The following is a 64,394-nucleotide window of genomic DNA, read 5'->3' as shown; positions in this document are numbered from 1 at the left end:
CCTTGAGAATAATACACGCAGTACCCCCAGGATTTTTTTTTTTTTTTGGGGGGGGGTCAGCACCCACAGCACTTCCGCTTCCCAGGGCCATGAGAACAGGGCTGTTATATATTTTTAAAAGATCAACGTACTTCTAACGTCACCAATCAATAATAATCATGAGTTAACCACATAATGAATACTTTAATACAGTTTTACCGATTATTCCCTTCTAATAAAATCAGGAAAGTGGTCATGGGGAGCATTGATTCAGATGACAAAACCGACTCTAAAGCTACAGGATGTCAACCCACGAGACTCGCTCCTGACTTGAACTGAACTGAATTTCCGAGCGATCTTGATCATTGAAAGTGTTAAACAAAACGACCTTCATATCGATTCCAAATCTCATCTCTGATCCATTCAACTCAGATTAAATTTCCTTCGGTTTCCTTTCCGAAGAATTTGTATTCATTTGCTGGAAGAAAGGGGGAAAAATCAATACCCAAGAAAATATGAAAAAGAATTGCGGGTTGACGATAAAATGAAAATGGTTATAGTTTTATTTTTATTATAAAAGCACATATCGAAGCGAAAGAATTATGAAGAAACCAATAAGTATGTTGATAAAGCATTATAGCAGTCATCGGGGTTGTTTTAATGTGATACTATACTTTTTTCTAACAGTAGATCTGCTCTGAAATAATTTGTTTCTTTACTTACATTATATCAATAAAGAACTTCTAATGGGTTAAAGCATAATCATCTCTGGATGTGACGATATGTGAGTGCTCAATAGATCTTCGCGATTGCTAAGTCAGGATTATCTTGTTGCACCATCCCCACCCCTACACACACACCCACACACACACACACTAACACATAATCGTGTTTTACTGCTCGGTCGCTCTACTATCTCTCATTATCTGTACCTCTCATAATTACGTAATTTGCGGTTCTTGCAATGCGTATATCAAGGCAACTAAACCCTCGCTGCAGTGTATAGGTCAATTTTCGCAGTTATTCTGAAGGTTGTCATTCTGAAAATTCAGTAATCTAAATGTTCCCCTTTTTCTATTTTTCTATTACCCGAGGTTGATTATTTTCGATACTTTTTATCACCGTTCAGGCGCGGATCCAGGAGGGGGTCGAGCCGGCCGCGGCCCCCTATTTTCTGACAACCTGCAGAAAAAGTATACTCTTTAACTAAAAAAAAATACGAAAAACAGAAAGAAAAGTAAGAAAGAGGTATTATACCCATGATGTATAATTTACAGCCTCGTAACGGCCGGCCCGACCCCGAAAGGAAACAAGAAAAAGGTGAGGGGAAGAATTGGTAAATAGACTTTATATACAAATTTTCGCTCGCGCTTTGCCCTCGCATTGCCTGTGTAATGAATCCCATTCAAGAGGATTAAATGACACTTAATATATCCAGTTTTGCAATCAATTTGCACAAAACATTTTAGCTCGCACATCAAGCTTTCATTATTTTGTTTGATTTATACAAATTGTTATATCAAAATTTTCAGCTCGCGCTGCGCGCTCGCATTGTTTGATTTGTGAGATACCTATCCTCTTTGGAATTTTTTTCCAAAATTTGTCAAAATGCTCCTTTATCATGTCAGTATATCTCAAAATTAAACTCGTGCTTCGCACTCGCATTTAATTGTTTGAGACACACAGCTTGTTCTTTATTTAAATGAAAACGCGCTTGGACTGTCCAGTTTTCAGGTCGGAATATCAAAAAATTTTGAGCTCGATCGCGCTTCGCACTCTCATTATTCAATTGGTGATAATTGTAACCTCTTCATTAATCACAAAACAGTTGAATCCCTTTTCACGTTACTATAATTAATTTTTTTTGTGTGTTTCTTAACCCTAACAGGACTGGGGCCTGTTGCAGAAAGAGTTGCGTTTAAACGCAAGTCAAAAAATCAAACGTAAGTCCCAAATGCGTGCTGTTGATTGGTTGAAAATCAAGTTGCGCATGATTTTTAGAGTTGCGATCGATTGCAACTCTTTCTGCAACGGGCCCCTAGGCTGTCTGAGATGTATTGAGGACTGGGGCATGATGGCCCCTTTCTAATCTCGGCCAACGTTCACACGATCGCGCCAAAATTCGGCAAGCACATTCTTTATCACATGACCTACAAGTCAATATGAAAAAGAATTGCAAAAATAATCATTTCTTATCAATAATGGATAAGATATGCCTTTTTTTGCTAAAAAATATTATTTGCATATTTAAAGGACAAGTCCACCCCAACAAAAACTTGATTTGAATAAAAAGAGAAAAATTCAACAAGCATAACACTGAAAATTTCATCAAAATCGGATGTAAAATAAGAAAGTTATGGCATTTTAAAGTTTCGCTTATTTTCAACAAAATAGTTATATGAACGAGCCAGTTACATCCAAATGAGAGAGTTGATGACATCACTCACTCACTATTTCTTTTGTATTTTATTATATAAAATATGAAATATTTTTGTTTTCTCGTCATTGTCATGTGAAATGAATTTTCATTCCTCCCTGAACATGTGGAATTCCATTATTTTAACATTTTGTGCTTCAGGCAACGAGGTCCTAATCATCAAATTCTTAAAAAATGAAATACTGTATAATTCAAACAATAAAAAACAAAAGAAATATTGAGTGAGTGATGTCATCGACTCTCTCATTTGGATGTAACTGACTCGTTCGAATAACTATTTTGTTGAAAATAAGTGAAACTTTGAAATGTCATAACTTTCTTATTTTACATCCGATTTTGATGAAATTTTCAGCATTTCAGCTTGTCTTATTTTTCTCTATTGATTTAAATCAACATTTTTCTGAGGTGGACTTGACCTTTAACAACCAATTTTACTTCAAATTTTTCCCCTTTCCCCAGATGTCATCTTTGTAATCTTAGTTAAAGGTTTCCACAAAGAAAAATTGCGAAAGCAAAATTTTTCCTTATGTATTTCTTTTTTTAGAGTATAATTTCATATGTATTTCCTTCTTTTTTTCTCTTTTGCTTTTCATTGTTTTTTTCAATGGAAACTATTACACCCCATTTAATAACTCAATTAAACCGTAAATGAAAAATACTCAACCTTTTACAAATTTCATCTCCCACAGATTTTGTATAGACAAAGTATAAAAATGGGCAATTTTCGGCATGACATTGTCTCGTAAAAAGTCTTGTGGCGTCGCAAAACTATACCCACATATCGCGAATTTGGTCTCAAAAATTGCGCGAGAGTTAAAAAAAGTCATAAGATTTTTGCGTTCCAGAAAATATCGCGTTGAGGGGGGGGGATGATGCCCCCTCAGAAGGTCGTGGTTCGAATCCTAGCCATGACGTTTTTCCATTTTTCATTTATCCACACTGTGCTGCACTCGACAAAGGTGAGGTATGGGTACCCGGCAGGATTAATTCCTTGCATGCACTTAGTGCCGGAGATGATAGCTGAGCCAAAGCCGGGGTAAAAATAGCAAGCGCCTTGTATATACGCAGGAAAAAGCGCTATATAAATCCAGCTATTATTGTTATCATTATTGTTATTATTATTCCTCTAAACAGGATCAAGTACGTATTTTTACTTGAATAACTTTGCTCTAAAAAAGCACTAAGTAAATTTAAGTGCAACAAAGAACTTTACACTACTAATGTCCGAGAGTCTTTCGTATCAATCTGGTTGTACCCAAGATAGCTGCCTTTTGAATGTGGTACATCCGAAGATGAGGAGAGATCTCGGTTATGCAGGCCTCCATTTCCTTCTTCACCATTCCCGAGTGACACTTGATGACTGATGTGACCTCAGCCCTCACGTTCCACATCCTCTCGATCTCAATCCTTAGGTCTTGATACTTGAGCCGTTTGTCTCTTTCCTTTACAGCAATGTTGATATCATGGGTAACAGAGACCTCAATTTTACTGCGTTGTCTCTGACGATGATGTCCGGCTTGTTGCAGTTGATGGTTCTGTCCGTTTGTATGCCACGGTTCCAATATATGGTGCTGTCATTGATTGTGGTGATCGTTTGTGGCTGATGTTCCCAAGTGTGATCACAAGTCATTTTAACACGATCCTTCAGTAGTTGCCAGTGGATAAGTTTGGCAATATTGTCTTGTGATGAACTCAGTTCCAGCATGACTCGAACATCCTGATACCAAATGCATGATTGTTTCGGCCTTTTTTCCACACATCCTGCAAGCGTCATCTTTGCATGCTCTGAGGATAGATTTTTCGTAGGCACGGGTCCTCACCACCTGGTCCTGAATAGCATAGATGAACCCTTCAGTTTCACCTCTTAGTCCCGCCGACTTAAGCCATTGGTGGATGTCCTTCTGGTCTACGAACTCCCAATGTGTCTCTTTTTCATGGTGGCCATGAAGTCGCTTGGATTCAGGTTCTTCTTGAAGTTTCCTGTGAAAGGAGCATTTAAGTCTTGCCTTCTCTCTTTCACCGTAGGGTGGTGTCAGTCGTTGATGTGCCAATAAGATAGATGTTCGCTTGTTAATGGAGTATATTGCTTGACTTTTATCATAATCGAGGGATACACTCGTCAGTATGTCAGGTGGATTGGATAAGTAGTTGGCGAAGTTCGTTGCTTCCATGTTTCAGACCACCTCATTTTGTTTTAGACCTCTTCCTCCATCACCGACGGGGTAGGTACAACCTTTCGATTGCGGCCTTCGGGTGATGTAATCTGTGCATCATTAATTGCTTTCTGGTCATAACATCTAGGCAACATACATCAGCTAGTCTCTAGTTAACATACCAAAACTGAATGTAAGCACAGGAATGGCTAGAGTGTAGATCGCTTTAATCTTATTTTTGGCATTAAGTTCGGATTTGAGATTAAGATTTGGCATTAAGTTCAGCCTGAGTCTTCTTTTGTCTTTCTTTTCTCCTTCATTGTGTTATGACTAATGACATCATTCTCAGCTATGCCTAGATATTTAAATGTCGAATCATTAGTAAGTTCCTTGATTGAAGTTAGCTCATCTTGTACAAACATGTCGCCTGTATTTAATCTCCTTCCTCGTAGTGTAACTTTGGCACACCAAACGACATCTTGATGTCATCGCTATTGTTTAACTACTGCTATCATCTTGTGAAGGTCATCTTCATTTTTTGCATAGAGTTTGATATCATCCATATATATCAGATGATTTATTGTAGATACATCTTGTAAGATAGAGAATACTGGATTGAGGGCTAAGCAGAATAAACGAGGAGATAATGAATCTCCTTGAAAAATTCCTCTCTTGATTCGTACCCCCTCCACCGTCATCGAACGGGTGTCTATCGTAAGCCAAAGAGTAGTGCTCCATTGTTTCATACCTGCTGATATGCACTTGACTATGCGTGGATTGATGTGATACATCTCTAGAACTTTGATGATCCAACTATGTGGTACGCTTTCAAATGCCTTCCGGTAGTCTATTCAAGCCATGGATTGATTGTTCTGCCTTTGGCGAGCATTGCCTATTTTTGCTTTGTTTGTCATTAGGTGATCTTTTCAACCCTTCTTTCCTTTTTGACAACCTTTCTGAGTGACCTCCAAAATGTCATGATCATCGATGTGTCGTTCGATGTGCATGACAAGCGTTGATGTCAGCAGCGTATACATAGTATTGAGGCAAGTGATTGGACAACAGTTCTTAGGTTCTTTTGTGCCTTTGCCTTTGTACAGAAGATTGTCCTTCCAATTGGCAGCCATTTTTTCAGTAGTCCTGTTCCCTCTGACAATGTCATTTATGATTTTCAGTAGATTGGTATGAATGCTACCAAACCTCTTTATCCAGAAGTTTTGTACATCATCTGGTCCAGGGCTCTTCCAGTTCTGAGTGTTCATTATGATATTGTGTTAGCTCCGGTAAGGTCAGGTCTACTAGCTGATGAGCTGGCACATTGGACCAATTGTCTGATTCCGACTGAATCCAGGGAGTTTCTTCGTGAGCGATATAATTATCCCCAAGTTCTTTCCAGTAGTTCTTCATATCATCTTCCGATGGATTATCTTTCGCCTCAGTCATCTTTGAATCCAGCTCACGAAAGAATTTCTTTCTGTTTCCATGAAAGATTTTATTCTGTCGTTTGAAATTGTTACTCTTTGTGTATCTCTTGATTATTGACAATGATGATTAATAATGATTAATAATTGATACTAATTAATTATCAATTAATTATTTATTAGTAATGATTAATAATTCCAGGTGGAATTAATTTTGTATTGAGTATTATTATTACTATTATTATCATCATCATTATCACCATTATCTTCAGTATCATTATTATCATTACTTACGCAAATCTCAAAATTGCACATTTTTTATGCGATTGATATTTTGAGACCGACAATGAAATCATTTCTTCTGACTAAACATAGCAATAGAGGGACACTTTAAGTTCGGCAAGAGAGTTGATTCGATTTTTTCCCGTTGATTTTTATAAGACCTATTGGAGACAATAAGGTTTATTTGAAAGTTGCACTCCAATATTAATTCTACCTGGCTGCATTCATCTCCTCGATAGACGGCGCGCAGGCATCGAGCTTGACTATTCTATTTCACAGGAATCTGCAAGCCAGGTCCGGAAATATCGATTGCAGTCCTATTGTCAAAACAATCAGAGTTAACCTCCACCCAGGTGGAATTGATTTTGTAAAATATATAGGTTTCATCGGAAGGAGCATAGACTGCTAAAGATGTGCTATATAAATCGACATCGCACGACATAGCAGCAAAACCATCACAACTTTCTCTTATGAATGAATTGGAACATATTTATCTTATCTGTTGCCAGTATGGATATGACTGAGGATATTACCGAAAAAATGACTACGAATTTCGACTTGACTTTCGCCCCTGACGCTGCGGACGTTCCCGGAGTCATACAGAACAGTCTACCAAGGTTCATGATAGTATACATATCTTACATTATCATAGGCATCACCGGTGTACTTGGCAATGGTCTTGTCCTAATCGTCTTTCTGAACACCCGTGACATGTGGGATGCTACTAACCTCCTGATCGCCAACCAAAGTCTCATTGATTTCTTCGGATCTCTCTCTGTCATAGCTTTCGAGGTCGTCCCCGTGCCACCTTTTGAGACTGCGGGTCCTGTATTGAAGGGATACCTCTGCTATATTTGGTATACCCATTTCTTCGTTTGGGCCTTCAACTACACTTCAATCTTTAACTTGGTCTTCATAAATTTCGAGCGATTCTACGCGGTGAGGTACCCTATCAGGTATCGAAGCAACTTCACCATTAAGCCGGCGTTTGCAGCATCTATACTAGCTTGGATCATCGGAATGGGGTGGGGCTGGTTCTTACCCGCAACTTCCAGCCTAGAGAATGGAATCTGTCGAATACCTGTTTTACCGACACCGAACACTGGAATGGTTGCGTCTGGATTCACAATCTTTTTTCTCTATATTGCTCCTCTTTTCATCATGATTACTATCTACACATACATAGGCTATGTCCTCAAAAGGGGTGTCGCCACAAAGAAATTCCAAGATCAAGCAGCAGGTTCGCAACCGGCGGGAGCAGCAAGAGGCTTTCGAGAGATCGCCCGAAGAAAGGTCATGACAACCTTGATAATAGTCACAGTGACATCCCTGGTTTGTTGGACACCTTCCAATCTATATTATATGGCCTTAGCTTTTGGTGCAAATATCGATGTGATTGGCTTCTGGGGCTCGAGTGTCCGGTGCATTCAATTTTCTAATAATAGCATTAATCCTTTCATCTATGTCTTCAAGTATCAGAAGTTCCAGAATGGTCTTCGACGACTGCTGAGACTAGGAGATTCAAGGTCTCCGGCAGGAGAAGGAACAAGAGATTCCAATCCGGAGAGCACCAACATGGCATAGAACAGAAACTGAACGTGCAGGTAGTATGATAAGCTTCCCAGTTTACACTTTGGTAAACCAGACTTTCTCAATGGCCAAAACATCGTCGGGTCAAGGCATGAAATGCAGAATTTGCAATCCTCATATTCTTTCTACAATTTGTCCGGACATTCATAAAACTGTGCGCATGTTTTCTTTGTCGTTCCTAAAATGTCATAGCGTTCAGGAACCAAAACAAAAAATATTCAATGTATGTTCTCCGCTGACGCGTTTCGCGGTGCCGTCAAGTTCACGAGAGCAGACGGTCCTGACGCGTTTCACGGTGCCGTCAAGTTCACAAGAGCAGACGGTCCTGACGCGTTTCACGGTGCCGTCAAGTTCACAAGAGCAGTCGAAACCATAGGCAGCGGAAGCGGGGTCCCCCTAAATATTTTGTTGATAACTTTTTTTTTCCCTTATCAATTTGTTTACCTGTGTCCATCCCAAAATTTAAGGTGGACCCCCCTGACTTTTTTGCTTCCGCCGCCAATGGTCGGAACCCCCGCAAAATACTCCAGAAAGATGCGGACTGGATGCGGATCTATTGTAAATAGTGACCGAAGTCGCTACATCGACCGTAAACGGAGAAGACATGACCAAAAAGTCTCGCTTAGGACACTTTGTGGTCACCATGGTCATGAAGAAGCGGCGCAGGGTATGCCTAAATGTTGTTTTATTGAATTAATGCGGGGTGCTTTTAAGACGATTATTTATTCAGCAAGGAACGTCATTATAGGTCGATCTGTGAACCATTTTGACCAATACAAAGCTCTTTAATAATTAATGAAAATAGATTCCACGAAATCATTTATCTTAAATACATGCTATGTCATAATTAAAGGGAGCTTGTTTGTGTAAATTTTCAGAGTAATTGCATAGGAAAAAAGAAACTGGCATAATAGTAAATAAATTGAAAATTTATGTAGGCCTGCGATATTTGGAAATATGAATTCCTAATCAAAATCTTTGAATTTAGCATGCACACTCTGACATATTTTTCCTTTAAACAGTATATGACGAACAAGAATAGAGCTGAGTGTCAAGGAACACACATGTCATTATATCACGCAAATTTCGAAAATTTTACTGTGCTTAGTAGAACGAGACTTTTGGCGCCGCTTTTCCGAAGGCTGCGTCGTCAACATTGAAAACTTAACCGAAGGTTAAGGTTTTAAGATGTTGTTAGAACTTGGAACGTATTTTGACCTAGTTCATAAACCTTTGACATAAAGTGTAATCGAATATTCATGAACATCCTGCCCAAGTTTCAGGTGAGATGACCAAGTTCAAAGACCATTAAATTAATTATCTTAGACAATGTTGGGGGAATCAACATCGAAATCATTGAAACCTAATGTTAACTTTTTGAAGTGTCATCATAACTTAGAAAGTATATGGACCTGGTTCATGAAACCTGGATATAAGCCTAAGGTTAATCAAGTATTACTGAACATCTTGCCCGACTTTCAGGTCGCATGATTAAGGTGATAGTTCATTTTCCTTGTGAGCGATATCATTATCCCGAAGTTCTTTCCAGAAGTTCTTCATATCATCTGTCGATGGAACATTTTTCGCCTCAGTCATCTTTGAAACCAGCTCACGAAAGAAATTCTGTTTCCATGGAAGAGTTTATTCGTTTGAAATTGTTTTTCTTGTGTATCTCTTGATTATTAGTAACAATAATTAAAAATTATTATCATCTAATGATTAATAATAATTAATAATTCCAGATGTAATCCATTTTGTAAGATTATATAGGTATTTCTTTTTGTATTTCTCATTATTATTATTATTATCTTTATCATCATTATCATCATCATGATCATTAACACCATTATCATCATTATTATTATTATTACTTATATTATTATCATTATTATTACTATCATTACATGGCAAATCTCGAAATTTTAAATTTTTATGCGATCGATATTTTGAGACCGACAATAAAATCATTTCTTCTGGCTGAACACATGACGATAGAGATACACTTTGAGTTGGGGCAAGAGAGTAGATTCGATTTTTTTTCCGTTGATTTTTATAAGACCTATTGGAGACAATAAGCTTTATTTGAAAGTTGCACTTCAATATTAATTCTACCTGGCTGCATTTAACTTCTCGATAGACGGCGCGCAGGCATCAAGCTTGACTGGAATCTGCAAGCCAGGTCCGGAAATATTGATTGCAATCCTATTGTCAAAACATTCAGAGTTAACCTCCACCCAGGTGGAATCAATCTTGTAAAATATATTTACATCTAAAGAAACATTTAATACTACTAAAGATGTATAAATTGACATCGCATTACACAGCAAATCTTCCCAACTTACTCGTGTTGTCATTGGATTGGAACATCTTTATCTAATCTGTTACCAGTATGGAGATGACTGAGGAGATTACCGAAGTAATGACTACGAATTTCGACTTGACTTTCGCCCCTGACACTGCGGACGTTCCCGGAGTCATACAGAACAGTCTACCAAGGTTCTTGATAGTATACATATCTTACATTATCATAGGCATCACCGGTGTACTTGGCAATGGTCTTGTCCTAATCGTCTTACTGAACACCCGTGACATGTGGGATGCTACTAACCTCCTGATCGCCAACCAAAGTCTCATTGATTTCTTCGGATCTCTCTCTGTCATAGCTTTCAAGGTCGTCCCCGTGCCACCTTTTGAGACCGCAGGTCCTGTATTGGCAAGATACCTTTGCTATCTATGGTATCCCAATTTCTTTCCGTGGTCCTTCAGCTTCACCTCAGTCTTAAACTTGGTCTTCATAAGTTTCGAGCGATTCTACGCGGTTAGGTACCCTATCAGGTATCGGAGCAACTTCACCATTAAGCCGGCGTTTGCAGCATCTATACTAGCTTGGATCATGGGAATGGGCTGGGGCTCGTTCTTACCCGCGACATCCAGCCTAGAGAATGGAATCTGTCGAAGGCATGTTTGGCCAAGACAGGACACAGCAGCGGTTGTGTCGGGACTGACATTCTTTGTTTGTTATCTCGCTCCTCTTTTCACCATGATTTCTATCTACACATACATAGGCCATGTCCTTAAAATGGGTGGCGCCATTAAGAAATTCGAAGATCAAGCAGCAGGGTCGCAACCGGCAGAAGCAACCGTGCCTCGACCCCCACCAGCAAGAAGCTATCGACAGATCGCCCGGAGAAAGGTCATGACAACCATGATAATCGTCACAGTGACATCCCTGCTTTGTTGGACACCTTCCAATCTATATTTTATAGCCTACGCGTCTGGTGCAAACATCGATTTTACTAGCTTCTGGGGCTCGAGTGTCCAGTGCATTCTATTATCTAATAATAGCATTAATCCTTTCATCTATATCTTCAAGTATCAGAAGTTCCAGAATGGTCTTCGACGACTGCTGAGACTAGGAGATTCAAGGTCTCCGGCAGGAGAAGGAACAAGAGATTCCAAAGCGGAGAGCACCAACATGGCATAGAATAGAAACTGTACGTGCAGTTAGTATTATAAAGTTCCCAGTTTACACTCTATGAAACCAGACTTCCTCAATGGCCAAAACATCGTCAGGGCAAGGCGTGGAATGCAGAATTTGCAATTCTCATATTCTTTCTACAATTTGTCCGGACGTTCTTAAAACTGTCAGCATGTTGTCTATGTCGTTCCTGAAATATTGTAGCATTCAGGAAAGCAAAACAAAATTATTCAAATTTCAAAAATTAAAACTTTAGACGAAGATGTATACAATGTATGTTCTCTGCTAATTGTCCTGACGCGCTTTGCGGTGCGTCAAGTTCACAAGAACAGTCGGAACCCCCGCGGAATACTCCAGGAAGAGGTTGATCTATTGTAAATAGTGACCGAAGTCACTACGTCGACCGTAAACGGGGAGGGCATGACCACAAAATCTCGCTGAGGACACTTTCTGGTCATCATGTTCATGACGAGGAAGCATCGCAGGGTCTAAATTCGGGTCTTTTATTAGACATTTATTTATTCAGCAAGGAATGTCATTATAGCTCGTTCTGTGAACCACTTTTGACCATTAAAAAAGCTCTTCAATAATCAATTCTAATAAATTCTACGAAATCATTTAACTTAAATACATATTATGTCGTAATTTCAGGGAGCTTTTTGTGTAAATTTCGTAATTGGGAAAAAATAAACTGGCATAATAGTAAAGAAATTAAGAATTTATGTAGGCCTGCGATATTCGGAAGTATGGATTCCCAATAAAACCCTTTAAACTTCAGCATGCACAATCCGACGTAATTTCCTTTAAACAGTATATGACGAACAAGAAAGAGAGCTGAGTGTAAGATCGCATACGTCTTTATATCACGCAATTTACGAAAAATTCACCTGCATAGTAAAATAAGACTTTTGGCGCTGCTTTTCTTGTGGCGGCATCATCAATATTGAAATCTAAACGTTTTGAATTGTTATTACAACATAGGAAGTGTCGTCGATATTGAAATATCTTAACCGAAGTTTAATGTTTTAAGGTGTCATTCGAATTTAGAAAGGATATTGACCTAGTTCATGAAACTTGGACATGAAATGTAATCGAATATTCCTGAACATCCTGCCCAAGTTTCACGTCCGATGACTAAGTTTAAAGACCACTTAATGTAAATTTAGATTAATGAACTTAGACCATGTTGGGGGAATCAACATTGAAATCTTTCAAACCTAAGGTTAAGTTTTTTGAAATGTCATCATAACTTAGAAAGTATATGGACTTTATTCATGAAACTCGGATACAGGCCTATAAGGTTAATCAAGTATTACTGAACATCTTGCCCGACTTTCAGGTCACATGATCAACGTAAAGTTTATTTAGGGTCAATGAACTTTGGCCATGTTGGGAATATTTGTTGAATTGCTATCACAACTTTGAAATTTTATGGAAATAGTTCATGAAATGTGAACATTTCGGTAATCAAGTATCACTGATCATCTTGCACAAGTCTTAGGTCACAAAGCTCAAATGTCGTTTATGGTAAATGAGCGTAGTATATTTTATCATATTAAATGCGTTTTTGTGATTAATATTTATTCTACGGTCGTTTTCAAAGTCAGCACGGATGCTATATTGAATCGCGCAATGAAGGCAAGACTGCCAGAGGCGTTCCTTTTTTGGGGTTTCATCCGCTGGATACCGATTTCTACAAATTCAACTTAATTTAAACAGGGGCCAGACAGATAGATGTTATTTCTACTTCAGTAAAATTTACAATGAAAAGCAAAATATCAAATACAGACATAAGTTATCATTTTTTTAAACAAGTTCACACCTAGTTACCATTAATGCATAAAGCATTTCCATTTATTTGAAATCATGATAAAAGAGCATTGTAGATTAAATGCCTTGTTCACGGGCATAGGTGCCGCGGCCGAGGATCGAACCCCGGACTTTCCCTGTATAGCTAAGCGCCTTAGACCACTCGGCCACGGCACCTCCACATAAGTTAGATAAGACATAAGTTAGATAGGAGGGAACGAGGGCCCGAGTAGTCAGAAACAGAATGATTTTAAAGGGGAAGTTCACCCTGAAGAAAACTTTGTTGTAAAAATAGCAGAAAAAAATAGTAAAAAAATATTGGTGAAGGTTTGAGGAAAATCCGTTAAAGAGTAAGAAAGTTATTAGAGTTCAAAGTTTTGGATTTGTGACGTCATAAACGAGCAGCTGCCCCATGTGTTATGTAATAAAAAATGCATAAATTTCAAATTTTGGATGGTTCCTGATGACTTAATTTTGTTTTCTATTCATGATCGGGTGTGAAATGATTTGTCTGTTGATATACAAAAGGTACAGTGAAAACCATTTTCAATTTTCTGAGAAAATGACATTTCATTGATTATTTACCATTCGCTATGTAGGAATGCTGCTCGCATATGACGTCACAAATCAAATAATTGAAATTCTAATAACTTTTTGATTATTTGATGAATTTTTCTCAAACCTTCGGCAATATTTTTTATTATTTTTTCTGCTATTTTTACAATTGACTTTTTGTCAGGGTGAACTTCCCCTTTAATACAATTTTGCTCATCGTTACAATTATTCATGCAAGTTTACCTTTTTCACTCAAGGAACGAAGTTTTTATTTCATGTATTTATTTGTAAAACTGATCCGTACAAATGAGGATAAGCCCATTTACGCTATTTTATGATAAATGTAAACTCAGTCAGGTACGGTCTAAAATATGAGCTGCCATGAAAATATTTTTTTTTGACTAAAAATTATAATTTTACCTTTACCTTTTTCCCTCAAGGAACGAAGTTTTTATTTCATGTATTTATTTGTAAAACTGATCCGTGCAAATGAGGTTTAGCCCATTTTTGTTGTTTTATGATAAATGTAAAATTGGACAGGTACCGTATTAAACTGTCTAAAACATGAGTTGCCATGAAAATATTTTCCTTGACTGAAAATTCCAATTTATTTGATTTTGTTAATTGTATGATAGAAATGTTTGTTGAAATGTTAAGGAATTCCTTTTGCTGTATTCAAGAACGATCATTGAAGCTTTTTAGAAATACGAATCAAGTATATTTATGAAACGAATTGATTAGTTACTGATTTATAACTTAATTATATTTTGTTTAACTTTTACTTTGCAGTCCCATTTATCTAGAATTATTTAAAAATTATGCCACGTACGCCTTTTTTTGGTCAATATACATGTATCTTGCTTCAAATGTTTCCTGAATATGTCAGGTATGTTATTTTTTCTGTATACGAAAAAGAATTCATATTTTTGATAAAGGAATTTTCGTTTTCGATGAAATACAAATGAATTGATTGATTGAAGCCAGCATCTCCTCACCAGCTCTACTACTCAAGCTGTTCTCACTCAACATTCCTTCTGGTTTACAGTCCTTTTCAGGACTATTTTCAAGAAAGAATACTCTACTCTCGAATCTCTACTTTCTCGCCTATCCACTGTACTTCTTCTCTTCTATCCACTGTTTCTATAGCACTCCACATGGTGTACCGTAAACCACATCAGCAACTGTACATGCCACCATGCAAACCTTCAAACAACATCTAATGATAAGTTATTAATATTTTTTAAAATCATTTTTTTAATCGTTTATTTAGAACTGTGTAACAATTTATATCACATATGCTATTTTTTATGGCATATTATAAAAATTAATATAGGGCTATATGTGCCTTGCCGCCTATAGAATGTCAGTGTCCTGATAGATAAGTATTACATGATACATTGAATAACATATTTTATGTTACGTAATTATGGAAATTTAAGAAATATTTTTTTTGGAAAAAATACCAGCTTGCTAAACATATTCTGCAGAATTTCGACAGGTAAATAAAATTATTTCAAGCACTATAGTTTAAAAATGTGACATCAAATAAATGATAATACTTTATGACAAGGGGTCATCATTTTATGATCCCGTTTTCCTATTAAAACTCACTTCAATATGAATTTATTACAGAGAATGTTCTCCTGGGGCCCGTTGCAGAAAGAGTTGCGTTTAAACGCAAGCCAAAAAATCAATCGCAAGTCCCAAATGCGCGCTGTTGATTGGTTGAAAATCAAGTTGCACATGATTTTTAGAGTTGCGATTGATTGCAACTCTTTCTGCAACGGGCCCCAGGTCCAACTAGGCATATAGTATAGGTAGGTCGGTTGTATTTCCGATAACTTTTTTTTCTATCAGACAATATTGAGGAGGCACTAGTATATTAATGCAATGTATATCTAATCGATATGAAATAATCTATTTTATTGCCTTTTTCATGAATAATTATGTATTCTAAATGTTGAAAATTATACCCCAGACCGTAGTTTAAACAATTTTTGTTCGAGTCTTGAATTGTTGATGTGCAAGTGTTGACGATGGATGTGTGTATACTGTGGTGTGTACTCTAGGGAATGGGTTGCATGAAAACTATAATTGTTGATAATTTTTCGGTCAATGGTATCCTTTTTTTAACATACATTTTGATAAGGTGTTGATTGAGGTCAATAATTGTTTCATTTATATCTATTCATGTTTTTATTTATGTTTATTTACGTTATTTATGTTTTCCATCGATATAATGCAGAGGCAAGGGGGAATTTGTTGCAATATTCTCTTCAAAATATCGTTTTCAAGTATTTGCACCTTCCACCTTGGTTCATTTAATTTTTATCTCGCTCTCTCTGTACATTCTCTGCATGTCTAAATTATTTAATGTGTTTCATCGTTTCTACATCTTTCTTAATCCACATTCCGCCCCCCCCATCCATCTCTAACTGCCACCCCTCCCACACTCTTTCCGTCACAGCCCCTTTCTCGCTCTTCCACTCTGCTACTCTCTTCTTCTTTTTTTTATAGAATGACCACGGTTTTCTATTTTCTCCCATACCTTTTCACTCATAATTTCTTTTTCCTTTCCTCTCGTTCAAGTCGTTATATTCTCTTGCATTTTTTAAAGTCGAACTTCTCTCTCTAAATATCTGTAATTCCCCTTTTCTCCCGTTTCTTCTTTGGTCAAATCCCCCCCCCCCCCCCTCTCTAACTCGCCCTCCGTCTCAATATCGTTGATTCCCCTTTTCTCCTTTCTCTCTCGTTTTCCCTGTTTTTCACTCCCTATACCCGCCCCTTCACCCCCCCCCCTCTCTCTCCCCCCTCTCCACACTGTCTCACTCTCTCTCTCTCTTCACCATCCCCTTCATCTTTGGACTTGATATCATGATGATACTGCAGGGGGGCGTTTCATGAAAGGACTTGTCGGACGTTTTATACGACAAGTCCCAATTTATCCGACAGTTACCATAGGAACAGTGCCTCTCAGCCAATCAAAATCATGGAAAGATGTCAGATCTGACAACTTTTCGGATGAAAATATTGATGAAACGCTCCCCAGGTCTCCATGTCCGTCAAAATCTAATAATTAATAAAAACAAGTTACGATGTGGAAGATACATACATTTATTTAAAACGTCAAAATTGATTTTAGCACTTCAAATAGGCCAGTGATTTCATTTAAGCACATTCTTTAAGCACATGAGTTATTCACCGAAAATCCCAAAAATATATCCAATATACTGCATAAACGTACTGTACATGATATACTCGTATATTTTTATTTTAGATAGAACACACAAGCTTTGAATTGATTATGTACCCTGTTAAACATTTGCACACACACAAATGATGCATTGCATTTCTATCACACTTTCAAAGCAAATCAGTCAAAATGACTAGATATTCGGTTCAACTGTTAGTCTACTCGTATTTTACTAGACCATGGTAACTTCTGAAGAGAATATACACGTAGTAAGAAATGTGACTAGATATATCAATTGCTGCCAGCTGACTGTTTTTTATCTAGTCATTTTGACTGATTTGTTTTAAGAGTGCATATTCGGGATATCAGGGTCAGTTTTGTAAAAAAATAAATACGACTTGAATCAACTGCGATCTCTTGAATTTGGCAAAATAGATCAATTCCATCACCCTGTGTTATTGCAATTGCATAATACACTATTCACTAGTGCTCAGTAAATAAAAATATTACTAGGTATTCATATATTCGTTACAATCTTTTAAAAATGAGTCAAGATTGGTTCAAAGACATTATATCATCGTCGAATCGGTTCATATATCATTATTGTCATGGTATATTTGAGCAGCGTTCCAAGGAGCAACTTGATCCCTCTTCCTCTTTTAAATGAAAAGGCAATGATATCGCCTCGTCTGATTAGCTAAGAGCACATTCAGTTAAGGTCATAATCATCATGATTTACAATAAGCTTCATGACACGCTCTCACGCTCTTAAATTCTTTGATTTTTTTTCAAATTAATGTACCAAAATGTATGTTTTTAAACATGATTAATTGAAATAGCTTTAATGGTATCCATACCAGCCTTCATATTGGCACTTGGCAGTAACCTAAACAGTCCTAAATTTTCCTGCTGAATTGTAATATAAAAATACGGGAAGACAGAGCAGTCTGAACATAGTCTGCAGGCACAGACCCTGATTGAAACTTCGATCAACAAGTGTGTCTCCACGCAAAGACTAGCACATACAAAACTTCCTGTTTCAATTCAGCGAGAGGGCCTTCAGTACACAAGGCATGAGAAGGCTGCAATTCAGACCCTTTACTCGAGTGAAGGGTTTGCACAGCAGACTAGTCTGAACACGTGAGGTAATACGTTATGTTAATGTAGTGAATATTGTCAGGCAGTGTGCGGTGCACTATCTAATAATATACAGTGGTGCCAAAAATGAACCCCACGAGAAAATGCACTCCTTCACGCTGAGTGTCGAATGGAGACAACAACACTTCAATGTTCAGAGATCACAGAGAAAAAAACTTTACTGAATGTAATACTTTATAATCTGACTTCACAATGAAATAACTATCTAAAACATGGCAGAACTTGGAACACTTTAGATAATTATGTTCATTTTTTGGTGGGGCTCACTAACTTTTTAGCAGCGCTCTGATTAGAAACATAACTCAATCGATGAACTTGTTCAAGGCTTAAGTGTGTCATTGTAAAAACAGACATGTTTAAATGACCATAACAATCATTGATTTAAATGAAGGTGGAAACTTTTTAATACAGTAATGATTTCACACACACACACGCATGTGTACAACTTATACACATCGCACAAGATAGTACCACACTCACACACACATCAAATTTCACAAAACATTGAATATACGTATTTAAATCTCAATTTAGTGTTTTCACCTTCACACACAAACGAGCGTTCACTGACGCATTTATATACACACCTAAAACCACCCCCACACACTTACCCACAGTTGCGCATTTTTAACACGTCAAATTTCATTCTAAACATTTAATCTACTACAACTTTCTACGCACATGATTAGCGAAATAAAACGACAATAATACACACAATATAAAAACATTTACAAGTCAGCCTATGGCATATTCAATTGGTTTCTTACTTGACTATCAAACATTAGAGGTAAAGAACAATACTACAAATACCAACATTTCTACTCCAATCTACAACTAGTATTTTATAGCTAGTCTCTAAACTATTTTTTACATCTTTAAAAGATATTCCATTGTCGCAAAATAGATAGATTGTTCATGTTTAATCAACGTGGATTTCCATTTCATGTCATTACAAATCAAAATATATCCACAGAAATTTAGTGATAACATTATTACCGATACAAACACGTTTTTCAGAGGGAGGTGAAGAGTGGACGTGAGGGCTGAGTTGATTCCCTGTCTATTTCCATAGCCCCGTTTACATTCCTACGATCATCGATACTCAAATGCTAATCCTAGGGTGATAATATCCTGCTTATCGTATGATCACCTCAGCGTGTCGTACGATGATCGTAAGATTTTCGTATGGAATTCAGGATCATCACAGGGTCTACATTCCGTTTCGAGCGAGTTATGCAATTACAATGTAATCACATCGTAAGTACATCGTACGATCATTGCACACTCATCATACAAAAACATTGTAGACTAACCCACTATTCCATGGTCGTAGCAAATGTAAACGAGGTGTTATAAATGGTTGCATTTGATACTAGAATGGAACCACTCAAATAAAACTTTAAACAAATATATCGTTCCAAATACGAAATTCTATTCAAGAATGACGAGGTTGTTTCTCTTTCGCACAGAATACATGAGAGAGTTCTCGTGCAAGGCGCACGACGTGCCAAGGACATATATTGAAAATGCCCGACGAACGACAAAGGACAGCTGGGAGGTCTTTGTAAAAACTTTTTTTTAAAATGAAGGACAAAGTTTTGTCTCAAGTTTCAGAGCTGACCAAAGATTGCAAATATGCCGTTAGTCCGAAAGAACGAAACGGCTGTTTTGATTCACCAAGTTTGGACAAAGACTTCTTAGGTGTTCTTTGTCACGAAGGGCATTTGAGAACACAATTTCTCTGTTCTTGACTCCGTTGTGCGTCGCGGAACGAAAACTTCCGATATCGTGTGAGGCACCTACTTATCACGTGTTTTGGTGGAGCATATCCGGTTACAAAGGTCTTGAGGTGAATGAACTACTGACGATTCTCGAGCTCTACATTTCCCTTGCCCCTCCCTCTGTCACGGAAGGCAGACACTATCTCATCAAAGCTTCGGTTCTTGGTCTCAGGGACGTAGAAATAGATGAAGACGGTGGTAACGACCACGCAGATGGTGTAGATGAGAAAGATGTACTCGCCGATAGCTCCCTGTAGACAGTGAAACGATGTAAAGTAATACATGTAATAATAATAATAATGACGTTTTATTTACCCAGGTCGGCCACTTCAATCATAAGACTGCTCTTCCAGCATGCCCTGCATAACATAATATGATATAATTACCGTTCTTCTGTCTAAAACGCTGAGCGCCAAGCAAGAAGGCAGAAGGTCCCATATCTATAAGTCTTTGGTATGACCCGGCCGGGGATCGAACCCACGACATCCCGTTCATGAGGCAGACGCTTTATCACTGAGCCACCATGCGCGGGTGCTGTGAGCCATCATAAAGTAGACTTTACTTCATAATGACACAGTCATACCAATGAAACCGATTCCAAACCGATCCAATGACATGCCATTCCAAATAACGTAAAAGCTTCGGTCAGTCTGGGGTCAGTTTAGTTAGTGTAACTGAGCATCACCATCACTGCCATCAACCACCACGCCATCATCACCATCTCCACGACCACCATCATCATTACCTTCACCATTTTCACCACCACCACCACAATCACAAGGGCCCTTACAACCAACACCAACACAACCACCAACTTCACCATATCATTACCCCCACCTTCAACTCGAGCCATCAGTGTCATCATCACGAACACCACCAACACCCACATCAACACTATTATCATTACCAAACTCACCACCATCACCTCCACCAGAAACACCAATATCATCTCTAACCATTATCATCAACACCATTATCACCTCCTCCACCACCACCAATACATCTATTAGCACCTACACCATTACCATCATCACCATCACTAAAGTAAATATCATAACAGCCACCGCTACCACAAATACCATTATACAGAAATCACCGCCATGAACTTCACCATCGCCTCCACCACTATCATTAACTATACATCGTCGACATCAATAACGCCACCACCACCACCATTTTCTACCAACATCCACTACCAACATCACAATCAACACCACTATCACCGTCACCACTGGTACCACTTCCACAACTAATTCGCAACACTGACGTACCTGCATCGGCGGGAAGGTCAGCTGGACGATGAAGTTGGTCCACCAGTTGACCTGAATGGACACACTGACGGCAGAAGGGCGTGGACCCTGCGACCAGAGCTCTGCCGAGACCAGGTAAGGCAGAGGAGCGGGGCCGATTGCAAAGGTGATGATGTAGAGGTAAACGAAGACCAAACTTAACCACTTCAGCCAGTCGTACTGTGACTGTGTGTGCAATGAGAAGTGTGCTGAGTTAACATAGTGATTACCGAAGTTCAAAGGTCACCTATATCACGAATACATGATTTATCTTTAATTTGACACCTCGCTTGCGTCACAGTTTTTCACGAGTCACAGAGTTATAGTCCTTCGAAGAAGTACACTGCAAAAACTCTGGTGTTGATTTAACACCAGCCCGGAATTTATATATGTCCACACCGGAGAAGTGTTAAACAACACCAGTTTCGTTTTGGTCTAACACCAGATAGGTGTTTATACAACACCAATTAGTATTAAAACAGCATCGATTTGATTCCAAACTGGTGTTGTTTCAATACTTCTCTAGTGTGGACATATATAGATTCCGGGCTGGTGTTAAATCAACACCAGAGTTTTTGCAGAGGAGAGAACAAAACCTAATTTTTCCAAGTTTGTGTTAAATGAACTTGCGGAAAACGGTACCTATTTTGCAAGCTTTTGGTTTCATCAAAGTTTTTTTTAAGAAAGGATACCAAGAAAGTCACTGAGCCGTCTAAGCGTGAATGAGTTTTGTACCCTTCTCCTTCGCAGGACTATGCCTTTAATTCTGTTACACGTTACAATTGTGACGCAAGCAGGTGTCAAACTAACATTGACTAGAAAGAGGGGATTCTAAGCTTTACAATGATAGGTCATTTGCCAATTGTCTTTGCGATGAAAGATATGGTAAACGAACGATAATTTCGGGACGATCAAGTGCGATTCATGCCTTATTCAGAGGGGATGACAGCATCATCATTACCCCGCTTAGCCGGACCGGCTTTATCCCGAGCTGTAGTTTCCAGCAATTATAGCGCATTTCTATGAATTGTACTAATGTACTGTCCCCGACACTCTATAACTCAAGTGGGCTAAGCACATCACATCGGAGATTCTTTTCTTGCTAAAGGAAATTAATAATATAATAATAACGGCATATTTACCCAGGGTAGCCACTTCAGTCCCGAAAACTGTTCTCCCAGCGGGCCCTGCTATTATTATTACCCCGGCTACCTTGATCGGGCGCTCGAGCATTCAAGGAAATTCTTCCTACAAGGTGCCCATTCACCTTACCTGGGTCGAGTGCAGCACAATGTTGATAAATTTCTTGCCGAAGGAAATTACGCCATGGCTGGGATTCGAACCCACGACCCTCTGTTTCAAAGTCCGGAGACTAATTCACTGGGCCACAACGCTCCACGTCATCGCAATGGCTGACATTCAGCACACCAACCTCTGCTTAAAAAAATTCCCAAACGTAATAAAGGAATTTACTGACGGCTGTCTAGCGAAATAAATAATTAATGCTCTGAAAAAGACGATGATTTTCGGACAGAGTGGTTACAAAAAAAACACGACTGTTGTTTTTTCCTTGAAATGCTGGAAGCTTAATTAGCAGCTATGCGTCCATCGGGGTAATTAATGGTATGTAAATATTGTGATTATGTTTGTGATCTTACTGCCAACATTGCAAAAACTCAGGTGTTAATTTAACACCAGCCCGGAATCTACATTTGTCCACACCAGAGAAGTATTGAAACAACACCAGTTTTGATCAAACCCCGGGGGAGCACTTCCATTCACGAGTGGATACCATGCGTGACCATGGAGTCTCGCAAAGCACCCTAAACACGTAATTTCCATATTCTGAAAATGCACCCCTTAACAAGTATTGGCGTGTGAAACCCTACCCTTAACAAGTATTGGAAACAAAACCATACTCTTGGCAAATATTCCCTGAAATGAACCCCTAAACAAGTACAGGAATGTTTTATTGTTACGGGTCCTTCGGTCGTCGGCTTTACCTTATTTGGTTTAGTACGACCCCACCTTCTACACCTCGCGCAAATCGGACTCTAAACACGAAGTGTTGGGGCAAAAAGGACATCCTTTAAAAAACATTTTAATTTTGTTTTATCATCCCCGCAAATTCGACCCTAAACACGTAATTTTCCTAGCGAAATAGATACCCTTTTTTCATTATTTTTGTGTTTTTGACACCCTTATCACGTTACGTACGTAACGTGCCCTATCGCGAAAAAGACATCCTTTTTACGTGTTTTTTGGGTCGCGCATGGTATCCACTCGTCAATGTAAGTGCCCCCCCCCCCCCGGGAATCAAACCCATGCTGTTTTTATACTAAATGATCGCTCGGGGTTGTATAAACACCTATCTGGTGTGAGACTGAAACCAAACTGGCGTTGTTTAGCACTTCTCTGGTATAGATATAATATAGATTCCGGGCTGGTATTAAATCAATACCGGTGTTTTTGCAGTGAGTGAAACATAATTTACAGAAATTCATACAACACATTGGACCACCGGTACCGTCAAAAGAAGTAAAAACGGCTGCTATAAAAAATACCACCGTTACTGTGTAAAAAGAGGGAACGGGAACCTTACCTGGAGGGCGAGGGAGACAGTAAGACCGATGAGCCACAGAGCGATGACTCCGAAGGGATAGAGGAGTAGAGGTCGTCGCCCGGCCCTCTCGACAACCAATACAGAGACGATAGTCACGCAAACGTTGAGAGCGCCAAAGCCCACCGTCGCGTAAGCGACCTCGCTCTCGGACATTCCGGCTGCATCGTACAGTTCGGTCGAGTAGAAGATGATCTATGTGAGGGATACAGAGATGTAGGATAGCATTTCTTTTCCGTTGTCATAACCATCGCCTTTATCATCATTATCACCATCACTATCGCCATTATTACCATCTTTATCATTTTCCTCATCAGCCACATCGCGATCATAATCTTCATCACCATCATCATGGTCACTATCGTCATCATTATAAGTATCACTTTGGCTATCAATGTCACTTTTAACATCATCACCGCCATCATCGGCTTTATCATTAATATCATTATCGTCATCATCACCCTCACCATTATCATATCATTGTTATTACCATTACCATTATCATTGTTATCAACATCATCGTCATCATCACCAGCATCATCATCATCTTCGTAATCATCCCCTCCCCACTCTCAATCGTCAATACTCTAAGCTTACCGCGTTGATTCCCGACAGTTGCTGTCCTACGTGTACGACGACGCATATGATGAGGGGAAGCATCCAGGAGCGGTCGCGTAGACACACGAGATCAAACACACCGATCCGTTCTACGCTACTCTCGTTCTCGTGCTCTCGTTTCATTTCAACAATCTCGTCCCCAACGTTGTCTCTCCCTCGGAGCTGCTGCAGGGCTAAGGAATTGAGGGGTGTGAAATTAAAAACAAAGTTTATAAAAATATATTTTATATTCGACAAGGATTTACTCTTGTTAGACACAGTTCTCAAGTTGAGTTGAGTTCTGTTCGCATTAGTTCAAGTTTGTTTTTAATCATTATCTGAGAATTTATATACATATATATTATATTTATAATGAATATTATATATTCAGTATATACGTGATATCTGCTACTAACAATAGTTCTGAACTAAGTAAACATGGTAAAAGAGTATTAAAATCTGGAATAAAAAGAAGCTTTACTTAAGTTCTCAGCTTAAAACTAATGAATCAAGGTGTCCACAGAGTAAATACTCGTAAAATATAACGTCAAATATCACCATCGTGTAAATCTATTTGTTTGATTGTTTGTGTTTGTTCTGACTGACTTCTAATCTTGCCGTTTCATTGATTTCTACCTTTCACCGCCTTTTCCTCGTCATTCTTCCTGATGAGTAGCCATCTTGGACTCTCTGGGCAGAACGGGAGCATGATGAACTCGATAATTGTAGTGATGCCTGTCAATCCTAGTACAATTGACCATGTGGATTCGTTGTAGAATGCGAAGAAACCAAGACACTAAAAAGAAAACGAGACCAAGATTGGAGAGAGTGAATGCATCAGTTAATGCGAATTATCCAACCGAGTTCATTATTCGGCTCCTCATCAGTTCACCCAGATCCATTAATTGATAGCTTACGCGATTGGTGCTTGATCGTTCTTTAAGTTTCAGACTTGGCTACACATATACGTGTTTTTGACAAAAGAACATGTACAAAGAAATGTTTTATGTTGCATTGTGAACGAGGCCGTATAATAAAGAAAAGTTTCGAATGGTTGGTTTAGGTGTGGGTTGGTTCGCTGGTTGTTTGGATGTTGATTGATGTGATAGTTTGAAAAAAAATAGTTGGTTGAATGAATGTGTGTTTTCCGATTGTGCGGTCGGTTGTATGTTTGGATGACAGGATAATTGTTTGTAGATCGGTTGGTAGACTGGTTTAGTCGGTTGGTTGGCAAATTTGTCAGTCGGTCGGTTTAGTTGGTTGTATGGTTTATTGGTTGATTTATTAGCAGATTGGACAATTTATTGATTGGTTAGTTAGTAGATTGGTTGGACGGTTAGCTGGTTGGCATATTATTCGGATAATTGGTTTGTTGGTTGAACCGTTGGTCAGTCTGTTGATTGATTTGTTAGCAGATCGGACAATTTATTGATAGGTTTGTTAGTAGCTTGGTTGGACAGTTGGTTGGTAGAACCGTTGGTCAGTCTGCTGATTGATCAGTTTCTTATTTGACTGACTGGCTTATAGGTTTGCAGGTTGGTCAGTCGGCCGGTTGGTTGATTGGTCTGGCAGTTGGTTGGTCGGTTAGCTGATTGGATGGTTAGTTGATCAGGGTCCCGTTGCAGAAAGAGTTGCAATCAATTGCAACTATAAAGAGTCATGCGCAACTTGATTTTTAGCCAATCAGCAGCGCGCATTTGGGACTTGCGATTGATTTTTTGACTTGCGTTTAAACGCAACTCTTTCTGCAACGGACCCCAGGTGGTTTTGTTAGTTTAATAATCTGTCGTTCATTGGATTAGTTGATCGGTTGGTTGGCTGGTTTCGGTAATCGGTCAATGGCTTTGTTTTGGGAATTTACTGAATTGATTGGTTAGTTAGTAAATTAGTTAATTGGTTTGTTGGCAGATTGTTCGGACAGTTGGTTGGAACGTTGACCATTGGTGAATCCGTTTGATCGGTTGTCATTTGGTTGTTTAATTGGTTATGTCGGTTTATCAGTCGGCCGGTCCGTTGTTTACTTCCTTGTCCTGCCGGATAGTTAGTTGGTCGGTTGGCAGATTGGATGGTTGATTTGATCCGATAATTGGATTTCATACATGTAACGCATTGTTTGGACCATAAGGCAATCGCTTGGTAGGTGGGTTAGTTGGGTGATTGGACAGTTACTTAAATTGTTCTTTAATTGATCCGTCAGTTGGTGGATTGGTTGTTTGGCTGGTTTCGGTGATCAGTTTTGGGGAATTTACTGAATTTCGGTCGAGTCTCTTGAATACATGTATGTATAAACTATGTTTTCACTTAGTAAATAATCAAAACATCATCTCAAAATATCAAAATCAAACTCTGTACAATCACTTAAAAATCTCCCAAACCCACTCGAAACCTACATGATAACAAAGTAGTCTCCACGGGACAATGAGGTCGTCCATTACAACTACTTACGACTTCCTGTTCCTACTGCCATTTTCCTACCATGATCATTTAAGGTGGTAATCTAATTACACCACAAGGACATTCCTCTTGGGAAAACATTGCCATGTTCCTAAATCACATTTCAGAAGGTGTGAGAACATGTGCCAAAAAAAAAAACAAATTTGGAGAACAACAGTTTTGTGTTGGTGTGATTTACCAGAAGGAAGCATCAACAATTGAGACATTTGGGTCACATCTCGACAGGACTCTTCCTGACATAAATACTGTGTCTGCTACAGGGCACTGGCCCTGGAGAAATCCTGACTTAACCAAATATTTTGTTGTTGAATTTAGTGTTCACGTCCGTTTCGTTACCGGAGCCCCATAGCACAGAAGAATAATAAACATGATAAATCGAGAGACAATTAATATGAAAAATAATCATGTATCAGCTAGGAAAGGAACAATTCTTCGTCCTTGACCAATTCCGTGGCATGCTCGTTTCAAGTTATCCTCTGTCCTTTTCTTCTTATTTTCTTACTTTCCAATTTTCTCTATAGTCACTACTTTCCTATCATTTCCTTTTCAGTGAATTCCAGATAATTTCGCCCTCTATACTTCCTCCTTTCTTTGTTGACCCTTCCCAGGGTCTCACACGCCGAATTACGACAGGAAGGGAAAATATTAATTCGACCCAACCCGTTCCTAAGATTTGTAATTTCTTCTTATTTTAATAGCCAATTGACAAAAATGTATATGCATATGATTCTTTACGTATTACGCATTCTATGAAGGGAAATTGCTGATTTTTTCTTGCAAAAATGGAAAAGGAACATTCTTTTCTTTTTAGTTTTGGAACTAGTTGAATGGCGGAAGAATTAGGCATTTTCCTGTTCAGGTGATGAAAGTGTCTCGTTACAAGAGTTTCAATATAAATTTATTTTGATTCCCCCCCGTCAACAAACCTTTTGATGCATGGCCGTAAATGAAATGTCACAAATGATTTTCAGTATTCAATTCTTTTATTTCATTTCCATTCAAAACATAGTACAAAGTAATATAAAAACAATACAAATCAAATACAATTTTACAGAAGGGCATTCTTACTTCGTAAGTATACTACAGTATACTTGTAGTAGGAATTGTTCCCCTAATTGAACCCTTATTTCACATGAATTTTCCTCGATTGCTATACTAATAATGATGATGATGATATTAGCTAGGCTTATAAAGAACTTTTGCCCGAGGATACAAAGCACTGCTATTATTACCCCGGTTTAGCTGCGCTGCCCATGTCATAGGCGCGAGATATTTCTTCTTGCCGGGTACCCATTCACCCCACCTGCGTTGACTTCAGCAGATTGAGAGTAAATTTCTTGCTGAAGGAAATCACACCATGGCCGGGAATCGAACCCACATCCCTCCGATTGAAAGACGAGAGTCATAACCACTAGACCACAACACGCGTTTCTATGGGAAAATAATTACAGGTGTGGGACCTCTACCCTTGACGCGGATGACCGGTTGAACCTACCTGCCCAAGTAGAATACCAATGGTGATCAGAAGCTGATGTGTGACGGTGATGGCGCCCCTCAAATTAAAAGGGGATATCTCAGCAAGATACATGGGTACGATGGTTAATGATATACCTGTAAACAAACAAGAAAAATAATTCAAAAGAGTTTTATTGTTCTAGATATTTTAATAAACAAAATATTTACTCTGTACTAACTACTGACTACTCGGTAGTCTAGCTTAGCCGGGTAATTATAATAGAAGGGCCCGCTGGGAGAACAGATTTCGGAACTGAAGTGGCTACCCTTGGTAAATAATGCCGTTATTATTATTATTATTGTTGTTGTTATTACAATATCTCCCATATCGATAGATAGTAGTTTAGAGATCAGAGTCTAATTTCGAGATTTTTTTTCGAGATTAATTTTGTGTATAATCTTGAGAAAATATATTCGAGAGCAGACTCATCAAATTTATCAGTCTAAACTCAATAATTTATAGGGTTCTAAATCAATTTCGCCATTTTGTCCCCATTTTCTGATTTTTATGCGTCTGTATTTTATAGCGAAAGTCTATCCCTCGCAATTGAGTTTGGAAAATCTTCTTGCAATGCACTCAAGGCAAAGAAGTGCTGAAAGTGCATTGTCAGCTAGGATGTGATGACTGGAGTGATAATATATCTGTTAAGTGCTTAGAAATACTTTGAATGTATGAAGTGCTATATAAAAGCGGAATATTGTTATTTCCATTATATCATTATTATAATCATCCGTCTTATTGTCATTATTATGATTATCACTATTACATCATTATTATTATCATTACCATTATCATCTTCCTCCTCATCATCATTATCATTATTAATACTTTTTATCATTATCATTATGAATATCAGTTTTATTTTTATTTGATGTGATACATCAGAAAAATTGCATTTATAGAAATCCCATCATAGTATTCTGTCCATATTTTACTTACCGACGCTGAATCCGATGACGAAACGGCCGATGATGAGCATCTCCGGTGAATTAGCCGAGTAACAGCATCCCATCAAAATGGCCGCCAAGATGGAGATAAAATTATTGTACAAAAGGCCCCGGTTTCTGATAATAACAATAATAATAATAATAATAAACAGTTCTTGTATAGCTCATATCACAATTATGAATAATGTCTCTATGCGCTTGCAAAGGACTTGCATATTATTACCCCAGCTGTAGCTTGGCAGCCGTAATTACAAGCTGATTACTAAGATGACAGCGCACACGCATTTCAAGGAATACATTCCTGTCCGGTACCCAATCACCTCACCTGGGTTGAGTGCAGCACAATGTGGATAAATTTCTTGCCGAAGGAAATTACGCCATGGCTGGGATTCGAACCACGACCCTCTGTTTCAAAGTCCGGAGACTAATCCACTGGGCCACAACGCTCCACACCTCTGATATTAGAGGAAAGGGTAGCAAATGGTGTTACAAAAGGAATGTCTGGATCTTAATATGAACATCATTCGTATGCTATTCAAATGTGCTTTTGTTTTCCTTTAAGATACGACAGACTGCATGGTCACGTGACCAGACGATATATTAGGCAGAATAGAGTTAATATGCCTACTCACTTATTCAACTTTCACCTATCTCTTCTAAACATACGTTCTATTAGGCTCAAGTAAAGTTTGATAAGAAAAAAAAAGTTGATTTGAAATAAATAGAAAGGTGAAAAATAAACGAGCCTTACATAACACTAGATTTAACATCGAAATGGAAAGTAAAATACGACAGCCATTTTAGTTTCTCATATTTTGTCAAGAACAGTTACACTTACATCCACAACACGGATAATATAATGAAAGAGCTGATGATATCAGCACGTTTTCCTTTTCCCTTATTACATGAAATATCAAACAAAATTCGAGACCTTTTAGTCACTTTTTAGTCGAATACCCGCCCCAACATATTGCCTCGACGCATCGCGACGTTTCATAATCTTTTCCCCATGTGAAAGCATCTTTTTCAGAATAAATAAGCGACATCCGGGTACACAATTCTGAAGCTTCGCAGTATTTTGTAGGTGTATGTCACCCCTCCCCCCCCCCAAAAAAAAAAAAGAAAGAAAAGTGCTCAAACACGTGATTTCATCATGTACAATCACAGTCAAAGAGATCACGGTGCTTAACGAACACTGTTCTTTTTAACCTTCAGTTTTGTTTTCCGTTCATGTGCGACATACGTAAATAATCATGAAGATCATCTGCAGACATGGGCAGTTCCAGACTATTATAATGGGGGGGGGGGGGCAAGCCGACCTAAATGTGATACATAAGGGTATTGTCAACAGGGGCGGATCCAGCTTTCGCCTATAGGGGGCGGGCGGATTTTTTATTCAGCCACATATTCACCGATCGGCCGCTCGAAGTTGATTTTTGCTTGTTTCTTTGGAGGGGTAGTCCTGATAGTCACTTCTAAGCTTTATTCTTATAAATCAACATAAATATATAATGATATATATAATGATATCATAAGCCTCCCCCCCTAAAAAAAAAAAAAAAGTGCTCAAACACGTGATTTCATCATGTACAATCACAGTCAAAGAGATCACGGTGCTTAACGAACACTGTTCTTTTTAACCTTCAGTTTTGTTTTCCGTTCATGTGCGACATACGTAAATAATCATGAAGATCATCTGCAGACATGGGCAGTTCCAGACTATTATAATGGGGGGGGGGGCAAGCCGACCTAAATGTGATACATTGTCAACAGGGGCGGATCCAGCTTTCGCCTATAGGGGGCGGGCGGATTTTTTATTCAGCCACGTATTCACCGATCGGCCGCTCGAAGTTGATTTTTGCTTGTTTCTTTGGAGGGGTAGTCCTGATAGTCACTTCTAAGCTTTATTCTTATAAATCGACATAAATACATAATGATATATATAATGATATCATAAGCCTCCCCCCCAAAAAAAAAAAGAAAGAAAAGTGCTCAAACACGTGATTTCATCATGTACAATCACAGTCAAAGAGATCACGGTGCTTAACGAACACTGTTCTTTTTAACCTTCAGTTTTGTTTTCCGTTCATGTGCGACATACGTAAATAATCATGAAGATCATCTGCAGACATGGGCAGTGCCAGACTATTATAATGGGGGGGGGGGCAAGCCGACCTAAATGTGATACATAAGGGTATTGTCAACAGGGGCGGATCCAGCTTTCGCCTATAGGCCGGGGCGGGCGGATTTTTTATTTAGCCACATATTCACCGATGGCCGCTCGAAGTTGATTTTTGTTTGTTTCTTTGGAGAGGTAGTCCTGATACTTCTAAGCTTTATTCTTATAAATCAACATAAATATATAATGATATCATAAGCCTTATTTAAATATTGCAAGCGTGAGCTATTTTTTCAGGTATTTTGTCATTAATTTTAAACATTCTCGGCAGTGTTTGTGATCCTAAACGAGATGTGTATCCAACGAAATAATTTCTGCGAGTGCGAGCGAAAATTTGATACAGTGACATGGAAGATTTTTTTTTCAATTATTTTCCAAGTCTTCCCCTAATCTTATTTCATACATTCGTCTTGCTACTCTTATGTTTCCCTTCTTTTTCTCCTCTTTTTCCCTTTTTGTTTCTTTTTTCTGCTCCGCCAAAGAGGGGGGGGGAGCGCGGGCCCCTCGACCCCCCTGGATCCGCCTATATGGTTAAGTTAAGATCCACTGCTTTTCATACTCTTCTCAAATCCTTCCTTCTTTTGTCCCTCTTTTCTATTGATCTCTTTTTTTATTCTATTGTTTTCACAACTTCAAAATCAAGGAAAATCAAGGAGGGTGGTTTGTCCCTCTCCTGCCCCCCCCCCCTTCCTATGTTGCACCGCCTCTGTGTACAGATGAACTTCTCCGAAGTAGTAAATTCCTTTACGGAAGGTTATGGAAAGGGCGTTGAATTCGAAACATCTGCAATGCTTTAGCAATTTTTTTTAAATCTTTATTAACAGAGAGACAACTTTCAGGCAACGTGAACTTTCGTTATACCGTATTTGAATTTGCTAATTATTGTCGAAGTGAAGCTTTCTAAATTTGGCAAATACCAAAAAAAAAACACTCAAAATACTTCAATTTCTCTTTAGAAGATGCAAAAACACCCCCCAATTAAAATCTCGGTTCCTTCGCTCACTCTGGTTTTGTACTAATCATTATGTACGATATTGTTTTGAGGAAACAAGACAACATGTTTAGGAAGGATCTGGATCCAGAATAATAAGTAAAACTCCCATGAAAACTCGAAGGCCCGTATTCTGAAGTCAGGTTTAACTTAGACCATAGTCATTTAGTGCAATATTATCCGTATTTTCAGGTGAAGATTCAGGCACACCAAAGATCTACAGTAATCTTCCATTATTACAATCGCCTATGGTTACATGGCATGTTTTTTCCCCACTTGCGTTTTCCTTAAACCACCTATCTCACCAAAAGACGTCCCAGCGACGTCCCAGTCGCGGCGACGTATCAAACACGAAAGAAATGAGTTTTCGATTTGCTCGTGTCTACGTCAACTCGACGAGATTGGTGGATTTTGGGAGCACTGCACATGCGTTAAATAATCTGCGACTGGGTCCTCTCGTTCACTACCCAAAACAGTTATTCGGTCTCACCAGGGGAGTGTTTCATCAACATTGTTGTCCGACAAGTCGTCAGATCTGACATCTTTCCTTGATTCTGATTTGCTGAGAGGCACTGTTACTATAGTAACTGTCGGATAAAATGGAACTTTGTTTAACAAATTTTCGGCATTACTCCTATTTGTTTAAGATCAGTATGCTCGATCTGTAATGAAAATCATAAGATCAGTATGCTACATCTGTATGAAAATCATGAATCGTTTTTCATTACAGATCGAGCATACTGATCTTAAACAAATAGGAGTAATGCCGAAAATTTGTTAAACGAATTATAATTTCCTCCTATAAAAAAGCCTCTTAAAAATGGAACTTGTCGGATAAAACGTCTGACAAGTCCTTTCATGAAACGCTCCCCAGAAGGACGTCTCGATGACACCTAAGAGACACCTGGGGAGCGTTTCATAAATATTTTTGTTCGACAAGTTGTCAGATCTGACAACTTTCCTCGATTTTGATTGGCTGAGAAGCACGGTCACTATGACAAATGTCGGATAAAACAGGACTTGTCGGATTAAACCTCTGACAAGTTCTTACATGAAATGCTCCCCTGAAGACAAAGTGACAATTAATCACTTTGCCCAACAGTCGCGGAGATGTTGCTTGCAATCCCCTAATCGGCGCTGCGACGTCTAGACGAAGTTTCGGAGATATTTGTCAGTTCTAGCGACGTCTCAAAAAAAAATTATGAGAAAAATCAGTCAAAAAAAATCTTAAGTAAAAATTATGGACAGTACGTTGTGATATTTTGTTACTTTGACGGAAAGGCACAATCTCAGTCACAGAGATGTTAACAATGTGTAATGCCCCTTCAGAGTCATGCAGCATAAAACCTGAACATGTTTGTTTAGAAATCATGAAAAACACTCCTCTCCTCGACTCACCTGCCGAATTTATCAGCCCAGTAGCCGCCGGCGAGAGCCCCCAAGCCCCCTCCGATGCAGTAGATAGAAACGGTGGCCGCCCAAAGCCAGGTGAGACTGTTTTCGCTCGGTTCCTCGCCGGAACGTTCGAAGAGTGTGTCATTGAAGAATTGCTGGATGAACTTCAAAATGAAAAGAACATTAATCAAACATGATTTAATTTCTACCTGATGGCATTATGATCGGGGTAGGCGGACTGGGGGGTTGCCCTTTTATTTAGGGGGCGATAAGAGAAAGGAAAATAAGAGAGATAGAGAGAGAGATAAAGGAATGATTGCAGGGCAGAGAAATTAATAACCACATTATTTTTTTTACGTATGAACAAGCCGTTCATTTATTACAAAGTATTCGTTTCCTGAACGTAAGCAAGTTTCACACATTACAAATTCGTATTGAAATCATGTTTTGAGACTATGCGACCCCCCCCCCCCTCCGAAAAATGAAATAAAATGACAATTAAAAAAAAATGATAAAAACCTGTGAGTTTTTTTAGAGTATGACCTTTTCACATGTTAAATTTTCAAAAAGACCGTTATACATCGTTATAGTTTGTTTGGCAAAATTATTGGACAGCCGTTGCTCAGAAGCTGTGTCACAATTTGGAATCCATGGCTATCCCGAGTAACCGGGGTTAAGAATCAAACATTATTTGGGAAGAAACTCATAGTAAACGAAAAGGTTCTTACTGGAGACGGTCCGGTTATGACGCCGATGTTGTACCCGAATTCCATTGACGATCCGATACATACTGTTACCGTTGATACCACCAGCCAGAACGACAAACGACCCTGTATGATAATAAAACATGAAATGAGATGAAGAAAGATTTATAGGTGATTATAACGCACTTAACAAAATACAAAATACCGCTTGTAAGCGGTAATAGGGGGGTTTTTGCGATTAAAACGGGAACGGAACATAGTACATCTATCACAATGGACAGCTTAGGCCGTTTTCTGAAGTCAGGTTTATCTTAGACCACGGTCTAACTCTGTGCTGAAATTATGGGAAGCCAAAAGTGTCAAATTTTTTATTACGTTGTACGTTTCTTATGTTTACTGTTCTCTTTCCAGATTCATCGATGGTGAAGACAATCATCTATTCAGACTTCCTGGAAAATTATGAATGATTTGAGAGCCAAATGAGTTGAAATATAATGTCTGTACCATTAGAGATTTATGTAACAACTGGCTATCCATACTTAAACCGCAACTTTAAACCTGAGTTTAAGTTAAACTCGACTTTAGAATACGGGCCATAGACTACGAGATCTTTGATGATAACTGGTGAACCAGGCAGTAGATCGTCCTAAGATTCGAAGCTGACGAAAAACTGCAGATATGAAGTTTGTCCAAAGTCCATACAGGACGACACTGCTTTTTTGATTCACCGGTATTCATCAAAGGCGGCTTTGTCCGGAAGGGCTTTTGACAATAGATTCTCTGCGTTCCAGAAAGAGTTTGCGTAGTGTTGCGAAAACACCCTAATGAATAATACCAACATGCATGACCAGTGGCTAGTTCTGTTTACATGCATGCCATGATCTTTAAACGCGTATTGGTGTCTTTATCAAAGAACAAGGATTCACACAACAATCCTATACTCGGGTATCAGAATGAAAAAACATAACTGTTACCTTTGAAACAGTTCATGTTAGAACAGTTCCATAGGTGACTTGTGCACGAAATTCTTAATAATTTCGTCCAATAGTTTAAGCTTACGGTATGACACAATACAATTGTATTAATTACAACTTTACAAGTCAGAATGATCTCTTACTTCGGATACCTCACAGCGTTTCTGATCCATGGTCGGTAGAACGGTATGAATGCAGCCCAAAAGTACAAGAACCTCAACCCCGCACCAAGCATGAAGTTAGAGTGAGAACTACTTTCAAGAAACGTCCCATGCAAGCATACGTGTAACGATGATCATGACATGGTATGTTCTCAAGTTATTGATGAATTTGTGCCTGGTTTCATGAAGTGATAACTGTTGACAACATCATTACAAGCTACTGAAATTCTACATCCGATAGGCCGATGGCTAATTTTGTCGGTGAGAGTGTATGACAAGTTGCTTCGTGAAATGCTACCCCTGAAGGGCATCACCTCCCAGCACGACTCGCATCTGGAGAGATGACACCCATTCTTCGAGAGTTTCTGTGCATCGACGCAAGAGGAAGCCAGTAACGTCCGTTACACAAAGGTTAGCGATTGATCGTTTACTTGTAAGAGCGATTCTGAATGGTTCCGAGCCAGTCTATACTGAGCAAAATGCGCATGCAACGAGGGTCTAAATAGACCATTTCATTTAGCGATTAATCGCTAACCTTTGTGTTACCGCGACCAAGAGGTGAAAGGGACACCCTGGCGGTAGTCCCACCCCAGGGTACGGTGAAACAGGGGTCAGGAAATGAAAGTTCATAATCGGTTCATTCGTTCAGGTTTAGAGGCAAAAGGACAAAAAGATGTAAATTGAAGAAAAAAAACAGTGAAGGAAAAAAAGAAACAAAAGAGTATAAAAAGAAATAGATAAGTCGCCTTATTTGAGCCCCCTGAAAATGTCCTTCCTCAACAAAAAATAATTATAAATATAAATGAATGAATGAATGATTAAATAAATAAATACATTGAAAAAAACAAAATGAAATAATATCGATATTATAACCCTCTTTCCTCGGAATGTAGAGGATCAGAAAGAACATCCTGCGTCGAGAACCGAAACTTTTGGACCTTTATCCAGGTGCATATATAAATCGTTTTATCATTTTATATTCTTATTTCCAACAATTTCATTGCTTTCTTGGCTGATACAAGAGAAAAAATAAATGTTTTCAATGAAATAGTGCACCTCATCCAATCTCACCCCAATCACAGGTTTCCGGCCCAAGTATGCCACTGATGAAAAATAGCAACATGAGAAAGGAGACTTCAAAGTGCTATCTATTTGAAGAAATAGGGACACTGGGGGAGAGATTTTATTTTGCCATGTAGAGTTAAAAGTCTTGCTATGTCGACATGACGTTGACAAGTTATCTTGCCAAGTCAAATTGTAAATGCCATAATATGTCGTCATTGCGAGATACAGGGATGCTTTCTGGAACGTAGTGAATATATTGTCGAATGCCGGCTTCATGACAATGAAGCAGCAGTTTCGTACGTGACTCTAGACCAAAGACCTTATAATAAGACAATAATATACATACTTGCGACTTTTTGACAGTTCAAAAACGTCGGTCGACCCTTGACAAAGACTTTATTTTGATTTGACTTGCATCAATGCCTTTGCTGCGTTGAAGGATTCCGCGTCGCTAACGATAACGTACGTAACTCGCTTTGGCGACAAATAACCTTAATTTTATAAGTCGACTTGGCAAGATAACGCATCTTGCCGCCGTATTGACACAGGCCTACAACCTTTTATGCAACTTTTTAATATAAGTACATGTAGATGGCACTTTAAAGCTTCCGTTCGTGACTGAGAGCGCTGTACGGATCATGCAAAGACATATAACAAACCACGTGATCATTCTACATACTTGAGGAAACAACAATCTCAGAACAGCATGCATTCATTGGAGCTCTGGACGTGAGACTTGACACACCCCCGCTACACCCCCGCCGATCCTCGCATTGGCATCGTTTACTTCAAGTTTATACAAGTGGATTCTACTATTAGACTTGATGTTGTGAACCGTTTTCCATTATCATTTCATCGAGAAATTGAATGTTTAATTGGTATGAGCCATATTTCAAATTTGACTGATTTGGGCCCTAATGGCAAACCATAAACATGATAATTGTTTTGTTCTCGGTCGATTAGTTAGATATCGCACCCTTGTGTGGACTGCGCTGTTAAATAAAACTCTCTAAAATGTTGTTTTTGTTTAATCTTCTCATGTTTCCAAAACATCAAAGATGGATGTGAAATGTTCCTGAAGTTGTGCCAATTTTTGTAGACATACAAAAATGTTGTTTTGAATCTCAAATTACGAGTACGCTCTCCGGTCTCGGGGGGAGGGGGGCATTTGGGCAATTCTTGGAAGCCAATTCCTGGCAATTGTGCTCCGATTCGGGACCTATTCCAGACCGATTCGCCTCTGATTCGGTCCGAAATGATTCGAGAGATTTCGGTTTCCCTCAAACGATAAATTCAAGCAAGTTGATAACATTTATTGAAGTTAAATGTGTTTTTTTTTTCTCGTCCTTTCTTTTTCTCCCTCCCCTTTTAACCGCGGTCAATATGGACAATTAAGGGGGTGATGGGTCTTAGCCCCGATCGGTCTCTGGTTCCACTTTTGCAGTTATGTACCGGTATATCACCGATTTTTTTTTTCAATCATTACTGTGTAGTTGGAAGTATACCGCCGACTTTAAAATATCAGGGGGGGGGAGATAGCAGCTTTGTTGAAGGTCCATGTCCATACGGAGTTCGTTTCGGGAGGACCTCCACCCCCACCCCCCCAGTTACGCCATCAATTACCCAGATCAGATGATCATGACGTCATAGGCTTGGTTCACTTGAGAAGCGATATGTCTCTTCAATGTCAAGAATGCTTCTACCTCATATCCATCTCGGTCTGCGAAACATTTGAGTAGTTTTGGATCAATGCCAAAATGTCATTAACATGCCTAGTCTTATGCAGCAGACCCTGATACGCAAGTTGTGCCTGGAGAGTTAACCCTAACTTATCTGGGCTATTTTGCGAGATTAAAGGTCAAGTCCACCCCGGAAAATGTTGATTTGAATTAATAAAGACAAATCAAATTAGCAATAACGCTGAAAATTTCATCAAAATCAGAAGTAAAATAAGAAAGTTATGACAGTTTAACTGATTTTTCACAAAACATATGCAAAACTCAGTGGCATGTAACTGAGACAGTCGATGATGTCCCTCAGTCACTATTTCTTTTGTTTTTTATTGTTTGAATCATACAATATTTCATTTCTTACAGATTTGACAATAAGGACAAACTTGACTGAATCATATTGTATTAAGCAATGCTAATTTCACATGTTCATGGAGGAATCAACCGTTGGTTCATTTGAAAATGAGGAGAAAATTAGAATATTTCATATTTCATGTAATAGAATACAAGAGAAATAGTGAGTGGATGACAGCATCAGTCTCCTCGTTTGCATATCGACCAATATGTGCATAATACTGGTTTGTGACATTAAGCAAAAGATTAAAATGTCATAACTTTCTTATTTTACACCCGATTTTGATGAATTTTTTTAGTGTTTTGCTTGTTAGATTGTTCCGTTTTATTCAAGTCAACTTTTTGTTGGGATGGACTTGTCCTTTGAGTTCAAGAAACCTTTTAGCACTTTCGTAAGTCTGTGACGTCATGCTATTAAAGTGGGGGGGGTAGATGGAAGAATATATCACCCCCCCTGAATATACATTAGGTGTGACACAAAGATTTACGCCAGTGCTTTTTAGCCCCCCCCCCCCCCTCGAGTAGTCTTATGCAGCTCGTATTTATAACTCCTCGTATTTCACAATATTGTTTCTTGATCACCGTCCCTGACTTATAGCCAAATCTACCAGGAAGAATCCTCGTTTTGGTTTTTCTGTAGTGGAAGCCCGGAGTGGAAGTGTTTCTCAAGCACCATCTAATTTGTGTGTACCACTACACCATCCAGGGCTCTGTAACATGGGTTTCAAATCAATCACTCGATGCCAACAACCAATCAAGACCATCGTTGCATGGGAATATCGTTCAAAACACTCTCTAGGTACCAATCAGAGTTGTTCTTTCATATTTGAAATTCTTCGCAAACCTTTTGCTATGCGACTCTTGATAGATCGACTATAGAAACATTCTCATTATCACTCATTTGATCAATTCTTCGATGTATGTTCACTAATTTGGTCGAAAAGCGGTTGGTCCTTTTTTTCACATCTATAAGACCCCAATTGGTATCAATTTGGCCTAATTACCATTCGTGCTACATTACCCATTTCAGATAGCCATTTAATTTGTTCAGAAGACTCGATCCCATTTTAGATTTCCCGTATTAGTAAGCAGAAATACCGTTTTACCTCATTTATCTTTTCGTTTATTTACAAAACCAAAATTGGACTGGGCTGACGATCGAATCCCCATAAACATTTCATTTTTATGTAAAATGTATAAACTTCGCTTAAAAGGAAAGTTACCATAGCGATAATTTGATTTTAATAAGACTTTTAAGAGCAGAAAATTTAAAAAAAGTTTTGGTGAAAGTTTCATGAAAATACATCAAAGAATAATATTTTGTTTCGTATATTTATCATTTTCGAAATGTTCAATTTGTGACGTCATATGCGAGCAGCTCCCTCCCCCCCCCCACACCAGTTGTATAGAGTATATAGGCCCTTTTCCATAAATTCATTTAACGGATTTAATATGGTTCTTATATAATTATAGAATGTGCAGTATATAACATGATATGCCTGGTGATATATCCCACACGTAGCATGTTGTCCCATACGTAACTTTTTTTAAAAAATCAACTTTTAATTCAAAAGTAAACTATACTTCCGAAACATTTCGTGGTAGAACGTTTTCGTACTTAATAAATTAGAACTTCCCAGAGATGCAACAAAACAAGTGTTGTGTTATGAGAAATAACTTAAAAAAACATCCTCAGAATGTTACGCACGGGATATTCCATCCTTGGACAAGACCTAATTTGCATATGTATTCGATGACACCACTTTTCCCCCCAAAGTAATAAGATGTTATGACTAAATCTCACAAGCTTTGCTTTGATTTTCTATGAGTTTTTATAGTTGTCCCATACGTAACGCCCATTTTACCAATTATGCAAATTCGGTGCCCCAAATCAGCATAAATATGCAAATTATCAGAGTTTTCTTCATGAAATTTTAAAATTCAACATTTAGGATTTTTTATGCAACCAAATATAGCATATTAAATTAAGGAGGATATTTTGCCTTCTAGGGTGACCTTTTCTTGGACTTGCCCTATTATGCCTGTTGGATTTTTCTATTTTTATTCGAATAAACATTTTGCTGGGATGGAATTGCCCTTTAAAACCAACTTATGGATGGGATGAACTTTCCCCTTTAAAACGATAATGTTTTTCTTCACCTCTTGAACCATCGCTTCCGATTTCTCTAATAGCTCTGTGATATTTGTGTACTCCCTGCATGCATGGCCAAGCCACGACTCGACCCCGTCTGACCTCCAGCCCCAGACAACGAGTTATTGAGCGTCCAATGTTTGTGATCGACATTCCAGAGATGGAGAATACCCACTGCCCCTGGACACCACCCCTCCCCCCCCACCTCCCGCCCCTGGGAAATGGAGAAGGAAGTTGAAGAGTGCCCCTTATATTACACGGAAAGGGGGATAGAATAACCACCCAGTCTCTCCCCCCCCCCCTTCTCTCTGTCCAATCGATCACACCCTTCCATTTTCTCACATTTCCTTATTCTCCTCTTAACATTATTCCCCCCCCCCCTCTTTCTCTCTATCCCTTCAAACCAGACAGGCCCCTGAAAAAATCTTTCAGGCCAAAATCTGAAACCGATCACGGAATAAATCGACAAACCCGAGAATTGAACTGAAAGGACCACGAATTCTCTTTTATCCTTGATACAAATCTTATAGATCCAACATGTCCAAAATGAAGCGATAGTGCAAATCCAGATCTACCTTCCTCAAACTTTGCAACCATCCCCCTACCCCCCCCCCCCCCCTGGCCTCCATCCCCTCTCCAGTGGGTCGGATTTTTCTTCTGATAATACATCGTTCCTATTGTCGTGTGATCCTCGACGGCCACGATTGCCCTTGCTTTCGTAACAGATCTCGAAAATTCAAATGAATGTCTACGATCCATACGATCATTGGCGGCGGAAGCCAAAATATTTAGGGGGTGTCCACCTGATTTTTTTGGATGGACACAGGTAAAAAATTGGAAAAGCGCCCCGAAAAAAGGTTATCAACCTAAAATTTTAGGACGTTGCTAGCCAAAAATTTTTGACAAGCAAAAAAAAAAAAAAAGGTCATCAACCTAAATTTTAGGGGGGGACAGCATACGTTTCAGGTGGGGTTCACGTGAATTTAGGGGGGGACGCAGGAAAAAAATTGACAATTAAAAAAAAATTTAGGGGGGACCGTCCCCCTGTTACACCCACAAATGTAATAATCGCCCACAAATGTAATAACGCCCACAAATGTAATAACACTTTACCCACAAATGTAATAACGCCCACAAATGTAATAACACTTTACCCACAAATGTAATAATTTCACCCACAAATGTAATAATGCACTTTACCCACAAATGTAATAATTTTTGATCGCCCACAAATGTAATAATGACTTTACCCACAAATGTAATAAATTTGAAGGGATTTTTGGCAAATCCGTTCTGAACTAAAATCGTATAGTAATGCGTTCATTTAGCACAAAAGTGCAAAGTCTCATTTCCTGACCCGGTTAATTAACAAATTATAATATAAGTCCAAAGTCTTTATTCCAAACCCGGTTGTTTCAAAAATTATAATATAAATCCAAAGTCTTTATTCCAGACCCGGTTGTTTCAAAAATAATAATATGAGCCCAAAGTCTTTATTCCAGACCCGGTTGTTTAAAAAATTATAATATAAATCCAAAGTCTTTATTCCAGACCCGGTTGTTTCGAAAATAATCATATGAGCCCAAAGTCTTTATTCCAGACCCAGTTGTTTAAAAAATAATAATATGAGCCCAAAGTCTTTATTCCAGACCCGGTTGTTTAAAAAATTATGATATAAATCAAAAGTCTTTATTCCAGACCCGGTTGTTTAGAAAATAATAATATAAGTCCAAAGTCTTTATTCCAGACCCGGTTGTTTAAAAAATAATCATATGATCCAAAAGTCTTTATTCCAGACCCGGTTGTTTAGAAAATAATAATATAAGTCCAAAGTCTTTATTCCAGACCCGGTTGTTTAAAAAATAATCATATGATCCAAAAGTCTTTATTCCAGACCCGATTGTTTAAAAAATGATAATATAAGTCCAAAGTCTTTTCTCCAGACCCGGTTGTTTCAAAAATTATAATATAAATCCAAAGTCTTTTTCCAGACCCTGTTATTTCAAAAATTATAATATAAATCAAAAGTCTTTATTCCAGACCCGGTTGTTTAAAAAATAATAATATGAGCCCAAAGTCTTTATTCCAGACCCGGTTGTTTAAAAATAATAATATGAGCCCAAAGTCTTTATTCCAGACCCGGTTGTTTCAAAAATTATAATATAAATCAAAAGTCTTTATTCCAGACCCGGTTGTTTAGAAAATAATAATATAAGTCCAAAATCTTTTTTCCAGACCCGGTTATTTCAAAAATTATAATTTTAGTCCCAAATGAGATACATTAATGATATTCCAGTGGAATAAAAATGAGAATCGAGCTTAGTCTTTTCTCCAGACCCGGTAACTAAAAGCTGAAACTTTATAGTAATGTGTTTATATAGCACAAAAATGCGAAATCTTTTTTCCAGACCCGGTTAATTAAAAAATTATAATATAAGTCCAAAGTCTTTTTTCCAGACCCATTTATTTAAAAAATTATAATAATTATAAAAAACAAAGACCCACGATCCTATTTATGTTGAATAACATGGAAATGTAGCGTAGTCTTTCTGTCTGACCCAGTTATAAAAGTCATTAAAAACACAACAACAACAACAAAACAAAGACCATGCAACCATTAAAGGTCAAGTCCTTTTCAGAAAAATGTTGATTTGAATCAATAGAGAAAAATCAGATAAACACAATGCTGAAAATTTCATCAAAATCGGATGTAAAATAAGAAAGTTATGACATTTCAAAGTTTTGCTTATTTTTAACAAAATAGTTATATGAACGAGCCATGCAGCTACATCCAAATGAGAGAGTCGATGATGTCACTCACTCACTATTTCTTTTGGTTTTCATTGTTTGAATTATACATTATTTCAATTTTTACGAATTTGACGATTAGGACCTCCTTGCCTAAAGCACAAAATGTTAAAATAATAAATATCCACGTGTTGCAGGGAGGAATGAAACTTCATTTCACATGACAATGACGAGAAAATAAAAATGTTTCATATTTCATTTAGGAAAATACAAAAGAAATAGTGAGTGAGTGATGTCATCAGTTCCTCATTTGCATACCGACCGAGATGTGCATATAACTGTTTTGTGAAATGAAGCGAAACATTAAAATGCCATAACTTTCTTATTTTACATCCGATTTTGATGAAATTTTCAGTGTTATGCTTGTTGAATTTTTCTCTTTTTATTCAAATCAAGTTTTTGTTGGGGTGGACTTGTCCTTTAAAAAAAATAATTTCTTGTATATTCCTTCCTTTTTCTATGAAAAAACCTAAATAACAAAACATTAAAATACATATGAAAAAAAAAACTGAGAAATAAGATATCAGTAAATAATAGGGGGATTACTTCCCGAAAACGATAAAGTTGTTGATTGACGATCTATGATATATTATATAAAAGAAAAACATTCTAACAAGAGGGGATAACCATTCCATTCCATGTTTTTATTTGGCAATAAGTCATGATTGACTATTTTTGCCACCCACTGTATGAGAAGTAGGGTAGCAATTTTATTTAGTATTATTTTTATTACTTCTTTTTGTCTCACCTGCGTAGCAGAGTGAGACTATAGGCGCCGCTTTTCCGACGGCGACGGCGGCGGCGGCGGCGGCGTCAACATCAAATCTTAACTTAAGGTTAAGTTTTTGAAATGACATCATAACTTAAAAAGTATATGAACCTAGTTAATGAAACTTGGCCATAAAGTTAATCAAGTATTACCTAACATCCTTTCAGAGTTTCATGTCACATGACCAAGGTCAAAGGTCATTTAGGGTCAATGAACTTAGACCATGTTGGGGGAATCAACATCAAAATCTTAACCTAAGGTTAAGATTTTGAAATATTATCATAACTTAGAAAATATATAGACCTGGTTCATTAAACTTGGACATAAGATTAATCAAGTATCACCAAATATCCTGCATGAGTTTTACGTCACATGACCAAGGTCAAAGGTCATTAAGGTTAAATGATTTTTGGCCGATTTGGGGGTATCTGATGAATTACAATCAAAACTTAAAAAGGTTTTGGATCTGATTCATGAAACTTGGACATAATAGTAATCAAGTATCACTGAATACCTGGGCAAGTTTCAGGTCACATGGTCAAGGTCAAAGGTCATTTAGGGTCAATGAACTTTGGCTGAATTTTTTTTTGTTGAATTACCATCATAACTTTGAAAGTATGTTGGTCTAGTTCATAAAACTTGGACATAAGAGTAATCAAGTATCACTGAACATCCTGTGTGCATTTTAGGTCACATGACCAAGGTCAAAGGTCAATGAACTTTGACCATAATGGGGGTATCTGTTGAATTACCATCATAACTTTGCAAGTTTATTGATCTGACTTTTCAAACGTGGACATAAGAGTAATAAAGTATCACTGAATATCCTGTGCAAGTTTCAGGTCACATGATCAAGGTCAAAGGTCATGTGAGGTCAATGAATTTTGGCCACATTGGGGGTATTTGTTGAATTACCATCCTATTTCTGTAAGTGTATTGGTCTAGTTCATAAAACGTGGAAATAAGAGTAACCAAGTATCACTTAACATCTTGTGCGAGTTATAGTAGTTTTCAAAGTCAGCACTGCTGCTATGTTGAATCGCGTGATGCAGGTGAGACGGTCAGAGGCATTCCACTTGTTTATTATTATTATTTCTTGTATATTCATTCCTTTTTTATGAAAAAAAACACAAAACCTTTAAATACATATAAAACAAAAAACTGAGGAATAAGATATCAGCACACAATATGGGGATTACTTCCCGTAAACGATAAGGTTGTTGATCGACGATCTATGAGATATTATATAAAAGAAAATCATTCTAACAAGAGGGGATAACGTTTTAACAAGTTCTTCGGTACTTTAAATTTTCAGTGTACCAAACACCATTTGTAGTATATTCAGCATTTTTTTTTATTAGTTACAATTCCAATAATCTCAGTGGCCTAAGATATATTTTCTGGGGTTATATTGACCCGTTAAGTAAAGAGAGAGAGAGGATTTATGTGATCAAGAAGTGATAAGATAGGAAAAAAAACTGATTTGAAATGACTGAAAGAGAGACAGGCAAAGAAAGAAGAGCCTCCTCCCACACCCGTACCAGAGTTACGGAGTTAGGCTGTCCCGTCGGTGGATTCAGGTCCATCAACATCTTGAGGTTTAATCTTTCCAGGGGGCAAACGTGTGTGTTTGAGTTTTGTCAGACGTGTCTCAATCAGATATGATTATTTACGTCTGGGACCGACCTTTAACGTCACCATCCGAAAGACGTGACCAGGGCTCGAACCTCTGCATCAATTTGTAACTTCCCCACATAGCTTGGATTACAGGCGCACGCCACAACGCCCAGTCTTTAAATATGGTGTAGTCTTTGCTCTAGACCCATGCAGTTATTTCAAAATAGGAAATTATTAGAAACGATAAAAACAGACAAACAATATTAACAAAGACGCCACAATATCATTGATGTAGAATAACGTTGTTGTTGTTGTTATTTTGGGTTTTTAAGGCGCGTACCATTCAGATCTGAATATTTACGCCTTTTATTAATTTGACGTTTTTGTGGTATGCCTTATCACAGGGTTTTATATTTTGGGAGATGCTGGTGTCTAAGTTTTTAGATTAATCTTTTGCTTAATTTGTATTTTAAGAGAACTGGATGTGGAGTAAAGACAACTCTCTAAACCCAAGCATTTTAACTGGGTTTAATTTTAAAGATTGGTCTTAGCTTTGATTTTTTATCTTATAGATAGCTGGGTCTAGACGAAGGTCTAAGTATAATAATAATGTTATTCAACAGGAATAAGAATATGACAAAGTATTATGTTTTTAAGATTGTTTGAATTAATTTCTAAATGACTGGGTCTGGAATAGAGACAACGCTCTAAACATGTGCTTTTGTACTTGGTCTTAATTTGGAGGATTGTTGGTTCTTAGATTCGTTGTTGGGGGTTGGGTTTTATTGTTTTTTTTTATTCTTGAAATAATTGTGTCTGGAGGAAAGTCTACAATCGATCTCCATGTTATTCCACAGTAGTTAGATTATTGGGTATTTGTTTAGACAATTTTATTTTTAAATAATAACCAAGTCTGGAAAATGGACGTTTTCTTTGCAAATGCATAATTACAATGTTTTGTAAGGGTCTTAGTATTATTATACAAAAGAACCTGGGTGTGGGGAAAAGACACATTTTTTTACTGGGTGTAACTTTTGAAAACTGGTCTGAGATTTCATTTTCTTTTTTAATTCATTTCTTAGATAATGATCTGGAGGAAAGAGTACGTTTTACAACTCATGTTATTCCAAGAGAATATGATAGGGTCTTATGTTAGAAGATTTTTTTTGTAATTTTTGTAATGATTAGGTCTGGAATAAAGACAACATTCTAAACCTCTTTTTAAAAACATGTTCTATGGTTCAAGGGTTGCTTGGTATTAGATTTGGAGTTATTTATATTTTTACTCTTAGCCTTATTTTGAAAAACAAATGACTGGGTCTGGCTGAAAGACTACGCTATATGTCCATGTTATCCAGCATTAATAAGATTATGGGGTCTTTATACGGTTTTTGTTGTTGTTGTTGTATTGTTATTTACAATTTTTGAATAACAGGGTTTGGAGAAAAGGCTAAGCTCGATTTTCTTTTTTTCCACTGGAATATCATTATGGTATCTTAGTTTGGACTTATATTATAATTTTTTAAATAACTGTGTCTGGAAAAAAAAACTTTGGACTTACATTATAAATTTTGAAACTACTGCGTCTGGAAAAAGACTTTGGACTTTTGTGCTATATGAAGGCATTACTATAGGGTTTTAGTTTTTAGTTTTAAATAACCGGGTCTGGAGAAAAGACTATGCTTGATTCTCAATTTACTCATAGCGCGTATATTCACAATATGTTCAGTATAATTTAAAACAACAACAAAGACTTTGATTCCACCAGTTTTAATTAACTGGGTCTGGAGAGAAGACTAAGCTCGATTCTCATTTTTATTCCACCGGAACATCATTATCGTATCTTAGTTTGGACTTATATCATAATATTTGAAACAATCGGGTCTGGAATAAAGACTTTGGACTTATATTATTATTTTTTAAACAACCGGGTCTGGTGAAAAGACTTTGGACTTATATTATCATTTTTGAAACAATCGGGTCTGGAATAAGGACTTTAGGCTCATATGATTATTTTTTAAACAACCGGGTCTGGAATAAAGACTTTGTACTTATATTATAATTTTTGAAACAACCGGGTCTGGAATAAAGACTTTGGGCTCATATTATTATTTTTGAAACAACCGGGTCTGGAATAAAGACTTTGGATTTATATATAAAATTTTTTTAAACAACCGGGTCTGGAAAAAGACTTTGGATTTATATTATAATTTTTGAAACAACCGGGTCTGGAGAAAAGACTTTGGACTTATATTATCATTTTTGAAACAATCGGGTCTGGAATAAAGACTTTGGGCTTATATTATTATTTTTTAAACAACCGGGTCTGGAATAAAGACTTTGGATTTATATTATAATTTTTGAAACAATAGGGTCTGGAAAAAGACTTTGGATTTATATTATAATTTTTTAAACAACCGGGTCTGGAGAAAAGACTTTGGACTTATATTATCATTTTTTAAACAATCGGGTCTGGAATAAAGACTTTAGGCTCATATGATTATTTTTTAAACAACCGGGTCTGGAATAAAGACTTTGTACTTATATTATAATTTTTGAAACAACCGGGTCTGGAATAAAGACTTTGGGCTCATATTATTATTTTTGAAACAACCGGGTCTGGAATAAAGACTTTGGATTTATATTATAATTTGTTAATTAACCGGGTCAGGAAAAGAGACTTTGCACTTTTGTGCTATATGAACGCATTACTCTACGATTTTAGTTCAGAACGGATTTGCCAAAAATCCCTTCAAATTTATTACATTTGTGGGTAAAGTCATTATTACATTTGTGGGCGATCAAAAATTATTACATTTGTGGGTAAAGTGCATTATTACATTTGTGGGTGAAATTATTACATTTGTGGGTAAAGTGTTATTACATTTGTGGGCGTTATTACATTTGTGGGTAAAGTGTTATTACATTTGTGGGCGTTATTACATTTGTGGGCGTTATTACATTTGTGGGTGCAACACCCCCCCCCCCAGATCAAATTTAGGGGGGAACACGTCCCCCCCCCCGCTTCCGCCGCCTATTCATGCGATTGTCACGACTATTCTGATACGATCGCTACGATTAGTCCACGATCAAGTACGCCGTTTGAATCGTGGCGCAAGTCCGCGTCCGTGACATAACAATTAAATATCGCTGTACTTGTTTAGGGGTTCAATTCAGGGAATATTGCCAACTGCAAGAGTATCGTTTTAGGGTAAGGTAGGGTAGTGTAGGGTTTCACACGCCATAAGGGCTGCAATTCAGAATATGGAAAATATTTTGTAATAGGGTGCTTTTCGAAACCCCATGGTCGCGCATGGTATCCACTCGTCAATGGATCGAAGTGCCCCCCCCCGGGCGCAAATAGATAGATAGCTAGATATATAGATAGATAGATGAATGGTATTTATTGTGATAAAAATTCAATTAGCAGCCAAAGGCTGAATTACATGAATTTGTACAGTTTAAAATTTCAGTAAACAAACAACCAAATCAGTAAAAAATTAAATAACAATGTATACTAATGTATAATGTTGGAAAGGGGATACAAAAAGAAAAGTATACACAGGGAAAAGTAATGTCAAAAGCAGGAAAGGTGAAAGGTTAGGAGTAGACTAAATGTATGTACATGTACCTTTAACATAATGAACATTTTAACATAAATGTATATTTAACCAATGTTGAATGAATAACAATACATGTAGATTAAAGAGTGGGTTGTATGAAATAATACTTGCTTTTTTAGAAAAGCAACAAACGATCGAAGCTATTAATTAGGGTCAAACAGTGTCTAAACCTCGGTAATCTAATCTGCTCGCATAGATGTACAAACATGAGCACGATCATACCATCAGACGGTGATACCACTACCGCACCCTGTCTTTACATACCAAAATCGTTGTAGCAAAAAGAGCATTTGCAAATATCAAAGGCGGCTTCGAACATACGTAGGGCCTACGTACACGACAAAGGTGCCTTGTGCTTCTTTAAAGGTCAAGTCCACCTCAGAAAAATGTTGATTTGAATCAATAGAGAAAAATCAGACAAGCACAATGCTGAAAATTTCATCAAAATCGGATGTAAAATAAGAAAGTTATGACATTTCAAAGGTTCGCTTATTTTTATCAAAATAGTTATATGAACGAGCCAGTTACATCCAATGAGAGAGTCGATGATATCACTCACTCACTATTTCTTTTGTTTTTTATTGTTTGAATTATACAATATTTCAATTTTTACGAATTTGATGATTATGACCTCCTTGCCTGAAGCACGAAATGTTAAAATAATGGAATTTCACGTGTTCAGGGAGGAATGAAACTTCATTTCACATCACAATGACGAGAAAATTAAAATATTTCATATTTCATATAATAAAATACAAAAGAAATAGTGAGTGAGTGATGTCATCAGTTCCCTCATTTGCATACCTCCCTTTCCAGTTCTCTTGTTTATATCCCCAAAGTTTCCAAAACCTGGTGAAAGATCATTTGTTTACTCATCCTCGAAGCTATGGAATAGCCTCCCTCATAACATCAAACAGTGCTTGACTTCTGAAACTTTCAAAAATTACCTCAAAACATTTCTGTTCAATTCTTCTTAATTTCTTTTATATTTTCCTAAAAAGCGCCTTGAGCACTCTACAGAGTGGATTTGGCGCGATATAAGTCTTAATTATTATTATTATTAGATGTGTATCGAACTGTTTTGTGAAAAGAAGCGAAACTTTAAAATGTCAAAACTTTCTTATTTTACAACCGACTTTGATGAAATTTTCAGTGTTGAATTTTCCCTTTTTATTCAAATCAAGTTTTTGTTTTGGTGGACTTGTCCTTTAAAAACGGAAATCTTATGAATGTGTTGCCCGCAGGAACCCATATCTTTAAAGCCTCTCCATTCAGTAAACATATTAAAGGAGAATGAAATCCTTGAATCATTAGTTTGTGGGAAAATAGAATATCGGAGAAACAATCACTATAATGAAACTTTGAGAAAAATTAACATTCGAAAGAAAGTTTTGAGCATTCTAATGTTTATATTACTAATGTTATCTACCCTTGGCAGTTGATTCGACCAAAATGTCTTACAACCCATTACTAGGCATATAATTTCATATCCACTTAGATAAATTATCAAGTCTATCAATAGATCTGGTGTTGTTTTCATGGGAGGACGTGTAATTGAGGTTTCATGAAATATATCACGGACAGACTTAGAAATGAGCAAGAATATAGGCCTAGATTTTGGGTGTATTTATTTCATGGACAAGAGGGAAGCATTGTTACTTGTAATTCTTGTGACATCACAAATCTATCAATGCATGAATCTTTGTCGCATTGCCGATGAGAGGATGTCCGTATATATATATATATATATAGGCCTATAATTCAATAGTTCAGAACTTTCCTATATTGCTTGTCCAATTGCTCCCAAACTTTCATCGGTCTTCTTCTTTTATTTTTCTGTTTTACATTACGAGCTACCTTGATACAATTACAAAGGCTTCATCATCATAACGAGTCACGACCCTGGTTGACCTATTATTGTCGACGAGAGCATAAAATAATGGCGTGACTGGGCGAATTCTTCATTGGAATGTTCTCTGCGGAGCTAAAAAGGGGGAGAAGGTTGTCACTCTTTTGACTGAGCCGGTGTCTTTAAGGTTTTTCAAAGAAAAGAAAAGGGATTTACCTTTACATTAACATGCCAAACACGGCATATAGAGTTATGCAAGAAGAAAAAATAAGAGTCAGAACATGGTGTAAAAGAAAACTCGTTACTACAAATTCGCGAGCGAGCACAAAAAAAATTTAACATTATTCTAGTGTGAAAGATAATATCTACTTTCTAAGAGGAACAAATTCATTTTTCACCATTTCCCCTTTATTTCGTTTCTTATTCATTTCCTTTTCTCGCCCGTGTACTGCAAAAAAATATATATTTGAAATTACGCAATAAAAGTATTTATAAGTTTGGCAGTTTTAAGTGATTTAAAATCTACTTATTTTCTTTGCATCCATTCTACTCAAATAAATTAAGTTACAACAACCAAATTAAATTAAATAAAAACAATCACTAAAATATGTTTAAAACAAAAATCAAATGGGGGAGTAGACTATTGTGATTCGAACCCCGGGGGCACTTCCATTCACGAGTGGATACCATGCGCGACCATGGGGTCTCGAAAAGCACCCTAAGCACGTCAATTTCCATATTCTGAAATGCACCCCTTAACAAGTATTGGCGTGCGAAACTATGGAAGCTTAAAAGTGCCACCGAGATGTTGAGATAATTATCTCGGGAAGTCGACATCTTGATAGCAAAAGATAAGATGACGAGATCCTGGATCTCATCATGTCGACATCTTTTAGAAGAGATGATGAGATGACAAGATCCCGGATCTCATCATGTCAACATCTTTTAGAAGAGATGTTGAGATGACAAGATCCCGGATCTCATCATATTGACATCTTTTAGAAGAGATGATGAGATGACAAGATCCTGGATCTCATCATGTTGACATCTTTTGGAAGAGATGATGAGATGACAAGATCCCGGATCTCATCATGTTGACATCTTGTAGAAGAGATGATGAGATGACAAGATCCTGGATCTCATCATGTTGACATCTTGTAGAAGAGATGATGAGATGACAAGATCCTGGATCTCATCATGTCAACATCTTAAGAAGAGATGTTGAGATGACAAGATCATCTCATCATCTCATCATCTTTTCTACAAGATGTCAACATGATGAGATCCGGGATCTTGTCATCTCAACATCTCTTCTAAAAGATGTTGACATGATGAGATCCGGGATCTTGTCATCTCATCATCTGTTCTAAAAGATGTTGACATGATGAGATCCAGGATCTTGTCATCTCATCATCTCTTCTAAAAGATGTCGACATGATGAGATCCAGGATCTCGTCATCTCAACATCTCTTCTAAAAGATGTTGACATGATGAGATCCAGGATCTCGTCATCTCAACATCTCTTCTAAAAGATGTTGACATGATGAGATCCAGGATCTCGTCATCTCATCATCTCTTCTAAAAGATGTCAACATGATGAGATCCAGGATCTCGTCATCTTATATTTTGCTATCAAGATGTCGACTTCCCGAGATAATTATCTCAACATCTCGGTGGCACTTTCAAGCTTCCATACGAAACCCTACCCTTAACAAGTATTGGAAACAAAACGATACTCTTTTCAAATATTCCCTGAAATGAACCCCTAAACAAGTACAGGAATGTTTTATTGTTACGGGTCCTTCGGTCGTCGGCTTTACCTAGTACGACCCCACCTTTTACATCTCGCGCAAATCGGAATCTAAACACGAAGTGTTGGGGCAAAAAGGACATCCTTTATAAAACATTTTAATTTTGTTTTATCATCCCCGCAAATTCGACCCTAAACACATAATTTTCCTAGCGAAATGGATACCCTTTTTCTCATTATTTTTGTGTTTTTGACACAGTTATCACGTTACGTACGTAACGTGCCCTATCGTGAAAAAGACATCCTTTTTACGTGTTTTTTTTTGGTCGCGCATGGTATCCACTCGTCAATGTAAGTGCCCCCCCCCCCCCCCGGGATTCGAACGTCCGCTCCCTCATCGTCCCACTTTCAGTGGCATCATTTTCATCTTGGACTTGGACATCTTTTATCCAAATATTAGACTTTACGTATCTTACCTGTACGATTTGTACTGACATTTATTTTTTACACGCGACCGGTTCACCCTAACAAATAAGACAGTGAGAATTATATTTTCTGAAAACCTAAAAAGAAATATGAAATTTTCTGACGAGTGACTATTTGATGTTGCTCTTTCTTTGATTTGATAAAAGAATAAAACACTTTGCACACCCTAATCCAAAAAAATTTCAAACACAAATAGATATGACAGTTATTCAAAATATAACATTTACTTGCTCTAAATGAATATTCAGGTATTATTTGAATAAGGCGTTATTTACAAGTACATTCAACATGATTTTTGAGTGATAATTATCTTTGCATAACTGGAGTTAGATTTACTTAATCGAAGCAAGCTAGCAATACGTGTATTTTTGTAAATGTATATTGAACCCAAATAAATCAAGTAAATTAAAAGACAAGCTAAATCTACTGAAAAAAAAATCGAGAAATAATTACAAATAATAAGATTTACTTAGGCCAAGTAAAAAAAGAAAGTAGTTGATCGTCCTCGCGCGCATCTGTTTTGGCCGCCGCATGGAAATTTTTGATATTTACTATTTTCAAAAATTGGCTAAAAAAAAAAAAAAAAAAAAATTGTGATGTTCCTTTTTTGATGTTCCCTTTTTCATTGCAGCATCAGTTTTCTTGATGTTTACTATTTTCATGGCTGCAAAATAGCGAAAAAAACACAAAATTAACGAGCGATTTGCTCTCATGTGCTTTGGGATCTCTCTCGCAACTTCAAAAACAATTGCAAAGTCCGATATCGCCGTAACTGCAAGAAAGAAAAAAATATCTGATTTGGTTTTCTATTGGAATTTTGAAGATACCATCATAAATTAGCAAGAAAATAAAGTTTGCAAACTCGGGGAAGATCACGTATTTCTTCATTTTTAGCGGATTTTCGGGGACCCCGCTTCCTGAATCTGAACTAATCTGTCGCATGCTTTGGAAATATGGAGCAGAAAAATCAATTTTAATGACGTAAATTTGTATTTCGGCGGGGTTTTTGGTGAGTGATAGCACCTGTAATTCGATGTGTGTTACGGTGATTGACTGTGCTTGTTGTGACTCTAAATGCATGACTTGTGTGCTGGAATGAAGTTATTGACTGTGCTGGCGCAACATGTGAATTTGTGAAATGAATTGAATTTTCTGCCCGATTTTCTGGCGAGTTTACTAACGTCAGCAGGCAGTGCATTGAATATTCAAAAAAATAATTTCAAGTGGGTTATTCTTTATGAAGATTGAAAATCATTAATGGGATTCCAAGAAATGCCAATTCAGTTCAAATTTGATAAATTATATTCTTCCTTGAGCTATTCAATTTGATGGAAAATTGTAAAAATTAGTAAATAGATCTAACACTTACACTATACAGTTACAAACATGAAATAATAAACATTATGTGAACAATTAATATTTAATTCAATCATCATTTAACATTTGATATCAATTAAAAATGAATAAAAATTGAACATTATTAAACAACATGTAGGCTAAATGAATATACAAGCAGCTGGAAAACTGCGATGCGAAACCATGCCCAGAGCTAAAAAAAAGAGATTGGCTCTGGAAAACTAAACATGGCTCCGTGGTAATAAAAATGACCCCACCCCTATTCATTTTTGTCTCACCTGCATAGCAGAGTGAGACTATAGGCGCCGCTTTTCCGACGGCGGCGTCGTCAACATCAAATCTTAACCTGAGGTTAAGTTTTTGAAATGACATCATAACTTAGAAAGTATATGGACCTAGTTCATGAAACTTGGCCATAAGGTTAATCAAGTATTACTGAACATCCTATTAGAGTTTCATGTCACATTACCAAGGTAAAAGGTCATTTAGGGTCAATGAACTTAGACCATGTTGGAGGAATCAACATGGAAATCTTAACATGAGGTTAAGTTTTTGAAATGTCATCATAACTTAGAAAATATATGGACCTAGTTCATGAAACTTGGACATAAGGTTAATCAAGAATCACTGAACATCCTGCATGAGTTTCACGTCACATGACCAAGGTCATTTAGGGTCAATGAACTTTGGCCGAATTGGGGATATCTGTTGAATTCCCATCATAACTTTGAAAGTTTATGGATCTGATTCATGAAACTTGGACACAATAGTAACCAAGCATCACTGAACATTTTGTGCAAGTTTCAGGTCTCATGATTAAGGTCAAAGGTCATTTAGGGTCAATGAACTTTGGCCGAATCGGGGGTATCTGTTGAATTACCATCATAACTTTGAAAGTTTATTGATCTAGTTCATTAAACTTGGACATTAAAGTAATCAAGTATCACTGAACATCCTGTGCGCGTTTCAGGTCACATGACCAAGGTCAAAGGTCAATGAACTTTGGCCGAATTGGGTTATCTGTTGATTTACCATCATAACTTTGAAAGTTTATGGATCTGATTCATGAAACTTGTACATAAGAGTAATCAAGTATCACTGAATATCTTGTGCAAGTTTCAGGTCACATGATCAAGGTCATGTGAGGTCAATGAATTTTAGCCACATTGGGGGTATTTGTTGAATAACCATCATATCTCTGTAAGTTTATTGGTCTAGTTCATAAAAAGTTGACATAAGAGTAACCATGTATCACTAAACATCTTGTGCGAGTTAGAGTAGTTTTCAAAGTCAGCACTGCTGCTATATTGAACTGCGTGATGCAGGTGAGACGGCCAGAGGCATTCCACTTGTTTACCTTTACAATATATAGAATAATGTTTAAAATCATTAATTTTACTTGACATGAACGTGTTTTTTTTACAATACGGCCGGTATACAGTATAAATACATCAATAGATTTTTATCGCATAATACCGGTACATTTTCCAGAGATTTCCAATCAATTGTATGTATATATATTATGAATATACATTTCTACTCATTTATTATTAATATTGAGCATGCATCGATCACATATTTCAAGCTTGACATGGCCTGACAACCATTTGAATAAAAAATAGCAAAAAAAATAGTAAATAGTAAGGACCTCCCTCATCACTGATGTCAAAAAACGGGCCGAGAAAATGCCTCCTTGTTTTTAAAAAAAATAGTAAGATAGCAAATAGTAAGGACCTCCCTCATCACCGCTCTCGAAAAACCCGGACGATCAACTACTTTCTTTTTTTACTTGGCCTTATATACATCAAGTGTTAATTACCAATTCAGTGATTTTTTTTTTACAGTGTGGAACTTTAGGAGGGCAAGATACCCCCACCACCCCGTATCTGTACGCCGGTTACCTCGGAGAAGTTGGTTGTGGCTACAGGGATCCATAAAATAAGGGGCTCAAATATTTTTCAGAATTTGCTAAGAACTGAAAACATGGTTCTCGATCCTCAAAAATGGAAGAAAATTCCACCTCCGCCTCCCCCTTCTCCTTCCGGCCCCCATGCATGACCTGTCAAACAAAAAAAAGCTTAGAACTTCTTTTTTTCTAGAAGGTCACAACTTTGGTCATTATAGACTGTAAAATGAAATCGGACAAAGGGGGGGGGGGGTTATCAGTGGCTCAAAGGGAACGCGATTGCGCCGAAAACAATCCAAGAAGTCAAGAGAGAGAGAGATAGGAGGAGGGCCGCGAATTTCTCGTTTCCCGATTGAGGCAGGAAAGGGCAAGCGCAGAAAAACAATATTTTTCAAGTCCAAATTTGAATGAAATGACTCGAAGTCCATGAAGTCACAGCTTTGAAAATAAATACAACAGCTTATTTAACAGAACAATGATTACATGCGAGGTTATATGCAGCGACTGTTGGTGTAATAAAAAAAAAGTGAAGATGCCATTTGGTACATTTTAATTTATTATAGACCATCTGTCGATCTGCTTAAGTAACAAGGTTTGACTTTCAATGTATATTTGCATTAATTGCAGATACATAATCGTTCACTGATACATCCATGTTTTACAAAAAAAGGTACGACTCAATGGCGTAACGACACTAAATTATAGAGGGGACAGACATGGCAGATGGGGCAAATTCGAGAGTGTGCAAAAGTTTCGACCTCAAATTTACTACAAAAATAATAATTTTGTGAGCTAGATTGTGATATATTTATATTGTTTCAACCCATTTCCTTTCCTTTTGAATTCTCATTTTTTCTTGGTCTTGAATTTTGGGGGACTGTGCCCCCCCCCCCCCGGATATTTTAAGCACTTTTGCAATCCTGAATAGGATGCATGGGCTAATATATTTTAACAATTAATGCGAACACAAATCGCGAGCCGAAATTTTTAATAAACAGCCATGAAAAGGGGATTTTTAAGTAGTTTGTTATGGAATTATTAGAGGTATACATTACTCACCAATCAAGATGCATGCGCACAGGACTAGCTGATCAACAGGTTTTGACAATCAAACCTTAAAAGGGATATTTTTAGGATTTTATGGAACACAAGGAGAGAAAGTAGGTACTTGACAAATCAAATAATGCAAGCGCGCAGGACAAGCTAAACATTTTGATACATTCAGACAATAAAACGGACATACAGAGCACTTTTTTTTCAAAATCAATTTGTAAATAAAAAAAAAATTAATGAAAGCTCGATGTCCGAGCTGAAATATGTTTTGTATGATGACTTAAAAACTTTTAAGCTCCATATCAGCCTATTGAGCAGGATATATATCTCATCGAACATGCGATACGAGCGCGAAGGGCGAGCAAAAATTTTGATATGACAGATATTTTTTTACTTTCCAGGTCTCCCCTTCACCTTTTTTTATTCACTCGTCTTCAGCCTCTTTTTCCTCCCCTCTTTTTCCCTTTTATCTTCTTCCTTTCCCATTTTTCTTCTTTTTTTTGCTCTGCCAAGGGGGGGGGCCTCGGGGCCCCTCCATCCGCCTATTGCGCTGATTGGGGATGGGGGCAAGAAAAATGATTTAGCTCCAAAATGAAGGTAATTTTGGTAAAATTTCTACGTTTTAGCATACCGACTGGATTTCTATGGAGCGTTGCCAAAGGTTTGTAACATACGAAGCACCGCAAGAAAAGGTATTGAAGCACCTCCAGCGCCCCCGCTTATTACTAGGTTCCATAGGCGCCGGAAGCGGGGGGGGGGGGCAGGGGGGGCACTTGCCCCCCAAATAAAATTTTTTGGGGGGCAAAACGAGATTTTGCCCCCCCCCCCATGTGCCCCCTAAAAGTAGAAAAATGATAAATAATTTAAGGACAAAAGTAAACGATGGAGGCACTTTTCTGCCTAAAAATTGTCATTTCCATTGTCAGAAATGAAAAAATTTCGCCCCTGACGGGGCAATTACATATCATAGTAAGATCGCGTCTTTTGACGAACATGTCCCTCTGTGAAACATACCTTTGATAAGCCCCTTTTCCATCTTATAACTTATGATTGTGCTCTCTCGCGTCGTCCGTGTATGTAAATGTACATAAATATATGTTTCTGAAAGGATATTGCATGAAAAATGTAATTTCTGGTATTTTGAGTCAATATAAGCGTAATACGTAATTTAGATTTAATTTTTTGATACATTGAGTATAATTCACTGAGCAAAATGCTGAAAATCTCATCAAAATCGAATAACAAATAACAAAGTTATTGAATTTCAAAGTTTAGCAATATTTTGTAAAAACAGTCTCCATGAATATTCATTAGGTGGGCTGATGATGTCACATCTCCACTTGTTCTTTTGTATTTTATCATATGAAATTAGGTTTATTCAAATTTTTTCCTCCAAGAACTAGAAAAATTGGATTGACAACTGAGTGCATTAGATATTTATTGCTGCAACTTATTTCATTATATATAAAGGGGATATATTATTCACACAAGTTTATGAAATAATGAAAAAATATGATTTCATATAATAATATAAGAAAACGGGAAGTGGAGATGTGACATCATCAACCCACCTAATGAATAATCATGACGACTGTTTTCACAAAATATTGCTAAACTTTATAAACTTCAATAACTTTATTATTTGTTGTCCGATTTTGATGAAATTTTCGGCATTTTGATCAGTGAATTCTACTCTATGTTTTAAGATATAAATATTTTCAGCCCGGAACAACCCTTTAATTATTGATCAGACATGAAAACCACATTCCGATTCGACCGTTTTGCGTGTTGATTTCATAGGTTCTTATAAATTATGATTATAGTTTTGTTCAATTCTCATGAAATTTATTTTGAATGCTCTTAGAAACGCAACTTTTATACTCCATTTTTACACAAAGTCCTTATCGTGGGGTTGCCACACCCTCTCCCGCTCGATCGCTTCCGTATCTCACGCTGTCAAAAATATTGTGCCCCCTTCGGGATTTTGCCCCCCCCAAAAAAAAAAAAAACTGAAAGTGTTCCGGCGCGCCTGCTCGCTTCCATGGCCCAATAAATGCATCATGATTCCGCCTCGATAGGATGAGAGCATAGAGATATTAGTATAATATCTCTATGGATGAGAGCGATTTTTACGCGCATTATTTTTCTTTCATTCATGATGAAGTCTTTAAAGATTTGGGTTTTTTTCTTTTCTTTTTTTTTGTAAGTGGGATTGCACCGCAGGGTCTGCACACGATTCCGTTACAAATGTGCTTTTGACATGATTAGATGTGCTGAAGTAGTGTACAGACAAGAAAATAATTCCATTCCATTTCGATTCAACCCCGAAGTGCAACATGTGATGGCCGTTATTCAAGAACCATTGTTATATGATGTCAATGATGTCTCGCTAAAAAAAAATTGCAAAGAAAAATTGGATGGAAGCAGCGAAGCGGATCCGTGCTTTGACAACAGACTGCGAGCAGGGGAGTAAAAATGATCCCGTTCATTATTCCAGGGGCCTTGTTTAATTATCTACCCTTTCTGGTTCAACGGTAATACATAAATATAATTAGAGCATTACAGATCTTAGCAGTGCTAATGTACTAGTATCGTGCTCATATAATAAGGACCAGTTTATTGGTAAAATCACGGATCCTACTTCTATTCCTCGTAGTGTCATGGTAAACCACACACTTTCCTATTACTTATGTATGGTGGAGAGCTCTTTTTCCCCCTTTTGCCACCTTAATGAAGAATATTACTATGAATTCAGTTTTATTTTACATCAAGTTTGTCTTTCTGCTCTCGTTAGGGTTGTAAATTAAACGCTGCGCAGTATGAATAATACCAAGACGGTATCAAGACTTAAAATCTGCTACCGATGATAGGGAAAAGACAAATCAATATCATATTCCGAGACGTAACCAGAATTAATAAAGGGGCACATGATGTGATTCTCGCGAATCTAACGATTAAAGAGTCATTTCTGCAAAACAGGCAGGCATGAAACCATGTAGACTACATTATTTATGGGGAACACACGCACATCCACACACCTGTCTCCCCCACTGCCAATTTCACACGCACAAAACAAGACGAATGGTAAACATTTATTTGGAGTGAAACTACATGGATGCTGCCAAGGCTAAACAAATTAGGTTTGATGGCGGGGAGCAAAAGCCTTTATGCGTGGGGGGGGGGGTGCCGCAACCAAATCCGAAATGAAGGTCGAAAAATGGCGAGGATTAGGCATAGCACGGACCTACTGGTGTGAGCCAAGAATTTTAGGGGGCTCGATATGGCGTATCACGTAAATTTATTATTTTTATGCGAGCGAGCGAAAAAATATTGACATTTTCATTACAATTAATAAAAATCAAATTTTACGGTAGATTTTGACATAATATACAGACAATAATATCATAGTTTACCCTTTTCTCTTTCCTTTTTCTTTCCTATTCTTTTTTTTCTTGGTAGTGAAAATTTTGAGGGTATAGGAGAAGATGAAGAAATAGAGAAGAGAAAAGGAGGAGGAAGGGATGCGGAAAAGGAAGAAGAAAAGAGAGTAAACATGAAGAGCTCGAGAGGAAGAAGAGGGAGAAGAAGAAAAAGGGAAAGAAGGAGAGAAAGAAAGAAAGAAAGAGCAACCGAGAAGATGGAAGGAGGGGAGGGGTGAGGGAGCATCTAAAGGGAGAAAATAAATTTCCACCTGTTTTCTCCCATTTTTATTTTTTCCCCGTTTATGACCAAGGTTCCTAATAAAAACCTACCCCTCTGGGCTGAGAGCGAGAGCAACGTCACATAGCCAAGCCTCTGACACGCCCCAGCGCAGCTCATACCACTCATTCATCTCAGACCATGAATGGCTGGAGTCTATTAGTCTGCAGGCACAGACCCTGATTGAAACTTTGATCAGCAAGTGTGTTTCGGCCCAAAGACTAGCACATACAAAATTTACTGATTCAATTTCAATACACAAGGCATGAGTAGGCTGCACATTCAGACCCTTAACTCGAGCGAAGGGTTTGCACAGTAGACTAGGAGTCGCTCTACACATTGGTGGTAATACTTTGCGCCATACATTCAAAATTAGATTGATAAAAATAGGAAGTGTGGCCAGGTAGAGAACAAGTAATATGGATGAAAGCAGGATAGGTATAATAAGAAGAAATGTGAAAAAATGTATACATGCATGTATAGTCATGGTAGTGGTGGCAGAAGTACTTATGGTTGTTTGCTCGAAGAAGGTCTTCAACAATGACATATTTAATAGTTGGAGTCAGGTTTGGTTGGAGTTGGAGACGGTTTTGAATGAGGTGGGTGGGGGACTATATACAGCCAGGCAAAAATTAATGAACACCCTCTCCCCTTTATACTCGTTGTTGGTGGTAGTATCTACTTGGTAGTAGCAGCAGTAGTAGTAGTAGTAGTAGTAGTAGTAGTAGTAGTAGTAGTAGTAGTAGTAGTAGTAGTAGTAGTAGTAGTAGTAGTAGTAGTAGTAGTAGTAGTAGTAGTAGTAGTAGTAGTAGTCATGGTAGTAGTATACATGGTATAGTAGTCGTATAGCATGTAGGTGACTGATATCTCGAGATCTCCTTGGTAGTAGTAGTAGTAGTAGTAGTAGTAGTATAGTAGTAGTAGTAGTAGTAGTAGTAGTAGTAGTAGTAGTAGTAGTTGTTGTTGCTGTTGTTGTTGCTGCTGTAGCTGTTGTTGTTGTTGTTGTTGTTGGACTGACCGGGGACTAGGAACAGCAGGTAGGATGAAGAGGAGGAGGAGGAAATAGAATTTCATCACGTATGCGGCCAATTCGATTGTAAATTCACGAAATATTCAATCACGCTGGAGAATATTAAAGGCTCACGGTCACAATTTCTCAATGAGCTAAACCGCAAAATAAAAACAGAAACACTAGACTAGTCATGCTAGTCTTAAAGATGTGTCCCGTTCATCCGAGACAAAAATTGTAGCTGTACGACCATTTGAAAAACAAAAAAAAATGAAACAAACAGTCAACATACCTCATTGAGTTTTACACCTTCAGTTCCTCCCACTCTCTGGTATTTTACATCTTGTGTCGGAGAGACATTCTCATTTTTATCAGCCATTTTGGTGAAAATACGCCACGTTGCGTTGTTGTTATCTCGTGTCGGAGGATTCAACTGATGATCAAAGCGCGTGGAGTGGTACTTATTGTACAGGGAAATTACCCTCGTTTATTGTTGTTAGGTTGTGTCTCGCTTTTGACCCACGCGCGCGTGCATGTGTGTGTAGCAAATTAATTGGTTTACCTGCAGGGAGGCAACGGTTGTATGTATGAGATGGTGGGGGGGGGGTAGTAGGGGTCTGATGACCTCATGAATGAAAGAGAACCCAGTCTGTGCCGAGCTCGTACGTCGTCCGTCCAGGGGCGGTCGACGAAGGGATTGACTAGTCTGCTGTGCAAACCCTTCACTCGAGTTAAGGGTCTGAATGTGCAGCCTACTCATGTTTTGTGTACTGAGGCCCCCTCTGAATTGAAACAGAAATTTTTTTGTATGTGCTAGTCTTTGTGTGGAGACACACTTGCCGATCAAAGTTTCAATCGGGGTCTGTGCCTGCAGACTAGGGATTGAAGGGGAAGATGGGTGCTGATGGGGGTATGGTTATACTATATCCCCCCCTCCCCCCTCGACCTCTCTCTCTCTCTCTCCCTTATTAACATTGTGGATTATATGCTATTAAAAGAGAAGTTCGCCTTGACAAAAAAGAAATGCTGTTTTTCTGTAAAAATGGCAGAAAAATGATCAAAAATTTTGCCGATGCTTTTAATTAGAAAAATCTGTAAAAATAAAAATAAAATTCTAATTATTTGATTTGTGACGTCATATGTGAGCTGCCTTCCTTCCGTATACCGAATAGTAAACATCAATGAAATGTCGTTTTTTCAGAAAATTGAAAATGTGTTTTTTTTTTCCTGGACCTTCAGTAATGTTAATAGACAAATCATTTCACACCCTTTCCTAAAAAGAAAACAATAAATACTTTACTAATGTACATAGAATTAATGTAAAAGTTAACATTTGATTTTTTGCATGTTAACCCCCCCCCCCCCCCACCCCCTCCCTAGCACACACGCACACACTTGCAGAACCGTTCTACAGCCACTGGGCCTTGTCATGAGATTCGAACCTCCGAACTCGTTGTTCGAAAGTCAGATGGACTCTATCCAGGTGATCAACAGAAGTGTGATGG

General features: G+C 37.7%; 3 protein-coding genes across 4 annotated transcripts; 2 read left to right on the top strand and 1 right to left on the bottom strand.

Annotated features, from left to right (window-relative positions):
• Window positions 1-6,782: 6,782 nt before the first annotated feature.
• Window positions 6,783-7,856, top strand: LOC121430273 (galanin receptor 2b-like). Its single transcript, XM_041627551.1, has one exon. The coding sequence runs from the start codon at window positions 6,783-6,785 to the stop codon at window positions 7,854-7,856; it is 1,074 nt and encodes a 357-aa protein (XP_041483485.1).
• Window positions 7,857-10,251: 2,395 nt separating this feature from the next.
• On the top strand, window positions 10,252-11,346 carry LOC121430271 (substance-P receptor-like). The gene has a single exon (XM_041627548.1). The coding sequence runs from the start codon at window positions 10,252-10,254 to the stop codon at window positions 11,344-11,346; it is 1,095 nt and encodes a 364-aa protein (XP_041483482.1).
• Window positions 11,347-17,953: 6,607 nt separating this feature from the next.
• Window positions 17,954-63,426, bottom strand: LOC121429721 (solute carrier family 2, facilitated glucose transporter member 5-like). Of its 2 annotated transcripts, none has more exons than XM_041626911.1 (10): window positions 63,182-63,426; window positions 34,553-34,654; window positions 33,828-33,988; window positions 29,252-29,376; window positions 28,292-28,407; window positions 24,979-25,138; window positions 24,343-24,536; window positions 23,728-23,940; window positions 21,108-21,311; window positions 17,954-20,087 (listed from the first exon to the last, which is right to left on the bottom strand). In XM_041626911.1, exons 1-10 carry the CDS (start codon window positions 63,266-63,268, stop codon window positions 19,914-19,916), a joined length of 1,536 nt encoding a protein of 511 aa, XP_041482845.1. In that variant the 5' UTR covers window positions 63,269-63,426; the 3' UTR covers window positions 17,954-19,913. The 2 variants fall into 2 exon arrangements, with proteins under 2 accessions (XP_041482845.1, XP_041482846.1); XM_041626912.1 differs by lacking the exon at window positions 63,182-63,426 and adding an exon at window positions 34,792-34,833.
• Window positions 63,427-64,394: the final 968 nt, after the last annotated feature.

Source organism: Lytechinus variegatus, chromosome 16 (assembly GCF_018143015.1).
Source record: "Lytechinus variegatus isolate NC3 chromosome 16, Lvar_3.0, whole genome shotgun sequence".
Classification (NCBI taxonomy): domain Eukaryota; kingdom Metazoa; phylum Echinodermata; class Echinoidea; order Temnopleuroida; family Toxopneustidae; genus Lytechinus; species Lytechinus variegatus.
This window is presented reverse-complemented; position numbering and strand designations above follow the sequence as displayed.

What these genes read in the sequence shown, in the direction of transcription:
- LOC121429721 (XM_041626911.1), bottom strand. Translation starts at nt 63,268, where the DNA reads ATGGCTGATAAAAATGAGAATGTCTCTCCGACACAAGATGTAAAATAC. An exon ending in CGTCATCGGATTCAGCGTCG is followed by an intron (nt 28,408 to 29,251) that starts GTAAGTAAAATA and finishes GTTTGTTTACAG; the next exon opens with GTATATCATTAACCATCGTA. An exon ending in AACTGTCGGGAATCAACGCG is followed by an intron (nt 23,941 to 24,342) that starts GTAAGCTTAGAG and finishes TCCCTCACATAG; the next exon opens with ATCATCTTCTACTCGACCGA.
- LOC121430271 (XM_041627548.1), top strand. Translation starts at nt 10,252, where the DNA reads ATGGAGATGACTGAGGAGATTACCGAAGTAATGACTACGAATTTCGAC.
- LOC121430273 (XM_041627551.1), top strand. Translation starts at nt 6,783, where the DNA reads ATGGATATGACTGAGGATATTACCGAAAAAATGACTACGAATTTCGAC.